We start from the raw sequence: 72,089 nt of genomic DNA on the forward strand, positions 1-72,089 counted from the left end.
AACTGACAGAGGCGCCTGGGCAGCTCAGTTGGTTGAGTGTCTGTCTCTTGATTTTGTGTCAGGTCATGAGCTCATGGTTTGTGTGATCAAGCCCCGAGTTGGACTCTGTGCTGATAGTTCACAGCCTGCCCGGGATTCATTCATTCTCTCTCTCTCTCTCTCTCTCTCTCTCTCTCTCTCACTCTCTCACTCTGTGCCCCTCCTCACGTCAAAATAAATAAATAGACATTAAAAAAAATAAAAAAGAGAACTGACATGATCACATTTGTTCTGTGGAAAAATCAGTCTGAATGCAATGTGGGGAATGGATTGGATGGCGACAGGCAAGGCTGGAATCCCAGGGTGGATTCCAGAGATGCCAGTGGCTTGAAACCATCCGAGAAGGCTTATAAGCCAAGAGTTACAGGCAGGGCCCTGTCACTCAAGAGATGTAGCACAGATGTCAGAAATAGGGACTGACAGCCAAGCCTGACAGTCTAAGGAAGCTGCTGTCAGAGAATGGCTGCAGAAGTCAAAGATGGAGTCCCAGGAGCCAGGCTGAGTCAGAAGGCAAGAAAGCGGTGCCAGCATGGGGCATGGATTCCAAAACTGGGATCTCAGGGACCCTGAAGAGCCTTCAACATTACAGAGGAAATGTCAAAGCAGCAAGGCACATCCCCTTGTTATGAGAGGCGGGATGACCAGGAACCAACCATTCGGGGCCTGAGATCTGTTCTGATTCACTTCTCTGTGCCCAGTCCCCTCTACTTACTCCCCACACAGTGTAATCTTTTTCTTCTCCCGTTGAACTGCATTGAGATTTTGAGTGACCATTAATTCAATGATTATTCAGCATCCCAAATGAACTTATCACTTTGACAGAGCCCTTGGGACACAGAGGCCAAAAATTGGTAGTGGGATGGAGACACCTGTCTTCCTTGGAGCCTCGGCTGAGGGGCACATGAGTTCAGGGTGCTATAGTCTGTGTAAGCACCTCATCATATTAAGCAAGCTCAAGAAGGGATAAATAGAAAAAAACCCCAATATTTATTGATTAGATCTTATTAGTTCAAAACTAATTTTGAAATTTCCAGTTGTGAAGGTGAAAATTGAGAAAAAATTGACAATTTCATGTAGTTCAGACATGTAAAAGTCACCTTGTTGTGAGCCTCAGAAACACATAATTGACTTAATCAGTCACATTCACCATTGGTTCAAGTTGGCCACCTGTTGTCTGTCAGTTTTCCCACCCCCCACCCCTAACACCAAAGAACTAGAGCGCTGAGCACAGCATCCATCTCTCTGCATACTTGCCCCACCCTGCCCTTTCCAGAACCCTCCTGAAACAACCACTGTCTTGAATGTTGCGTATATCACTCTCTCTCTAATCGCTGTATCCAGCACATAGGTAGGGCTGGTCTAGATACTGTTTAGTTGTTGTTTTGAAACTTATGAAAAGAACATAATGCTGCAAGTATGTGATATTCTGAGGCTTTGCATTTTTCATTCAAGGTATTACTAAAACGAACTGTAGTTTATTCATTCTCAATGTTTACAGTTTTCCGTTGTGTGATATACACAGTGAAAGGCACTTTCTGGGTTATTTCACTCCATCTCCAAAACAACCCTAAAAATGGACATATAATATTCATCCTTACTTTGGGAGCAAATTAATTAATGGCACATCAGGACTGAGGCTTGAGTCTCAACTCCCTCACTTTCTGGGCAAGTTACATAACCTCTTAAGGTTGAGACTGGATCTGTAAGCCTCACTTTTCTTCTTCGGGTAAAATTTGGATTGAAAAAAAAAGCCCCTCCCTTAGGGGATTGTCGTGATTATCTCAGCATGGCACCTGGCAGGTGGTAAGTACTAAATGATGTGAATTACGTTAGATTTTATTACAAAGTGAGGCAACTGGGCCATTGGCAGTTTAAGGAGATCTTTCTCGAGATCACACAGCTAGCAATGGCAAACCAGAACTTGAACCTGTCTTTGCACAACTACCCCCAGACCTTTAAGTGTAGTGTAGTGTAGTGTGTGTGTGTGTGTGTGTGTGTGTGTGTGTGTGTTAAGAAGAAAGGGTGCTTGTTTAAAATGCAATTCACTAGGTTCTCTCTCACAAGCAAGAAGGACTTTCTCTTGCTTCATTGCCTTTAGTACAGGCGGTAAGTACTAAACATTTCTTTTTGGAACAGTTTATGAGAGAAAAATGTTTTCAAATTTATGAGGCTCTCATGCATTTTGAGAAGAGATTTTCATATTCCACATATTTCCTTCTTTGGATCTTTCTATTTAGGGATCAGTTTAAAAATACAATCCCTCTCTCTGGAGCAAAAAGGTTGTGAACCCTGAGTTTCATATCTCTTGAGATTTTCAGTCACTTTAAAGGAGAAATACAAAGAAAATGAAAGGAAATAAAAAGAAATATAGCTTATTTTTGGCTTGGAAAACAGCACGATTCCATGATAGGCTGCAGTAAATTGGAGACACTGAAAGAAAATTCATCATTTACCAAAACTTATGGGATGCTTTTCCCCTCAAGAAAAATAAACAGTTGCGTACTGGAATTACATCCTTAAAATAGGCCTCTTCAATATATCTGGTTCCTTTTACTGCCTGTTGACCAGATGCCTCTCTTTAAAAAATTATATTGACGTGTGATTTTGCCACATTTTTAGTAACAATGTATATAGCTTTAGAAGCTTAAAGCTCTACTTTGAGGACCTAGAAGTAATGTCCCAAACCCCTTAGAAACAGATGATTCACAGGATTTGTTTGTGTTCACTTGTCCATTTAAAACTAAAGACCTCTAGAACTAGATCAAACCAGAGTTCAGTTTTGTTTTTGTTTTTTTCAAAGATTTCTCTCCCTACCTTTCTGAAAAGACCACACCTTCTGTCAGCGAACTGAAGGCAATTCTTGGCAATGGCATCATTGTTGACTAGGGGACAGGAAATGGATTGTTGAACATCTATGTCTGTTTTCTACTTTGATTTCTTTACCTGTCCCACATTAGAGATACCTGGAAGGACATGAGTGTTTCCTCAGCAATATATACATATCAAGGAGACTTGGCCTCTGTGTGACCCAGTGTCAATCATGAGACTAGTGGGCTGTTCCGAGGTAAAGATGATTGGGTTGTAGACGGGATGCCTGGGCCACCATCTTGTCAATAGGGGAGAAAGAGACTATTAGAAAATGGTGACTCAGTAGTTGAACTTCAGGCCAGCAGGTTCTTGGTATCTTGGGGTCTTGTTCTTCCGAAAGAACTTAGACTCATGTTTTCAAAGTATGTTCATGGGGATTTAGATTAAAGTAGCACCTTGTGGGCCATGGTGGAGAGATGAAGCAGGTATAAAGGGTTTGGGAGCCAGAGCCGTTAGGCTCTAGACCTCACCCCTCACCATTTCAACCCACACAGCTCTGCTTTTATCTCATTGATAGATTGGACCTTACATCAGATATATTTTTTTAATGTGTATTATTTATTTTGAGAGAGAGAGAGAGAGAGAGAGAGAGAGAGAGAGAGAGAGAGAGAGTGTGTGTGGGCGGGAGCTTGACCCAGGGAGGGGCAGAAGGAGAGGGAGAGAGAATCCCAAGCAGGCTCCATGCTGTCAGCACAGAGCCCTATGTGGGGCTCCATCTCACAAACTGTGAAATCATGACCTGAGCTGAAATCAAGAGTCGGATGCTTTACTAACTGAGTCACCCAGGTGCCCCTACATCAGATATTTTTAATATAATCATATAAGGAAGTTGAACTTACCAGAACTCCTTTCAGGGAAAGTAAGTGGTTAGGAAGACTGCTAAGATGAGTCCAGTAAAATGCCGTCTCAGGAAAGTGAGTCTTAATGACTTCAAAACTTTTGTTCGTTTGAGAAGGATAAGCAGGTTTGAAGACAGAGTTGAATTGCTCAAAGACAGAGTTGAATTGCTTATGGGCATCAAGGACAGGCTGTGTGTGTGTTGTGGGAGGAAGGCCAGACAGAGAATCTCTTGTGCACAGCACAGCCAAAGGGACTTGGGAGAAAAAATGTGTCAAATGGTATTTTATGAAGTGGCACACAGTAGGACATGTAATGTAAAAAATCTCCTTTACTGTCTAATCCTCTGAACACCCACATTCCAAACAATATTTAGTCAAACTTGCTCAGTGATGCTTTGAGGCTTTCATTGTGAGTAGATTCTTCATGGAGAAGGCAAGAGATACTGAGGTTTGTAAACTGATGGTGTAGAGAAGAAACAGACACCATACGTGTTTCATCTGGTGACTCACCAGAAGGACTCCCAAGACTCAATAGCCGGTAATATTCGCTACTGAGATTTATTACAGCAAAGGGTACAGAGCAAAAGGAAGAGGAAAATGATACGTAACATTGGAATCCAGAGAGGTCCGGCACAGGGTCCTAAGAACTTCCTTGTCTGAGGCCACACAGGAATGAGTGCTTTTTTTCTAGCAGTGAACTACAGGGACGCGTGTGGAATGTCTCTGCTCAGGGAAGCCAAAATGAGTCTCAAGGTCTAAGGCTTTTATGGGGGACTGGTTACGTAGGCATATTCTGCTTGGCAACCAGTCTTGGCAGCCAAAACTCAGGATCTCAACAATGAAACCAGGTGCACGTCATTAATCTTGGTGTCTGGGTAGAGCAACCTGAAAAGCCAGGATAGCATGGTCCATTGCTTTAGGTATATGTAACAATACCATTAGTCACTAGCATAAAAAACTTTCTGAGGTCCACATTCCCAGGAGTTGGCCAAGAGACATTCATGGTTCCCTTGAAGACATAAGTAGTAACCAACCAGACTTGCTGTGTGAACTTTTCCCTCACAATATGTGGAACACAACCAAGTCTGACTAGGATTCGAAATAGATTTCACCATCGCAAAATCACATGTATGTAGTAGAGGTTAAAGATGGCTTCTGCCACCTGGAGGCAGATCACAGGCTAGGCAAGAAGCCTTCCTGTCATAGGCTATTGGTTGAAGATGAAGAAACTATTATCTTTTAAGTCAGAGTGTTTAATTTCATGGTACTTGCTGTATTTATTTTACAAGCATTTAGTAAATTTTTGCTTAAAACTTGGAGCCTTTTCTCAACTTATGTGTGATGTGCTAGATTGTTGTGAATGTTGGGGATATATTAATGAAAAGACAGGTGTCTGCTCTTATGAAACTTACGACTCATGGGGGGAGGGAAATCAGAAAAAAAAAGTAATTTGAGGAAGATATAATCCATTGATTTGGGGCAGAGTTGTAAAAGAAGACTGGTGTTCTCCCTGGGAGGCTAGAAAAAGGAAATTAGAGAAAATGAGATTATCAGTACTGCAAAGCCGTTTTATCACTTTCCTGCATGCCTTGCTAGCTAGGGTGACCAACCATCCCAGTTTGAATGGACTGAGGGGTTTCCTAGAATGCAGTACTTCTAGTGCTAAAGCTGTGACAGTTGGTGACCCTATTTCCAGCCCATGACCATTTCACTCCTCCTCCTCCTCCTCCTCCTCCTCCTCCTCCTCCTCCTCCTCAGGGAACTGTTCTCCCAACCACGGGGCTGGGTCTTGGTAGCCCTGTTTGTCCTGTGTCACCCTGCCAACCTGGCTATAGTAGAGATCAGGACCCAGTATTAGCCAATGTTTATCTAGAGAAGTTGGCTGAGGAAATTGTTCACAATCTAACTGCAGAGTTCTGTAGTGAAGTCTCACATGTTTCTGTCACTGAGGTCTCTGGAACAAATCTCGTGTTTGACCTTTGGGAAGCCTGTTTTTCTTTTAATTCTCTGAGGTACCTGATCTCCTTCTGAGTCCTCTTCCTTTGCCATCATTTTTGCTTAACCTAATTTAAATGGATTTTCTTTACTGTTACCAGAAACGTAACTAAGCCAATTGTCCAGGAAAGAGTATTTCCAAGTCAGGACAGACTACTCTTGTTCTTTAGTTAGAAGTGTTCCTAGAATATTCCTCAGGTTTACTGGAGAGATCTTTTGGGAATAGCTAACTACCTGGTTATAGAACTGTATTTTCATCTCTTGAGTGGACCTACCCACCAAATATATTCCTAGTTTCCGATTAATTAAATTGGTATTCTGCTTCATTTCGGTATCCCTTTTCTTTTTGGAATGGCTCATTCAAAGTGTCTGGATTCTGTTAAAACTGGAGTGTGACACACAACCTCATCATCTTTCCCAAGGGCATGTTATTTGTATGCAGTAGGTGTGCAATGAACACTCAGATGAGTAACTGACACCTCTAAGCCTTTTGTTAATTCGGAGGCATTGCATATTCTGCTCTACTTTCTAACCACAAATAATGCCCTCCCACTTAACCATTGCACTTGCGGAAAAATTGTGGCCTTTGCAACCACCCCCAAGCACACCTGGTGCTGTATCTTCTTTTGTTTTGGCCTTGGATATTTCACTGCACATGCTCTAAGCTTTGAAGGCTATCAGTAGGCCATACCTGAACTACCGTATCTTAGCAACCCCTCTCCCATTTAGTGTCACTCAGATAAACTTCAGCCTGTCTGCAGATTCGTCTGCAGCCACAGTGCTGATGCTTTCCTGGGACCTCACCTAAGCTGAACTCCACGGGACTTCTTCCTAGGCCTATTTCAGCACTCCTTAGTTTTATCTGTGCCTCAGCATCAGCTGGGGTAGGTTTCTGGGGTGGGGGTGGGGGTGACCTGTGGGCTGCCCTCCAGACCTATGGAATCAGACTGTGTAGCTGCACTCATAAAAAGCTCCCAGGTGATCCTGATGCACTACTGGCCTACCCACAGCAGGCCCAACTCTGGGTCCTTGGGAGGCCTTTCAGCAGGTTTTTCCTTCCCTCTTCACACTTTTAGGAACTTGAAAACTTCTTTCTGACCATTCTCTTCATCATACTCCTTACCATTATATGGACACCTCAGTAGGTCCTGATGTAAAATACATCAGACTGTTTATCCCATCACCTCAAAGAAAACAGGACTACTCAGGATTAAGCATGTATTTATTTTAGTTCAGTTAAAACAAACATACATTGTTTCATTGAAACGGTGTAGCACTCTTTGCCAACAAGTCCTAGTGGAAGTGTTGGCCTCTAACAGTACAGTGGGGGTATTTACACTATATACATAAAGCTAACACACCCAGGTTCTCAAAGATCTTTCATTACACTAGATCACATTTGATTTCATTACACTAGATCACATTTTGAAACTACTGCATTTTGAAAATTAGACCTTATTTAAAATTTAAATAAGAGATCTGAATTTGCACCAAGTTTTCATGAAAAAATGTGATGTTCATCCAGTCTGTTTATTGCAAATACAACTTAAAGAATACTTTAAGGTTTTAGTGTTTACATAATTTGTCAATTTGTTTATATTGAAATCTCTGTACAGGTACTTTGGGGACAATTCTTATAGATACATAATGTGAATTCATCAAAATGCAGTTAAGAAACTTACAGGAATATATACACTTGAACCCAGACCCAAACCTGACATTATATACATTATATATTACAAATACATATGGACAGACAATGTATGTACAGATTATCATAAATATTGAAAAATAGGTTAGCTTTAATGGATTAATGCTGTTCTATAAATAACATTACAGTTATAACTGAAACATCCACGGAAGACAGTAATGCAAAATGAGGTGACAAGACAGTGGTTTTAATACTGAAGACTGCTCATTAATGGGAATTCACTGTTTAGGAACCTCAAGGCAGACAAGATAGCTCCAAGAATATCATGCAATGCAATTTACTCTAGGCAGTTCATTTTGAACCTCAAACAGCCAAAGAGGATTGAAGGAGCCTCCCCACATCAATTCGCTGTGAGAAGAAAATTCTTTTTTCCATTCCTTTCTGGTTGCCATGGTAGTTTCTCCCACATTGAAAGGATGTAAACTGTAGAAAACAACTCTACTTGGTATATTCCCTGGCAGGTCTCAGATACAAAGTCGGCAATCCTTCCAGGAACTCAAGTAGAAGTGCCAATTCTTGGTCTGAACTAGAGGTGAGGTTCTGGATTTGAAGGGAGTGCCAAAGCCCAATTAAATGAAAGCAGTGCTGTAGAATCCATCTTCTCACTGCCTTTCTAGATGGTCCCCAATTACTCAATTTTTGTAGAAACAAAAATGGACCATTGGTTTCACCCAATGTAGCACTACAAGACGTCTTCCAGTTCCATCCACAAGGGTCTTTACAGACACATCCTGTCTGCAATTTACTCACATATAATACAAGAATGTGTAACAAAAACCATGTCTGCCACATTTCTGGCCCTTGCCTACAACTAGAAATGCTTAGTTCAAGAGAAAACCTTAAGAGCCAGATGACCAATTAATGATTCCATTATTTGCTTCCCTCAACCACTAATGGAATTATGTATATACTGGATTTTAGACATTATGCCTGATGAGCAAAGTACCACATTATTTAATATATTCACCATACACCATAACGTACAATAAATGTGCTCTTAAAGCCAAGTAATTTTTTTCACTTCTAACTGGCATTGAAATGGCAGGGTGCACATGCAGTTGGACCAACTCCTTACACTCAGGTTGCACTGGTTTCCCTAGCTAACCACTTGTTGGATGTAAACAATTCTGTGTTGTACAAGAATGAGATGACAATCCAGTGCAAATGAGTTTTTAAAAAATTACTGCATGAGAAACCCAGTGGCCTATACAAAGAGAACTTATACCAAATATCGGTGTAACCTGTGAAATTAGACCTCTACTGTAGACAAAACATGAACACAACTAAGCCATACATTATCAAGTAATTCACACTTCCAGGAGCAGATGAGCATTTTGAAAAGTTGCACTCTCTGGATAGAATAGTTTTGGCCTGTAGCCATCAAATGCTCATTTTCCACTGCTGGAAGCAATGTCAAAAAAGGGCTGGCCCAAAAAACCCAGAGCTGTCAATACAACTCTGGAGACAGATGCAACTGAATAAACCCTGTTTTACCCAATTGCACTATTTGGTACCTCAAAATTAGTTATTTTACTTTCCACAGAAATATTTGCATTGTATCTTCCATTCTAACAGACTGAAGCCATAAATATCTCAGTCTGAATGAAGCAAATTATTTGGGGCCACAGAAGAAAAGTGATGAACAAGTTCACCTGATTTGGTATAACAATATTCAATTATTCTTTAATGGTGAAGTCTGAATGGAAAAAACTATGCTCCTATTCATGGTACAATTTTTCATTACATCATTTTCTCTAAAAATTTTGGGTAAAAAAAGTATTTGGCTTATTATGCCTACAAAAAGGCAAATCATTTCATAATACTAACATTTGTTTTTAAATACCAATGAGTTTTTCTTAATGGAATTTGTTGACAGTTGTTTTTGGAGAAGGTTTAAAAAAAAAGCAATTTTTTTAAAAGTAAAATAGTGCTTCTGAGGTCTTTAAATATTTTTGGTACAAAAACATAATAGTGTTTTCCTCAATGGTTATTTCAATACTTTGCTGTAAATTAATAAGAACTGTTTCTCACATCGAATGGTTCCATTAGGCACATTCAAGTAAAATCATAAAATATCCAAGTTAAACAATGACACAGCCAAACATGTGGCTTGATAAAAGTTAAGAGTTCGTCCATTCTCTGGAATGGAATAAAATTGTCACTTCCATTAACCCGAGACTCGTGGTTTTGTTGTTAATATCCATTTCTAGTATACAGAATAATTTCTTTAAAAAGAAAAAAAAAAAGTTCACTTATTCTGCACTCAGAAGAACCAGCGAGGAATCTGCACTTCAAAAGGAAGTGAAACTGAAAACATTAGGTGAAATTTCATAGTGAGTTGAGTTGACTCAACACTGGCATCAAGTGGACTATGGGAGTTTCAGTGGTGCCAGTTAATGGCCACCTCCATGGGCATTGTGCACCCAATCCAAAACAATCAAGGCCATGCTTCCGGTCATCACCACTATGCCACTTAATAGGAAGAACACAGCCTGCAATGAGCAAAGAGAAATTGATCAGCAAGCAAAGAAATATATCCACTCAACATTCCTTCTTACTTTTAAAAAGTCTTGTAATTACTAAAATTACGCTGACAGCATTTCACATACCTTGCTAACTTGCTAAAGATATTTAAACTGTTGTTAAGGTATCAGGGGGTTACCTGCAGTACAAAATAAGTCTACTTTTGAAATCTTCCAAGTTTTGCTTTTTCATTCCTTTGTCTCAAATGAAAAGGTAAATAAATGTTCTTTGCTTAATAAACTCCTTCATGTAATAGAATGGGACTGATTTTTTGTTTTGGGTTTTTTGCATTTTTTAAAGCAAAAACTTCAATCACAGAATCAAACCGAAGTCATCCTAAAATGCAGCCTGCATCAGAGCCAGAAGTTTTCCAAAGAGACAGGAGTAACTTTACTCCTAATTCTACCCCCTTCAATTATTGCCACTATATATTTTGAGTAAAACAAGATGGCAGTTTTTTTTTATAAGCAATTCTAGTTCTTTAATCAGACTCGAATTGTAGCAGAGTAACGACTAAAAAGCAGTCTTCTCCCTAAATAGCCCCACCACCAGTTAACATATCATATTCTTTGTAAAATTAGTTGTTATTCCACTTTAAAGTACATTATGGCACTTTGAAGTGTTGTGACAGCTCCCCACAGCTTTGCTTTGAAGATGGTTAGTTCTGTTCTCTCCTTTAAGGCCTATTTGAGTGTCTGTAACAAGGGGCACTCCAGCAAACACCAGTTAAACTACTACTGAAAGCTGAGTCAGTATCTCCACTCTTTATCTCTATTCCTCTCTCTAAAATATCTCAACAGCTTTCTTGCAATGAACTTAGGTTTGTATTAGAAGCAAAATGGTCTTTCACCGCCCGTCCCCCAACCTTCCACCTGTATGCAGAATATACCATTATAGAACTATTTGCTAGAAACTCAGAAGTATAACCACAACAAACAGCTAAGAGACTAAAATTAAAACCAGGTGAGGAAATTCTGGTTAGAAGATTACAGTTTCTGGTAGTCAGGATATCTCACTCACCCCAATCTTCTGTACGGATTTCATAGGTTCTTTCTTCACTAGCTTGATATAAAAGGCAGATGGAAGAATAAAAATCAACATAGCAGCTGCAGATGCACCTGTAAAAGAAAATTTTCTTGACAAATTGTCTTGACAAATAGTGAGTTGCTTGTCATTCATTTTTTAAACTTTAAAATCCCTGATATGTGAAAAAACTTCTGACACTTGCTCAAACTTACCAATGAAACCAAAGATGTCTCTAATAGTTGGGACAAAGATAACAAGCAAATTGGTAAACGCCAAGATAGACACTGTAATGAGACTATGACGCCACCAACTGAAATCTTTTGCTGCACACAACAAGTGAGTTATGGAACTCCGGATCTGCAAAAGAAAACGCATACAGAAATTGCAATTCCAGCTTTGAATTAATGGGAGAAAAAAAAAAAAATCCCAAATAATGGGAAATGTATCTAAAAAAGCAGCTTTCTAAATTGTTAAATTGTGTCCCTTCCTCTGCTGCTGTTTCCTTAACATCTGGATGCTGGAAGATCATTTTAGATCTTCAATTATGGAAAAAATGCCCCAGGATGTTTGGAAAATCTACGAAGTATTAAAAAAAAAAAATCCCTCGAAAACGACCATCAACTTGGTGTTGCTCACAAATCTCCACATGTTTAAAAACGCATTCCTACTGAATGAAAGCAGAGCAGGGAGGGGATTACTTACCGGGAAAATCACTACTGGTACTGTCAGAGTGACAGCCACTAGCACAGCCAGCCGAACGATGAGAAGGAGGATATCAGTTCCTATGATAGTAGAGTAGGTATGAAGCAATTCTGACTCCACATGTTCTATGGGGAAAGACAAAAAAAAAGAAAAAAAAAAAAGCTTCAAGTGTGCCATTTCCTCTAGAGATCAGGTAGAAAATCTAACAAATCTAACTTACAGCAAATTTGCACCAGTTATTAGCTACTCACAAAACGACTATAAACTAAGAGGCTAATAAGATTAATTTGGAATTAGGGTTAATGCAATTAAAATAACATTGAAGGGAAATTTTCCTAAATACCAAGCAGATTTAGCCACATGACCCCCATCAAAAACAACAGGAGCTAAATAGCTAAATCCCATGGTCTGGCTTACAGTTTGTGTTGTGTAACAGAAAGGTGATTGGAAGAGGAGGTGGGGAGGATGAATTTAGGTGCAAGCGCATCACATACAAATGCCATCACATGACTAATGAGATGAACCTGGACTTGAGAAGTCACAGATTAAATACACTATATTCCTATAGTCTAAAGCTCCAAATTCAGGTTCTCATCACAGATATGAAATATACCAAAATAGACAGAATACAAGTGATAGATTATACACAAGAACGTATCGATTTTACTTCACAAAGTGTCTTTTTCTGAAATCCAGACATTATTTACCATAAAATGTCAGGTATCCAAAGAGGGCAGCAAGCAGGTACATGAGAAACATAGCGAAAAATGAAATCTTGGACACATCCATCATTCTTCTACGGCTGCGGCTGTGTAAGTTCAGAGAAAAATACAAATCTGTATTTTAGCAGTAGTTATCGCAGTAATCTAATACTTTTCTAACTTTCCCAACGAATGTATATAAAAATAAGTAAAGCACTCACCCTTTCAGCTCTTCATAAATGGGAAGAATAGCAGGATGACAGACAAATGAAAAGGTCAAAATTGGCACAGCGTAGACAGTCTGCAAAAAAAAGTAAAAATTTACTTAAAATCCTTATGGAACACGTTGTGTTACCACAGTTTTGCAGATTCTATTTTGTATTAATGAATTTTAGGATCAGAACCTCAAAGTCTCCCTTGCATAATTAGATTCCCTTCTAATCTGTTCACTAAGTGTGACCAACATCCTAACTTCTAAATGTGCCAATTATTAACATCATAGGATTAGTTCATTTCTCCATCTATATTAAGATACAAACCTACGGCTTTCTTCTCAGTCCTCAATAATTCAATAACTAGCTACTCATGGTCGAAGAGTAGCTATTAACTCTCCTCCCTTTTCCTTGGGAATTAATTTCTGGTGGAGAGTTTCCCTCTCTTCTTCCCTAAAATCTTACTTTAAGGAAATAAAGACTATATTCAGTTACCTGGGAGTTGAAGATAAAATAACGTGGTTTGCAAGTATCGTCATCAGTCACATTAAATACCATCTCAGGTGCAAAAGCTGTTGGCTGTGTTAAGGTGCTGTTTACAGTTTCATTAATTATCAAGGCAACTTCCACAGGACAAGGGATCTGGAATTTCTTGCAAATCACCTGAAAACATTATTTTGCATTTGTTAAATTGAATAATTTTGCATTTGTTAAACTGAATAGTGTGACTGGGCTCATAAGAGAATCTCTAGTGTTACAGAAAAATTATACCTACCACAATCAGAAAGAACATCATGCACAGTAAGGAAAGGCCACTGGTATATCCCAAATATCCTGTAAGAGGGGCAGAAATTAAACTTTAATTCAGCAGATTGCAGGCAAATATATTTTCTCAACTAAATAACTCAATGCTGCCTAGAAGACTTTAGTATAAACACAATACGAAATTTCTAATTCTTATATACCCAGGTATAGAATTATGTAAAAATAAATAACTGAAAGAGTGGAAACTTCCATTTTGTATGATTATTTATGAAGCAGAGATATTATCAAATGTCAACAAGACATTCTAGCCCCTGGCCACAGGATTTTGAAAGGCCTACACAGGGGTATATTCTCCCGCTTCCAAAGTTATGTGTTGGGGACCTTTTGGCTTTCCGTTTCTATTAAGGGCAAGCCAACTAGCTGGTGAGAGGCTCATTTCAATTCTTTCGAGAGGAGTTTGCTCACCTAAGTTTCTCAGCAGTGACAGAGGAAGAATGAGCACCAGCGACACCAGCAAAACCAAATAGTCACCGTTCAGATACCACAGTCTGAATTAAAGAAAAGAGAAACAAGGTCAAAACCAATCACGAAAATCCCCAAAACGTTAGACACATCTTCTCCTGGGACTCATTTTATAGAAATACTATAAAAATAAACACACAAAAAAGACAAGTTTGGAAAAAGTGCCGCTTATTCACAGACAGAGCATAGGCAGGAATAAATGTCTAACTCTGGGCTAGCTGAATATTCACTCAGGTTAGAAATGGGGTGTGAACAGTATAACTTTTGTCCCACTGTCTGCTCTGGGAAGGCTGCCAGCTGATTCATAACATAAAATGCTTCTTAAAGGCTTGATACTAATGTAAGGAACAAAGCAGCATTGTTAGGCCAGTAATCTTATCTTGAAGCATTTTTAGAAGAATTGTACACCAACTCTGTAACAGATAGCTTTAGAGCCTGCAATTTTTAATGCTAGAGACAAGAAAATTTAAAACAAGTTTCTTTCAGACATCCATTAGCACAAGTACTTATTCAACACGTCAACAAGGAGACTTTTTCATACTTAGGTAAAATACACAGGCAAAGAAAAGACAACAAAACCCAATTCCCCAAACCAGGATTTATTCCAGGTTGTCAAAAGTATGTTGTGACACCTTGACCCACCTTGACTCCAAAAACAGTCAAAAGGCCCCTTCTGAACTTAGAGAAAAGATTACCCATGTGTCCTAAGAGTTCTAACGAGGTCTCTTCCTTTCTAGGTAATCAACCATACCCTCTTTTAAATAGCCGTTTCCAAATTCTAAATGCCCTGTGAATTCTACTCCACTTACTTCGGCAACAAAGACCCCACAGAAAACTAGTGTTTAAGGTGGCTTATTAAATTTCTCAAGCCAAAGAGATAACCACATTGCTCTACTTTGAGATAATGAGCTGCAGGCGGGCAAGTGAATGATCCTTCCCCATGTTTACTTTAGATAAAAACCTGTTCCTCCACTGGGAGGAATAACTTTGCTACAAGGATAAGGTTTCCACAGTGTGGTCATACATTTTCTGGTATTATACATTTTGAACAGATTTAAGCTTTAAGAATTTCAAATTTACAAAAAATCAGACAGGACTGGTCTTTAACATTACTCAAAGCTTCAACCTTAGGTTGGAGTATGTGTTATTCAGCTACAATCTCTCAATGAATATAAAAAAGTGAAGTTCTAGAAAACCTGTTTTCACACACAGGTTACAGAAGTTATTCAGAGTTACAGCACTAGCTTCAATCTGCCCTCTTTCTTAAGAGTTCGGCTCAGTTGATGGGGGACTTCTTGCTCAATTTCAACAGGAACACTTACGGAAAAATTATTGGTAATTATTTTGTATCCAACTTTGATAAAATGTATCTAACCATTTTAGACTATAATTTTTCTTATGAGTAACCTTACTTAGCACCTACCCAGTTGTATCTTCAATGTTCATTAATGCCTGGATCACCAAAGGTAACTCATATTTCACTATGAAGAGGTAGCTTGACATAGCTGGAGGAAAACAAAATTATACCATTACAAGTGCAAAATGTGGCATGTGACACCGAAAGTAACGTGTCACCACTCTGTGCTACACAAAGAGCAAAAAGTCTACCCAAATCACCTTTTAAAAATCCTTACCTCCAATGTTCTGCATTGTAATTGATCCAGAGGCCGCAAGCTTTCCAACTAATCCAAATGCTTTATGTCCCAACTGTTCGTATAGTAAAGACCCTGTAATATGAAGAACACAGAAGCATGAAGGGAGAAAATCGTGACAGGCATAAATTGTTTTAGAAATCTCAAGAATGCTACCATACCTCCTTCATTGGCAGTTTTCAAAAGGAGATGAACAGAATACAGGGAAAATATGGACACAAATGTCAAGAGAATTCTGATGAAGAGAAGGAAAAGGCACAGGGTTATCAATAAGCACAGCTGTATTTAAAGACCATTCTTTTGCTTGTAGCTACACATTAAATATGGAACGTAACGTGTCCTAATAGTTCTTGCGCTAGACAGAAAGCCTCCAAGGACTGGTGTTTACTCTCCTGGCTAGAGTGTCATCTTTTCTTACCTGGTACTAAAAACTTGCACTGTGTCTCAGGTGTTAGTTCTACAATACTGGTTAAAGCAGGGGTTTACCTACTGACTCAAAGGTGTCGGGAGACCCAGGAAAGCTCAACTTTAAGGTGGTGGACTCATGAGACTTGAACTTTGATTCTGGCACTGTAATATTTAACTGTATCCTTGCCACTTCTCTGCATTTTAATAGTTCCTTTTATCTATAAAATGGTGGTAATTATCTGCCAGTAAACCCAGCCCACAAGGCACTTGTGAAATGCAACCGAGACAGGTTCAGGAAAGATCTTGAGACCACTTGGACTACATAAATAAGAGGAGGAATGGGACTATAAAGGGAAAAGAGATAGTCAGGCACAGCTTTACAAACTGGGCACAAGTCAGAGAAGTAACCACTGTGACAATATACCATATTGCCCACCATGGTGTAAATACAGGCCCAGTAATATGACAAATTTAAACAATGCCTGTGCTAGAACAAGCAGGCTATCAGTTGACTGGGCTATCTCCTCCCCTCCATCTGGTGGAACAGAAAAAAAGTTAAAAAATAGGGAGGAACTAAAGGTTCCCTAATGTCACTTAGTTTTAAGGGCACAAGTTCTTTCTCATTGCAGCTTTACTTTCCTCCCCTCCTGGGCAAGCCAAGAAAAGTATGGATTTCTTTTTATTAAAAAGGACAACAACAAAAAAAGTCAAAACCAGAGAAAGCACAGAAAACTCTGCAAACAAGAGAGCCCCTTTTTTTGATTCTGTACACGAACAATGAATATGGTACCATATCAGGTCTGGCAAAGAACTGGATGTCTATTAGTTAAAACCTAGGTGGTTGCATTAAAACTGCCATTCTCATGCCACAAGTTTCATGGGGTCTAGTCTGAGGTGGAAAAATGACACCATCAGCCTTACTTTTACTTCTAACTGTACAAAGTTGTTGGTTTAATCAAAAGCAATGTTCAAAGTATGTTGACAAATTCAGCCCTTCTTTCTTACACTGAAATTACAATGAGGGATGAATGGACTTCATAACCTTTGAGGTCACTTTCAATTTCAAGACTGAGTCTGCCTAATAAGCGGAGCTAGAGTTGTTTAACCAGACTATAGCAGCCACGTGGCTTTTGGCCCATTTACCTGCATACCTCTATATCCTCTAAATATACCTTGTAAGATACTGATGGGATTAAACACTCACTTCATCACTCCTGATGTTATTTAACCATTTATTAAAAAGGTTAATCAAACACAGAGACTTTACCAAAGTATAGGTAATTTCAAAAGTGCAAGGGTAACATCAGAATTTTGTTTTCACTTATGAAACAGGTGCCATTTTGTCTTGTGTAATTATAACATATAACCATACCAGCAGCCTTTAAAGACTGTCTCTAGTTTTTATAAGAGCCAGGAAGGACTTCAAATATTTAACAATGACGCCGTTTAAGCTCCCCAGTAAAAACTTTGAAACTCTAGGGTCCTTTCGATGTAAATTCCTGGTCCTTCCCCTTAGTAAGAATTCTCAAAAGCTTCATGCTAAAGAAGCAAGCTGCTGGAATCCTAGCTTCCAGTGCTCAAAGCCAGGCTTAACTTCAGTGTGGAATTTCACCACGAAGCAGAACTTTGCAAAGGTCTGCTTTTCCTTTCATGAACATGCTATTCTGCTGGAGAAAATAACTTGAGTAGATGGCACCTGTCAGCTAACTAAAACACATCTGTCACAAAAGGGACAATTCCATACTCCCTGTAAGGTATAGTTTCCTCATCTGCACAATAAATCACACTATCTTCCACAGAACTTGCCTTAGCCAGGAGCCCATAGGTACTTAACAGCTATGATACAGACATCACTGAAAATGTATGGTCAAATTTACATGTACTTTTGTACTTCTTCTTTTCTGGACATAATGTCCACACTTGTCTTATTTTCCAAGGATTAGTGACCCCACATCAGTTAACAACCACTGTCTTCTATAGCCCCAAAATTCTAGTCTAGGCATTGATGCTAGAAAGCACTGGAATAAGTAATTTTAATTGGGCAACTAGGGAAAAAAAAAAAGAAAACATTTAAAAGCAAGTACTTATTAAAATATTTATTTCTTTGCTATGGCATGTAGCAACCACACAGACCTGAAAGAAATAAATATTAAAAAGGGAAAAAAAAAAAAAAAAAAACCAAACCACACCACATATGGGTTCTTTCAGTGTCCAGAAAATTATGACTCACTTTTCTTAGAACAAACATGTTCCAGGTTAAGCAAATACCACCACACCCTATATATTTTAAAAAGTCTGTTTTCCTTGTGCAAAGGTTCTTGGGGAAACTCATTTATAAACCAATTTGGAAGTACCATGCTTATTAGTATTTTTGCTTTCCATTTTGCCAGAACAAAATTTCTAACCACCTTGGATTTATCAATAGTTCTTCTTCACAATCCAACCCGTTACAACTTTTAACTATTCCAATTGATTTAAAGACTGTTGGTTTAATTATTAAAGTGTTGTCCTACTTCTTCCTAATTGGCTTTCTTGGTATCATGCAGTTACACATCAGAATAAAGAGGTTTTTGGATTTTTCATTTTAAATTTCACACAAATGATTTTTAAGTCAACTACTTCAACTGTAAATTCCATCTCTGGAGCCAAAAGTATGTTTTATCGTTATATTAACTGCCCTGCATGGCAGACTCACTACTTACACATACTTACATAAAAAGAGCAATTCCAGTATTAGCCATGGCATAAGAAAGCCCAAGGATTCCACTGCCCACAATCGCATTGCTCAGATTAAATACTGACATTCCAAATGAAGTAGTACCTGGATGCTACATAGAGGGAAAACGATAACCAAACATATAACAATAATTAAATGGAGAAAACCAGCTTTGGGCAAGTTAGATTGAAATCTAAACGTAAAACTATTCTTTTACTCCATAAAGCCACAGACACACAAATTATTATTTTCAACTTACAAAGTCTGTTTCATACTTCTTCTTTCCCAAATTCGATTCAAGTAAGAAGTTCTGGTTTTCAGGATCTACATCTGCATAATGGCTGTGAGGTTAAAAAAAAAAAAAGGGTAAACCTGAACTGTTTTTGAAATATACAACGGAATGCTTGAACACAGACTGCCCTTTAGTGCTGTCACACACCTTTACTAAAACGCCTAAGAATTAAGTAGGAGTCGACTTTCACACGAAATACTGTCACTGCGACAATCGGATACTCTTTCAGAGATTACACACTCTCCAAATGCTACAGTAAATTAAAGCAACAGAAGCAGAGTCGGGGGTAAAGAACCCCGGACCCGCCCCCCCCCCCCCCCCAAGCCGTTTTAAGAAAAAAAGCACACAACTTCTCCTACCTTTTCAGAGCAGCTTGCTTGGTGGGGTAGGCGTAGTTGAAGTCGCTGTTGGAACTGTAGCTGCTGCTGTCCTCATCCGGGGAAATATTGAACCTTCCCATTTCGGCTTTCTTCATGCTGGCACCGGGAGGAAATAGGGTACAGCGATCAACACTGGGCTCCTTTTGTCCTTGGCGGTGCACCGGCCCGCGCGGCTGCCTGCGAAGAAGGTAGAGGCGGCGCGTCAGGACTGCAGCGCCCGCCCGCCCGCCGTGGTCACGTGACGCCGCGGGGAGGCGCAGCGCGGCTGATTCATCCCCGGCCAGGCGAGTGGAAAAGTACCAGCCGAGCGAGAGGGGCGGGGGCGCGCCAAGGGGCGGAAAAGTACAGACAGCGAAGCCGCGAAGAACAAAGATGGTCCCACCGCGGCGATGTGCCCGCAGAGGCCCGTGCCCTCCGGACCCTCTCCAACGGATTTTGGTACTGCACCCTCTCCATTATCCCAAGTGTGAGGAGTGGGGTGCAAGGGGGCTGTTTTGCTTTTCCTCCAGCCTCTCTGGTCGTGCACAGGCACGCCGGGCATTGGTTAGGTGTGCGCGCACCCCAGGCGCACAGCTCCCCGTTTCTAGGATTTGCAACAGCAGTGCGCGTAATCCGTCCTTTCGTGCCCAGGGTCCCCACACGGGGAAATGCCTCTGCGGCACATAGCGGACTCGAAGAGGGCATAAAGGGCTGACAAGAGTCCTCTCTCGAGAAGGGGAGAACACCCGTTCCCCAGCAAGCAGAGGCGGCGAGGGTTTGTTTACACGCGCACGCCCGTGCCCTCGAGCACACTCGTCTACAGGCATTTGGCTCGCTAGCGCTTCGCCCGGCTGGCCCCTCCTATGCCCGGAAAGGAAACTGATGCAATATCGATCGCCGATTATCAAATGTTCCTGGCCCGTCTTCCCCAACCGTGGCTTCTGTATACCAGAAGCCCGAACCCACCTCTGCTGCTCCCAAATTCCAGGACCCCTCGATTTAATTTTTTTATTAATGCAAATCAGTCACAAGACTTGCCGCAGCGGGGCCGCGGGCCGGGCTGGTTCCCCTCCCCCTAACGGGAGGATGCGGCTCCCCTCCCGGCGGGCACGCGGCCCCCGCGCCGCGCCCCTCCCCCGTCCGGAGGAGGGCGGCGACCCCCTTACGGGCCGGGGTCGAAGACGGGCCCCGCCGACCACAAACGCCAGTCCTGGGAGGAAACGACCCCCGCAGCTGCCTTCCACCCGCGGCCCCTCCCGGACGCCCCTCCCCCACTCCCGCTTGGGCCCGCGCCCTTTGCACAGACGCCCCCGCGCGCGTTACCTCGGTGGTCTCGGCTCTCGTATCCCGGAGACGTCACGAAAACGCCTTCAGTGGGGTTTTCTCAGCTAAACAAAAATCGCAAAACAAAAACAAAACCAAAAAAAAACCCCAACAATAGGCAGGGAAAATAATTTTAGAAAAAAAAAGGAAATGGCAAATTGCCGCCCCAATCGTCCGGCGTCCGCCGTCTCAAGGGAAAGGCTCGAGTGTACGGGAACGCGTGGTTCGGCTGCCAGCGGTGCTGTAGGTAAAGTGCTCCAGGACGGCGGCGTCGCGCGGCTCTGAAGCTGCCCGCGGAGCAGCGGGTTATAGCGGCCGCCCAGGAGGACGCGTTAGGGGGCGGGGCCGCAGCCGCCGGGGTGCTGTCTCTTTGTATATCAACACCACCTGGGCTCCTCCCCCGGCCCGCCCGGGCCCGCAGGCCCCGCCCCGTCCCACCCCTCTACCCGCGGCCCATTTGGGGCCGTAGCTCCGCCCGCTGGCGCCCCCAGCCCTCCCGAGAGCCAAACCCCACTCTCTCCGGTCTCCTAGTCAGCCCGGAAAGACCCCCCATGCTCATCTTGGCCTGTTCATGTCAACCTCGATATGTGCCCAACACATGCGGTTGTCTTTAAGGAGCCTTCTGCTTCATTTCCCTTCCGTCCGAGTTACCAGCAGTCTTTGCTTTCTCCTCCAGGCTTTTTGGGGACACATCCCGCCCACCCAACTCTCTCCTGCCTGTTATTTTGTGATTTACTTGGGGTTTTTCTCTCGCAAACTTGGACTAACGCAGCAACGTTGTCTCCATGGTCGATTTCTGTTCTCGTTCTTTCTTCTCCGTCTAGACCTGCTTTCACTCTTCAAAACTAGCCTGGTGGGGCCAGCTCCATGTCGGTCTATCCTTTTTGTATGAACGTGGAAAACCCTAGGAGGGGAAAAACTACATGCCGACCAGCAAGCCAGAGACCCTTTGAAAGGGGATCCCAGATGGGCCTCCGGGGTGGGGGGAGCCGCTCTTCTGAGAAGGTGTAGGAGTTCCCAGTTTTCCTTTCGCAGACAGATTTCGCTCATTCCACCACCCCCAGACCCAATTTGAGAGCACTTCTCACCTCGCCTTTCTTCCCTCGTATTTACAAAGGCGCTGCCTCCACTGGAGTGCTAGTCTGGGAGACTTTCTCCCGACCGAGCCGTCCTTCCCTTCCAGTGGTGATGTGGTCTTGCTGAGCCAGGCAACTAGGGGGCCCCTTCGCTGCGGAATACTCTGTGCTGCCGAAAGGCAAGAGTTCATCCCTTGCTGGAAACAAAGGCCCCTTAGGAGAAATGCTTGTTGAATGAATGAATAAACAAACGAGTTTGACCTACTGCTGTCTTCCTTTTGGGGACGTGGGAGAGATTGGGCAGGGCATAGAGGAAAGAGTTGGGTGTGATCACAATTTTTGCTTTCAATGTTTTCCTGAGGAAATCTGTACAGCTGTCTATTTCCGTGGCACGTGAGGCTGCGGATGCCCTGGGCCTGCACCAGTGTTCGTGATTGACAAGGGAGGACCCGATTTCCCCTTTGCACTCCTATGTTCTCCACCCCTTCTGGTGGTCAGACCAGTCTCACAGAAACAATATGCTTTCTTGCTTTAGTGCCCAACTTGCCCTCACCATCACCCAAGGCTTAGTCACGGAGCCGCAGGCTACCCCCTCTTTCTGCAGGAACTCTTTTCTAAACCATGTGGTGCTGGACTTTTTAAACCTGTGCTGTCTTGTACTCAAAATTGTTGGAGTTTGTTTGTAGTCTGCTCTCCCCGGGGAGATGGTGAACTTCCCCAAGGCAGGTTTGGCATCTGACACACAATCAGGACTGAAAAAACTTACCTTTCTTCCACATTCTTTCCCTAATAACACCAATCAACTCTTCTTGTCAGGAGAGCAATCTTAGTGGTGGGTTAGAGAGGACTCCCTGCAAGTTTCTTTATATCAGGTTTCAACTGATAAAAATCAAAAGGTTTGAAACCACTTTTTCATCCAGGTGAGTCCCTTTGCCCAGTCAGATGTGCTAAGGAAGCCCTCAGGGTCTGTGGTTATGGTTGGCAAGGTGCACCCTCACAGCTGGATCTCTTGTCCTTTGGACTTTTTGGTGGTTTGTACTGCCACTCACACTTAGGCGAACCTGCAAAATTCAGGGTGTGTGTGTGTGTGTGTGTGTGTGTGTGTGTGTGTATGTGAGTGCATATGCTGGGGGGGAGGGCTGTAGTCTTGTTCTGACTTCTGTATAAGAACCTGAACAGTAAATGACGAAAAAGAGAAAAAGAGGGGGAGGTACTGAAACATCTGTTCTTTTATTGTTTTATTGAAAAACATCTTGTTTTTCAAAGGCCGATCTGAGGTCTATCTGCTAAGTCAAGTGACTTCCAATGGAGGCCTGACGTGCTTAGGTTTTTGCTGTTATGCTTTCAGCTAAAATGCATGGGGCACCATGCATTACTAAAAGCAAACCTAAGACAGAAAAATAATCACAAATATCGGTTGTCAACTTTAGATTTTCTTTTTTTAATTTTCATTTTTTATTTTATGGGGGGGGCAGAGGAAGAGAGAGAGAGAGAGAGAGAAAGAGAGAGAGAATCTTAAGCAGGCTCCACACTCAGCTCAGAGCCCTACAAGGGGCTCCATCCCACAACCTTAGAATCATGATCTGAGCCAAAATCAAGAGTCGGATGCTCAACCTACTGAACCGCCCAGGCGCCCCAGCTGTGGATTTTCAGAAATGCATTGTCAAGGTAGGGTGTTAGAACTTTCTAGTGAGGATAGGTAGTTTTCTTCTGTAGAATTATTTGACCATTATCACCTGACAAAACACGGGGGGGGGGGGGGGGGGTTGTTTCCTGAGGGCATAAGGAGTTAACTTTCCCAACCAGTTGTTAAACAACTGACTTTTAAGATGTTCCTCAAAATTCTATTTATCCAGCATTGTACTTTGCCTCAAGTGGGCTGAGATATTTACTTCTTTCTACCCTAGCGTTTCCAACTATGGAGTTTCATTCTCAGGTGGGCTTTCGTGGCTTTCTTTCATCTGGCCGTGGCCTATATTTATAGCCTCTACCCTTAGTATTCCTTGTGGTAGGCAGCTCCCTGCCACTACCATATGCCCAAACTCTATCTTTCCTTTGAGGTTCAGCTTGAATACCACAGCTTTCATTAATTTTTCTTTATTTGATGCTATCATTTGAAATTGATTGCATTGTACTTTGAACTTCGTGCTTTAGAAGTATATTTTGTGGGACTTCTTTTTGTGATGTCTATGTACCAGAGTTTATGTTAGTGTCTTTTCAGGGTAGAATCTGGCTAATCATACCCAGCCTAGTCGCTTGTAAAGAGAAGGTCCTTTCTGAGTAGATGGATGAATTAAATAAGTTTTTTTCTCTATAATCACTAACTGAATTATATTTGTTTATTTACCTATTTATGTGTTTAGCTCCCTCACTAGAATGGAAGCTCCTGAAGGCTGGAATTTAATCTTGTGAAAAGTAATAAACGAAAACTTTACTATATGGATTGGGGATGCTAGAAGGGGAGGTTGGTAGGGGGTGCTGGTACCACTCAGTGACAATTACGGAGAAGAATTGTCAATTACAGACCAAACAGAAGAATTCTCAACAGGAAAGAATCATCATTTACAGGCCCCAACATGAGAAGAAGTACATTGCATCTTCTATACGAGGTTAACCACCCCTGTAACTCAGCCGATGAGAAACTGTCATCACTTGAACTCTTGCTTCTCTCCAATGGACTTTTGTTCAAAACAACCCCTCCCAACTTCCTCCTTCTTCTCCATAAAATAAGGTTCCTCTCTTTTGTTTGTTGGACTTGCCTATGGTTTTGCCTTGGCTTGCGTGTCCTGGATTGTAATTCTCTGCCATTCCCAAATAAACCCATTTTTGCTGGTAAAATAACTGGCAGTTTTATTTTTAAGGTTAACAGTCTGCTTTGATCACTGTTAGTGCCAGCACCCAGAACAGTGCCTGACAATACTTTGTCGAATGAATAAATGGAGGAGTAAAGAGTTTGTGAGGTTTTCTAGGACCAGGAGGAAACATATTATCTAGTGTATCTATAGGGCATCTCTCTCATCCATTACTGGCCCAAGCAGAACTCTTGATTTCCCTAGCAAAACTGTTCCTCTCCCATTTTTATGATTTAGAAGAGTAACACCACCATGCATGACTTCCTCATGGGGCCTTAGGCCCCAGACCAGGGAGTCATCGTGAGCCGTTCTTTTCCTCAAATAGCCAATCCATCAGAAAATCTTGAGGGCTCTGCCTCCAAATAAATTCAGAATCCTGCCACTTCTTACTATCTCCACTGCTCTGGTCCTAGTTACCTCTCTCCTGAATCATTGCAAAAGCCACAGTCTAACTCATCTCTGGGCTTCCATTCTTGGTGCTCACAGTTCATTCTCTCCCCCCCCCCCCCCCCTCCAGCAGTCGGGAAGATCTCAGAATATAAATAAAATCCCTTGCTTAAAGGGATAAATTATTTCCCTTACTTAAGGTCCTCCAGTGACTGCTTTTCGCAACCAGAATAAAATTCCATATTTCTCATTCACCATGGCATTGCCTGGTTGTGCCCTTGCCTACTTCCTCAACCTTACCTCCTACCACTTTTTCTTTTCCCCACATACTAGCCACATTGATTTTATTTCTGTCCCTAAAACACTCTAAGTTATTCCTTTTTCAGGGCTCTGCACTTGCTCTTTCTTCTGCCTAGAAATCTCCTTGCCTGGATCTGTGTGGTGGTCTTCTCATCACTTAGGTCTCAGTTGAAATGTTACTTCCTCAAAAAACAAAGAAAGAAAAAACTTCCTTGACCATTCCCTAGCAAAAGTTGCCCCTTGCATGAAATCTCCATTTCACCACTGTCCTATGTTATTTTTGATTGCATTTTTTTCATGGTATGAAAACATATTATTTGATCATTTGTTTATTTGCTTATGATCTCCCCCTTCCTGCCTCTCTGCCAGACCCCTTGGAGAAATAACTCCAAGAGGAAAAGTCCTTTGTTTTGCTAATCACTGAATCTTTAGTGCCTGGAACAGCACCTGATATACAGAAGGAGTTCTGTGAATTAGTGAATTCATATATTTAACTCAGTGCCTAGCAAATAAGAAACTGAATAAACATCTGTTGCAATAGCTTGATGGTGGAAAAGGGCAGGTTTTTCTTGAACCCAGTCTTCTGTAAGACAGTGTGAGAACTGATCCCAAGACTTGCTTTCTAATGGCTTCATTTCACCTAATTAATATGACCTTTGGCAATGTACAGAGGCTGACATTCTTGTCTGGATAGTATTATTCAAAATTCTGGTCCTGATATTAGCATTGTGAGGAAATACCCTTCCCCAGCCACAGCCCTCCCTTTATTCCAATGACTTACATATTTCTTAGCATTTGCCTTTCCCAAGTTCCTCAACAAATTCCTCACTTGACTCTTTACCCCTTTTTTTCCTTTTCTTATCATTTGGTGTATTTTATTCTTGGCATTCTGTTTTTAGTAGGGGCTCAATAAATGAAATGTTGTATTTATTTTATCTTTGTAAGACAGCTCTCAAGCCCAAAGCAATACTATTAATTGTGAGCACCCTGGTGACTTTAGGCATGTTTCAATTTTGTGTTTTGGCTTGAAGTCTCCTATGAGGTTGCTGTCAGTCAGCTGACAGCTAGGTCTGTAGTTATCTGATGGCCTGACTGGCAAGCCCTATTCAAGATGTGAATGCCAGGAGGTGAGGATGGTTAGGGCTATCCTGGAGGCTGGCCACCACGGAGATGTTGTGAGCAGCAGAAAACCTTTTATTGCAAGAAACACAATATGCAATTAAAAATGGTTTAAGTTATAAGGACTCATATACTATTTCATATAATAGGAAGTCCATGGACAGGGCAGTCATAGGGTTAATTCTTGGCCTTGATAACCTCCTCAAAGATTAACAGCTCACCATTTCTTCACTTTGACATCTTTGACATGCTGGAGATGTCCCCTATCATGGTCACATGTTGACTGCAGTGGTTTCAGGGGTCATATGCAGACAGGGCCACATCCACTGACAGGGAAAGGAATGTCAGTTCCGTGGGTCAATTTTATTATGAGAAATAACATTCCCTGGAAGTACTGCTGTAGATGTCTCAGGTCGAAATGACCAGAATTAGGTAACATAGTCATACATAAAAAACATAAGATGTATATCGTGAAGCCATATGTTTGGAAGCATTACCGTTGTGTGAAGTACACACCTCATTTTTTCAGTCAGAAAAGGAAAATCTTGGTGCCCACAGAAACTCAACTTTAAAAGTGAAAAAAAATTTAGAGAATTTTACATATATTTTAGTATAAATGTATTCAATTCCGTCAGGACTGTAGAACTTCCCAGAGTATCAGTTCGCTGTTTTTCTCATCTCCCCAAGCAAAGGGGGAAGGAATGGCTTGAGTAATGACCTTTTTGTGGTATTTACCCATTGGCCTTTTCATGTGACCCTAGGATGGTCTATTTTGCTAGATGTGGTATATAATAATGGATGTGAACGAACACACTGCAGAAAGATGAAGGATTTATTGACCATAGTTCTTTCACTGACACCTGCTAATTAGCAATAAGTGGCTTGGAAAGTGAAATGTGAAAACAAAATCGCAGACGTGAATTCTCAAGTACATGCTTCCAGGTTATTCAGAACGTGCCAAGTTTTCACTGAGAATCAAGAATTAAGCTAGAAGACAAGACAACATGGGCATATACTTAGTAAAGAGAAGATTTATGTTTTACCGAATAGTATACTATGCTCCGTTCTTTGAAAATTAAAATTTTCAGACTCTTAACATTTTCCAAAATAAGGCGATTTAAAAATACCTTTATTTTTATGCTTGTTAGTGGTCTGTTTTCTTGTCCAAAGAGAAACTGAATGATGAGTTCTGCTTAAAACACTCTTAGGCCACAATGGACTTACGTTCGTTCGTTCTCGGCCTTCAGTGAGTTTCTGAAACTTTCTTTGCCCAAGGCTAAGATACTCAAATAGGGGTTTATTAACATTAACATACCTGTAATTCTGGTTCTTAGATGAAAAGCCTATCTGAGCTCGGTTCTGGAATCCTTACTCAGGTAAAACTCCCAGTTTTGGCTGAAATCTTTGGCACCCTGTGTCTGATTAAGACGCCTGCATCCAGTTCCAAGTAACCCCATTTTGGGACAACTGGCGCTGATACCACTTCTCAACCCCCCACCCCATTCAGTGTCTTCCACCCAAAAGGACAGTCCAGAACCAACCAGTCGCTGAAACCGTTAAACGTTATTTGTTTTCTTGAGGTGAACCACGCGCATAACACACCCCTTTTGAGTGAAATAATGTCATTGTGTAGCCATTTGTCACCCCTGGGTGGATGAGGTCAACTAACTCTCCAAAGTTGCTGTCTCAGGAATAAATTTCATTCGTGGTTGGAAAAACCAAGTGAGGAATGTTATGGGAAAGGGAAAATAACTTTTATTTGCCTGGTGGTTAAGTAGGGGTAAGTAAAAATCGAGCCGAGTACGTGCTTTGTTTGAGCGACGACGCAGTGCGTGGAGTGGAAGACAAGACGCCCATCGGAACCGGCTTCTCCCTTTGTCTTTCACTCCACCCGAGGTGGGGGGAGGGCGTGTCATGCGGATCTGGGGTGGCGGGACTGAGGGGGCTTGCGGCGCCCCAGCGGCGAAGGCGGAGGCGCCAGGACGCCGCTCCTGGCTTCTCAGGATGCCAGACGGCTACACACAAGGTCGGGGGCAAGGCCGCGCCGCGGCTCGGAGCCCCAAGGAGGGGCGCGAAGGAAGTGAGGGCTGCCAACCCGAGGGCGAGCGGCGCGGGCGGCGCCAGCCCGGGGGCTGCAGCGGGCGGGGCTTGCGCAGCGCGGCTCCCGGGGGAGAAAGGAACCTCTGCAGTGGCGGGGCCGGGCCGCGGCCGGAAGACGGGGGCAGGGGGGCAGCGAGGAGGGAAGCGACGGCGGGCGGGGCCTCCGGCGCGCAGCCCCAGTAGGTCTCCGGGAATTTTCCACTAAGGCGCGGAGCGCCAGAGCCGCCGAGGCGCAGCCCGCCTCTGCGCACCCGGGGCCCACGTGACGGTGATTCACCAGGCGCCGCCTCCCGAGCCCCGGGCGGGGAAGCGACGGGGTGAGGAGCGAGTGAACAGTGGAGGAGAAGGAGCGGGGGAGGGGCGAGGACGGTGCGGAGAGTGAGGAGGGATGTGCGGGGTAGGCGGGTGGAGGAGGACGTCGGAGGTGCGGAGGCCCCTCCCGCGTGGCCGGGGCCTGCTGGGCGGCTGCCGTGCGCTCGCGGGCAGTGCTCGCGGGCCACGCTCGCCCGGGGCGAGCCCAGCGCCTGCCTGCGACGGGGAAACCTAGATAGCCCTCAAACGGCAGGTTTCTTCCGGGGTGCTTTGAGGAAAGCTACAGGGGGGCTGAGGTCCTGCGGGGTTTTCGCGAACGCGCCGGGCGGCTGGGGGATGCCCCGCTTGGGAGATCGCAGTGTGGGAAACAGTCACGCCCTGTTGGAGTCTGTCTGTGCCTGTGTACGTGGCTCCTGACGTGGACAGCCGCGGCGCTGGAAAGCGGGCACCGGAGGGAGGCAGAGAGGGACAGACGGACAGAAGGAAGGGTGCGGCCTTGGGCCATCATCCGTGGCCTGGGAGACCCACAGGCACCGGTATTTGTCCGTTTAAACCCGCAGACCCACCAGGAGACCCTTGAGGCTTCGGTGGACGTGGGGGTTGTCGTGCAGCTGGTTCCAGATGGTTCCCCCGTGACGACTTTTGGAATTGGCATACCAAAGATTTCCTCTTACCCTTCTGCTGTGTTGATTAGACATTACACAGACACCCCGCCCTTATCGCTGCTCTTGCAAGGAAACATTTATTACAGAAGTACTCCCTACTGTTTCATCTCTCGTGTCCTTTTAGGTTCTTTCGAGTAATTGTGACCTTTTCCTTTTCCTCAAGTTCCATCAAAGACTTGGAAACAATATAAAAAGAAAAAGAAAAAAAACTAGCCTGAATTAGAAAGTTAAGATCTTTGTTTACCAAATGCGTTGCCTGGGAAGGCATCCTTGTGGGTTTGCTCTGTTGAGGTTCCCCCAAGGCCTCTTCTGGGGCCTTTTCCTCTCATTTCCACCTCGAGGCAAAAGCTGCTGAACTTGCTGGATGCCTTTTCCACTTCGGTTTTAACTTTTGTGCCCGAACTATGTATATTGTTTTCCCATAGGTTTCTGCAATTAGAATTACGGTAACTAAAAAGAATAGCTAATGTTCGTGCACTGCTTGGGATAGGTGCTATTTCAAGTTATTTATAAATGCGTGAATATTTAATTCATCAACACTGTATGGTGGGGGTTATTACACACCTTACCTCATTCCTTAGAGGTCGGGAAATTGAAGTTAGATAACTTGCCCAAGGCCATCCAGTTTGTAGGTGGAGGAACTGGAATTTGAAGCCAGACAGTTGGAGATAAATCCCATGCTAGTGGTCACTACGGTGTGGAAATTTCCCATTAACAAACATAATTGTCCTGAAATATTAAATGTACATTTTGGTGGAATTCCCTCCCCCCCCCCCTTTATTTATTTAGCCTTCCTGAAGTTTATTTTGAAGAGATGTCTAAATTTAGTTGGGGTGGAAAACCACACACAATTTTAAAAAGAAACTTATGAAGAAATCATGCATTCCAGGGCAGTATTATTACATTTTTCTTACATGGAATATTATTGAAATATTTGAGTTAGGAACTTCTTTTTCTCGGAAGGGTTTGTCTTCAAATACCTTTAACCCCTAGTAAATAGTAAAACCTCCAGGAAAATGAGGATGAGACTCTTCAGTTGTCAGTGTTTGATAAATATATATTGATTGAAATGTGCTTGAGAAGTGAATACCCTTGAAATGGTTGATGACATAATGCGAAGTGAAAAGGAAATTTCCAAAAGAAACATGAATGTTGGATAGTTCAATAAGAAGATACTATGGATTTCTTTCCTTCTTCTCTTCCTCCCTCCCTCCCACCTTCTCTTTTATTTTTATTTAAAAAAAATTTTTTTTAAATGTTTATTTTTGAGAGAGAGACAGAGTGTGAGTGGGGGAGGAGCAGAGAGGGAGGGAGACACAGAATCTGAAGCAGGCTCCAGGCTCTGAGCTGTCAGCACAGAACCCAATGTGGGGCTCGAACTCATGAACTGTGAGGTTATGACCTGAGCTGAAGTCGGGCACTTACTGACTGAGCCACCCAGGCACCCCTCTTCCTTCCACCTTCTTGTAAAAATATACTGAGTTGGGATTTAACAGAAACCAGGAGACCAATGTACGCATGGGGAACATAGTCTCTGTCCATTCTTGGTCCGTAGTGAACTCATCCAACTTCCCTTCTTTCTTACTTTTCCTTGTATTTTGTATATATTTATCTAAGTTTACCACTAGATATTAACTACCCAGGGCTAGGAATACACATTTTGTTTGAGTGGGTGTATATGCCATTGGCCCACTTGTTATTTTGCATGTTATAGTTTTTTGATGTTAAATAACAAAAACAACTGAAAAATTTTGTGTCTAGTTAGCCAATTTTATTTCAGGACCCAATTAATGGTCAGAGGTTTAATAACCATAGGCTTAATCCTGACCTCGCAATTTGGGATCCTTAGAATGATAGAATCATAGGATTTTTTGCTGAAGGGGACCTTATTACTGCTCTGTCCAATGCACATCTACTAGCCACACAAAGCTATTTAAATTTAAATTAATTAAAATTAAAATTAAAAATCAAGTTCCTTATAGCATTAACTACATATATATATATGTATGTATATACATATTTCAAGTACTCAATAGCTATATGTGACTTGTGGGTACCCTATTGGATGGTATTGAAATAGACATTTTCATGACTGCAGAAAGTTTTTTTGGACAGAACTGATAAATGAAAAAAAATAGGTAGAAGAACACTTTTATTGGCTTAACTATGTCACTGTAAACTAAAAAATATTTCAGATTGCTTAGTTCTTTTACATGCAAAGAACATCATATTTGGGGTGCCTGGATGGCTGAGTTGGTTAAGTGTCCAGCTCTTGGTTTTGGCTCAGGTCATGATCTCACGGTTTTGTGAGTTCGAGCCTTGTGTTGGGCCCTGCATTGGCATTGTGGAGCCTGCTTGTGATTTTCTGTCTCCCTCTCTCTCTGCCCCTTCCCCACTTATGCTATCTCTATCTCTCTCAAAATAAATAAACTTAAAAAAAAAAATCACACATTTCAAATGTTTATTTATATTTGAGAGAGAGACTGAGAATGAGCAGGGGAGGGTCAGAGAGAGAGAGAGAGGGAGACACAGAATCTGAAGCAGGCTCCAGGCTCTGAGCTGTCAGCGCAGAGCACAACACGGGGCTTGAACCCACGAACCATGAGATCATGACCTGAGCTGAAGTCGGACGCTTAACTGACTGAGCCACCCAGGCACCCCAGCATCACATATTTCAGATGTCTGTTATTTCATATAGAATAAAATTTTCTTCCTTAACAGTTGTGTTTAATTTAATGCAAATTTAAACATATTCAGAAGAACTGATGGTTCAAAAGGACTCCTCTTTGTTTCCCTTAAAGTGAATATTCCCCCCCAACCAATCCTTTGTGAATCTTAGTTTTTTTCTGTGTAAAAGTGGTCTAATCAACTTGAGTCACTGCACAAGTTTGACATTCATTAGATTTGGCTGTACATTTTAAGCTTGCATGATTGAGAAACTCAGATTCTCAGTAATGTTGGTAAAGGACAAACGCCAGATCGTTTTGGAATGTCCAAATCTATATTTAATGACATCACACGTGCAATACAGACAGTTCTCAATTTACAAACACTTTATTCAGAAGCAGCCGAAATATAAAACATACTAGCATACCTTTTTTAAACTCCTCCTTAGAACAGTATTGCCAAGGTAGTCTGTGCGAGTTAGTATATAAAAAAATAAAGGTAAATCTTGAAGTTCTTAGAGAGTGTATAGCTTGAGTTATGGTGGCAACGAAAAAGCTGTGAAAAGCCCTGGGGAATCAGTAGAGGTTGTTTCCACAGTGGCACAGATTTGCTTAAGCGGTAACCCCCTGACAAAAATAGTCCAGTCCCACCTTTCCCCAGCAGACCCCACCCCTTCTTGCTCAAGATCTCTTCCACGCCCCCTGGGTTCAAAAATCCTCCACTTTCATTTGTACTCCAGTTTAATTTCTGTCAGTTCGAAGTTTTGTGGTCTTGGGCAAATTTGCCAGCTTCTCTGAGCCTCAGTTTCCTAAACCCTACAGAAGGAATAATAGCATGCTGATTGTCAAGAATTAAAGGAAAATTTATGTAAAAATACTTAATAGATTAGAAGACTAGTATAAAAACAAGGCATTATGGGGGTGCCTGGGTGGCTCAGTTGGTTAAGTATCCAGCTCTTTTTTTTTTTTTTTTTAAGTTTATTTATTTACTTGGAAAGAGTACAAGCTGGGAAGGGACAGAGAGAGAGAGGGAGACAGAGAATCTCTACCAGGCTCCACGCTGTCAGTGGGGAGCCTGACACAGGGCTCAATCTCACGAACCCAGGAGATCATGATCTGAGCTGGTCGCTTAACCGATTGAGACACCCAGGTGCCCTTCTTCTGGCTCTTGTTTTCGGCTCAGGTCATCATCTCACAGTTCTCGAGATCAGCCCCCTCTTCTGGCTCTGCGCTGACCTCGTGGAGCCTGTTTGGGATTTTCTGTCTTTTTCTCTCTCTCTGCCCCTCCCCCTCTCTATATTTCTCTCTCTCAAAATAAATAAATGAACTTAAAAAAAACCAAGGCATTATGATTATATATTGATTAGTAAAGCTGAAAGACATCCCCCCCCCCCCCCCAAGGTTAAATGGTTATCAGTCACCTGCATATGATGGGAATCTGGTTCATCGGAATATTTAAACGAGTTGGTGGCTTGAATGTTCTTGGGGAATGAGGGGTGTTGGAAGGCAATGAAAAATAATAGGTCAAAATTTCAAAGGAGGTTGGGTAAATACCACGTTTTCTTTTAAAGAGTGAATGTAATTGCTTGCATTTTCTCTCTACTTCCTTCTTCTGGTTCATTGATTATTCCTAAGGCTAAAGTTTCTCCTTTACATTTTAATTCATCTGACATAGCATGTTTTAAAAAATTTAGCGTCGCTCGCTTTGATTTTCCAGTTGTCTTTTGCTGATGGAGCTTCTGTGAAGGGCAAACTCAAAGTACAGCTGGCTGCCCCAGCACAGGGGAAGGGGAGTGGCGGTTGTGAGTGGGGACCCAGCAGCTACACCTTTAGCCCTCGCATGAGCAGTGCCAGGTACAGCTGCTTGCTGGCCCTACGGCAGATGCTGCAATAGTTAGACCAGATCAATCAAACCAAACCAAGCAAAAAGGAGAGAGAGACTGAGAAAGAGAGAGAACAAGGGAATGGAAGTAGTGAAGAGGAAGGGAAGGACACCAAAGAGAGTGATGGATAATGTCAATAGTTCTAAGTACAGTACAGGTACCAACTTATTTAAGCCTCAGGACAATCCTATGAGGTAAGCTGTATTATTATTATTATCCCCATTTGATAGTTGAGGAAACTGAGGCACAGAGATGTTGAGCAACTGTCCCCAATGTCACACAGCTCCTAAGTGATAAAAGTGGGATTTGAACTCAGTCTGGATCTGGAGTTTGTGATTTTTTTTTTTTTTTTAAGTTTATTTATTTACTTTGAGACAGAGAGGGAGGAGAGAGAGAGAACTTGCATGTGCTTGAGGATCGGGAAGGGAGAGAGAGAGGGAGACAGAGAATCCCAGGTAGGCTCCATGCTGTCAGCGCAGAGCCTGAGGTGGGGCTCCATCTCATGACCCGTGAGATCATGACCTGAGCCGAGATCAAGAACTGGACACTCAACTAACTGAGCCACCCGTGCACCCCGGGGGTTTGTGATCTTAACCACTGTACTAGCTGTTCTCAAACTTTCTGGTCTTAAGACCCCTCCCCTCTTAAACTTCTAAAAATTATGGAAGACCACAAAGGGTTTGTTCAGGTGAGTTATATCTGTTAATATTTACCGTATTAGAAACTTAAACATTTAATTCATTAAAAAATAATAAACCAATAATATGCTGATATAAATAACATGTATGTATGTATATATGTATGTATGCGTTTTTTTAATTTTTGGGGGGAGAGAGAGAGAGAGAGCATGAGCCTGGGGGAGGGACAGGGGCAGAGAGAGATAGGGAGAGAGAGAGAATCCTAAGCAGGTTCCATGCAGCTTGGAGCACAACTCACAGGGCTCGATCTCACCACCCTGAGATCATGACCTGAGCTGAAATCAAGAGTTGGACGCTTAACCAACTGAGCCACCCAGGTGCCCCTAACATAAAGAACATTTTATTTATTTGTTTGTTTGTTTGTTTATTTTAAGTTTGTTTATTTATTTTGAGAGTTTCAGGGGGCGGGGGTGGGGGGTGGGAGGAGACTGGGGAGGTGCAGAGAGAGAGGGAGAGACAGAGAATCCCAAGCAGGTTCCACATGGTCAGTGTAGAGCCTGATGTGGGGTTTGAACTCATGAACCATGACATCATGGCCTGAGCTGAAGTTGGAAACAACTAACTGAGCCACCCATGTGTCCCATAAATAGCATTTTAAAGTGAAAATGGCTGTATTTCTCAAAATAAAAACATTTAGGGAGAAGGATGGCATGGTTTTACAGTTTTGCAAATTTCTACACTATACCTCTTTTGGTGTGATGGTGGTTAAGAAGTGGGAAGGTAGGCGCCTGGGTGGCTCAGTCGGTTAAGTGCCGACTCTCAGTTTCAGCACAGGTCATGATCTCGTGGTTCGTGGGTTTGAGCCCCGTGTCAGGCTCTGCACTGGCAGCATGGAGCCTGCTTGGGATTCTTTCTCTCCCTCTCTCTGCCCCTTCCCTGCTTGTGCTCTCTCTATAAAATAAATAAATAAACATTAAAAAAAAGCTTTTAAAAGAAGTGGGAAGGAAATGAGAGACCGGAGGGCATAAAGTGATGGGAAGTCAAGGCCTGTCTCAGTGAGTACCCCATGTAGCCTGTATGAGGAAGAAATGGTAACAAAGAATTGTCTGAATGGGATAGGGCAGCATCTGGATTTTTATGCCTGTGTTACTCTTCAATAGGTTGTTTGGCATCTGTCTCTCTCTCTCTCTTTCTCCATATATGTATGTATGTATGTGTGTGTGTGTGTGTGTGTGTGTGTGTGTATAAAATATGAATAATATATATATACTTATACACATATATATTTACACATACACATGTATATGAGGTTCAATATAAAAGGTTGAGTGTAAGATTCTGAATTGGAAGGGGTTTTAGAGATTTGACTAATTTTATGAAGGGAAGCAGCTGAGGCTGGAACATAACATCCCTGGTTGCACTACTGATTAGTGGGAAGACTGGTGGTAGAACCCAGGTCTCCTGTCTTCTCGTTCCACTTTAGAATGTCATGTCATGAGAATTAATAAATCTAATCATGCAGCTGTTAGATGCATTGATTTCCACCAGAAAACTTGTGAATTGACAACCATAAAATCTATGGTAAATTCACATGCTTCATCAGTGACATTGTGAAAAATAGCTCTTCTTTCCTTTTTTTAAAAAAATTTTTTTTTAACGTTTTATTTATTTTTGAGACAGAGAGAGACAGAGCACGAACGGGGGAGGGGCAGAGGGAGCGGGAGACACAGAATCGGAAGTAGGCTCCAGGCTCTGAGCCATCAGCCCAGAGCCCGACGTGGGGCTCGAACCCACGGACCGCGAGATCGTGACCTGAGCTGAAGTCGGCCGCTTAACCGACTGAGCCACCCAGGCGCCCCAAATTGCTCTTCTTTCAAAAGTGCCTCTCCCCAAATGTCTTGGTCTGGTATTTTGTTAGGGCCCCTTACAACTTTTTTGCTTCTTGTCTTTTGTGTCACAAGTAGTGCTGGAGAGAAGATGGGCTTGATGTTGGAAAGAGGGTGAGGGGAGGAGAACCAGCAGTTCTGAGACGTCTGAGAACACCGATTGGCCAGTCTCTGTTATCTGCAGGATCCACTTTTCTTAAGGATGAGCATATTTTCGTCTATAGGTTTCCAAGACAAGCACATTCCTGCCAACATGATCCCTGGACAAGCTGTTCTGGAATTTGAACTTGCTACTGAAAAGGGGTTAAGTCCAGGGCACACACACTCATTTCGGTGGGGGGTGAGCCATAGTTGGCTATGTTAGCACCTCATTATACAACAGTTTCGGGATAAAGTGATTCCAGATGTGCTCTCAGCAAGTACCTAGCACTTAACGCTTTTAATCCATTAGGCTAAAAAAATCCACCCTTCTGAATTTTGGAGGAGCCAGAAGTTAGTTAATTAACCAGTCATTCTTAGTTTATAAAGTTGATTCTCCATTGGCCATAATTTGCAGAATGCTTCAACCTAGCCAATTACAACCATATAAAATGTATATATTTACACATACATACGTGAATTCACACACACATGTATCTGACGATGATTAGAAGTTCCTTCTGAGTACTGATTTAATGAGCGTTAAGTTCCTCTGTCCTGGAAATTTCATTTAGAAAAGTTAAGAGCACATGTATCTAAGAAGTAGTATTCTAGTTTCCTTCTTCCAACTGGCGAAGCTGCTTGTGACTCTGAAGAGTAAACTTTGTGGGAAGTCCTGGTTAAAGACTTACCCCCTCCCTTGCCTTTTTAAACACAATTGAAATTTTTTCACTTCATAAACTTTGTTACCTGAATTTACAAAGAAGAATTGAAGAGAAAAGGTGCTGAATGTCTTCTCTGACAAGTCAGATTTTTGTGAAGAATATGGGATTTTTGCATCACTTGGTTCTGGAAAGTGGGGAGCTCAGGGTGAGCATTTCACTTTGCTTTAAAATACGGTAAAACCTTGGTTTGCAAGCATAATTCGTTCTGGAAACATGCTTGTAACCCACAGCACTCATGTAGCAAAGCAAATTTCAAGAAACCATTGGCTCAGCTGTGATCGCATGACGTTCGGCAACATGTACTACCCATATTGCAAGACATTGCTTGTTTATCAAGTTAAAATTTATTACAAATGTTTGCTTGTCTTGGGGAACACTTGCAGAACAAGTTACGATCCAAGGTTTTTATTGTATTTCAGATTTGACTGCAGAAAATATGTGGGGTTTTTGTTGTTGTTATTGAATGCAAAGCAAACCTGGTCTTTGCTTACCATAGTTGAGAACGTTGCATTCTAATATGCTCTTTTGATATGATATTAAACATATTTTGAAAAATTTAGGTATTATATCTGGTTTTAAGGACCACAGTATGTATTTTTCAAAGACTTTAGGATGTTGTTCACTGGGTGGAAGTATTGGAAAATATATTCTTCAGAGGTACTTGTTTTGTTGCAGCTAGAGCAGCAACCACAGCAGACAGTCTAGATAGGAGAATGGACTCTGGATCTAGACTGCCTAGCTTGATTCCTGGTTCTGCTTTTTTTTTTTTTGCTAGCTGTGTACGTCCGCTTTCACACATGTAAAGGATGAATGATGACTGGTGAGGACTTAATGCTTGCAAAGAAAGCACTTAGAACCCTGCCTAACACATATTAAATACTATGCAAGTGTTTGTTTAAACAAAAAATCTCAAGCTTTGTCTCTGCCGTGCCGTAGATGCTAATATCGAGTGCCAGCAAAAGCAGCGTATCACTAAAGTGAAAAGAGAGATCTTCCTTGGGATTGATCTTCTCTTGTGAAACATCTTCCACATGCTCCCATCCAACTGGGGCCAAAGCTGGAGGACAAGAAGGTGAGGAAGGTATAGCAGAGTGTAACGCCATTGCTCAAAGTCTCAGGTTGGGGACTTGCTGGATCACGATTTGTTTATGTTATTTCCAGTTAAAGATAAAGACCCTTGGCGTTACCCGGCAGTGGGTGATGGACAGAGTCAGGGTGTGGATTGTCAAGCATTTGTAGTTGAATGATGTGAAGGGCTTACTCGGGGACAAATTGGAAGAGTTGTGAGTCATTTAGGGAGTCACTAGTGAGTCAGCCAGGCAGGGCACACAAGTCCAGGTGACAGTTCTGTGTCAGTTAGCCTTGTGCTGTTGCAGCCCTTCAGAGGCGTGAGGCCTTTCACTTGAAGAAGGTTCCTTATCATGCTGGCTGACAGAGTCCCATCCCCAGGGACAGAGCTTGAAAGTGGAGTACAGGCTGGATGGCAGCCCCTACCACCTCCTCCGCCCAGGGTTTGGTGCAGAACACAAGCTACATTGAATGCAGTAGCCCGGAAGGCAGGTTTTTGAATGTCCTCTCCTAGGCTTCAGCTCAGAATATGTGTTGTTCATTCTGTTCTGTCTTACTTGACTTAAATTGCTGGAGTTGGGGAAGAGCTGGTTTCGTGATTTTTGTCATCGAATCCAATGGACAATTGCTAATCACAACTTACAATAATCCACAAGTATCTTGCTGACAGTCCAAGGCTGTTTTTCACCAGAGGTTTTATTAAGGCACTTAATTTAGGGTTAGGGTGCTGCTGAAACTTTCAGGAGTCTAAAAACAGAGAAGGACACACCAGAGTATTAGACCCTTTTAGCCATAAATCATATTTCTACAGTACCATTGGTTCTTTTTTTCTACATACGCTTATGATTTAAGATGATGCATTTTCTTTTATTTCCAATAGTTAGCAAGCTGTAACTGAAAGATTGAGAGCTTGGGAAAGGCCCTGGGTAAACCAGTCCGTCTATTGACATAGAATCACATCAGGAGCGGCCTCACAAGATTTGTGAGTTTTGGCCTCTCCTGTTTCTCATCAAATATTTCTTTTCGGTATTATCTGCAGTCAGATTCCTCATTGGATATGCAATAGATTAAAATCCCATTGAAGTTTGGAATTCAACCAAACACAGCAGAAAGTCTTGGTTCTTTGACACTACCTCCCCAGACTATTTTCTTACAGTTTGAGTGGTCCTGAAATTTGGAAGGTAGTATCTCTACTATCCCCCACAAAGAGACTACTCCCTATAAAAAGTTTTATTGTTTCAAATATATTTACTCTCATTCTTAGGGAAACTTGAAATAACTTCTATTGTTCTAATCTTACCCTTTTCTTAGAAACCTGTCATTTCCATTCCCATCTCCTGCCCTGGGTTTTTTCCATTCTAAAATGAGCAGGAAGCCTGCTTTTTTAGCTCACTCATAAGTTAGTATAAGCCTAACTCCAGAAACAGGTGTTTTGATGATCATGCTTCTATCTAATAATGTTGCATGCATTCAATTGCAAATTGAATGCAAAAATGCATTACAGTTTCCAAAGTACTTTTCAAATGCATGATCACATTTAATCAACCTGAGCTTTTGAGATGGCGGTTATGATCTCCATTTTTACAAACTGGAAAACCGAAGCTCAGAGATCCACATACTGTGCTACCCAAAGGCTATGAAGAGAACCAGGCTTTTCACTTTTTATTGACTAAAATTTGAGATATCCCCCCTCCCCATACTTTCCATAGACTTAACCAGTAGTACAACTTTAAAACCTCTTTTGCTCACTTGATGATATGTAGCACAATTCACGTAGTGGGAAATATCTACATTGGTAGCTAGCCTGTGAATTTGTCCCAACTTATATACAGAATCTTTTGGAATGGTTTAAAATTCTTAGGATTTTCAACTCAGACCAGACAAAAGGACAATATACAATTCTTTGGCAAAATTGGTAGTAGTTAGCATATCTGCAGCCTCTCAAAGTAATCAGTCAGAGAATCTTGAATTTCTGTTTGTTTTGCTTGTAATGTGTCCTAGCTAATTCGATATTTTCACTTTTTCTAACTTTTTTTCAGGGTGTGTTGACACTCAGGTTAATTTTGAGTGGCTTTTAAGAATATCCAGGGCATGGAGTGCCTGGGTGGCTCAGTTGGTTAAGCGTCTGACTCTTGATTTCAGCTCAGGTCATGATCTCACAGTTTGTGAGATCGAGCCCTGTGTCATGCTCAGGACTAACAGTGTGGAGCCTGTTTGGGATTCTCTCTGTCTCTGCCTCTCCCCGATCTGGTGCGCGCTCTCTCTCTCTCTCTCTCTGCCTCTCCCCCTGCTGGTGCTCTCTCTCTCTCAACATAGATAAATAAACATTTAAAAAAAAAAAAAAAGAATATCCAGGCAGAGTGCCATATAATAGGCACTTAATGCATTTCAAATAAATGATTGAATTGTTCACCATATAGGCATATAGCAATTTGTAAGTAAGTATCCCTAAAATGCAAATAGTTATGTTTATTGTTTTAAACTAGAAGATTTTAACATAGTCTGAAGTGTTGTAGGAAGGAGCAAGGACTTTGGAATGTGAAACTTTCTGGGTTTGAATGTTCATCACTTACTGCGAGTTACTGCACCTTCCTTAGGCAATAACTTCTCTGGTATTCAATTTCCTCACCTGCAAGTTTGGGATTGTATTACCTACCTTGCAAGACTGCTGTAAGGATAATCTGGAAAGATGTATGAAAAGTATTCAGTAGTATGCTTGACACATAAAATGTGCTCAAAGTTCATGCCCAGAATTTGATGAAGACAGAGATAGCTATGGTGGCTCTAAATGATTGTGTTACTATATTTTTAAAAAGATATTTCTGAGCACTGTTATGTAGTAAATATGTGAGAGGAGTATAAAGATACATATAACATTATCTTAGCCCTGCAAGATTCCTACATCTGCTATTGAGGCAGCGACAAGCCTGAAGTTTCCAAATGTGCAAAGACTAATTTAAATCCTATCCTAAAAGTGCGATTAATGTTGAGGACTCTGAGGGGCAAGCAGCATGGAGGCGGTAGGGGAGTAAAGTAGATGATAGGGGACATTTTTCGGTCTCACCTCCCACACTGGCTAGTAAGCCAGTGCTGGGGCCTCTGCTGGTGTCTTCAGCAACCATGGAAGCTGCTGCCAACTACTGACACTGATCCAGAGGGGAAAGAATTAGCCACAGACTGCTGATGGGAGCTTTATACAAAGTAGAGTGAGATGGCTGAGTCTTTTTCTGAGGAAAGACCCAAAGCCTGTCAGTATTCATAATCAACCAAAGTCATACAGCAATCTTTTTTTAAAAATTTTTTTAATGTTTATTTATTTTTATTTTTGAGAGACAGAGAGACAGAGTGTGAGGGTGGGGGAGGGGCAGAGAGAGAGGGAGACCCAGAGTCCGAAGCAGGCTCCAGGCTCCGAGCTGTGAGCACAGAGCCCAACGTGCGGCTCTAACTCACGAACCTTGAGATCATGACCTGAGCCGAAGTCGGACACTTAACCAACTGAACTACCCAGGCATCCCTTACAGAAATCATTTTTTGACATGATTTTGGGGTATGGCATTTTTAGAATTTGTGTATGCAACTTAATTGGCAGCCAAGCTGCCAATGATAAGGTTGTATATTATCTAATTAACCTTTGTATGTAAAAACCAATTGCGTAAATCTGTAGCATAAAATCCTTGTGATGATGATACCAGTTCAATAAAGTATTATACATTTTACATGTAAGAGCAAAGAGCCCAAAATAGTTAAGATAATTTTGAAGAGGAAGAGGTGACTGGGTGGCTCAGTTGGTTAAGCATCCAGATTCTTGATTTTGGCTCAGATCATGGTCTCATGGTTCATGAGATGGAGCCCCATGTTGGGCTCTGTGCTGACAGCACGGAGCCTGCCTGGGATTTTCTCTCTCCCTCACTCTCTGCCTCTACCCAACTCTCGCATGCATATGTCTCTCTGAATATAAATAAATAAACTTCAGGGGTGCTTGGGTGGTTCACTTGGTTAGGCGTCAGACTTTGGCTTAGGTCATAATCTCGTGGTTTGTGAGTTCGAGCCCCACATGGGGCTCTCTGCTGTCAGCATGGAGCCTACTTTGGATACTCTGTCCCCCTTTCTCTCTGCCCCTCCCCTGCAGGTTCTCTCTCTTTCTCTCAAAATAAATAAGCTTTAAAAAAAAACCTTAAAAAAACATAACTTTGAAGAACAAGGTGCAGAATTTAACCTTAATACATATCAACACTTATTATGAAGCTAGGGTAATCAAGGCAGCATAGTAATGACAAAGGCTTAGCCATACATGCTGATGGGACAGAATGGAAAATTTAGAAACAGATCCATACATACATATGTGAAAACATGGTATATATGAGAGGCCAGATTAGGGAAAACTTAATGGTTCACTAATGGATTTAGGTACAACAGGGAAAAAAAAGGAAAATTAGGTTTCTATATCATACCATAAACAAAACTCAGTTATGGCTGGCTTAAAGACATAAATGTGTAAAGCACAATTTTTAAACATCTAAAGGAAACATGTTATGCACTTGAGATAGGATGTCTTAAACAAAGTACAAAAATCATAAAGACATGGACAAACTTGACTATGTTAAAATTAGAAACTCCTAAAATTAAAAGACACGTAAACAAGTGTAAGACCAGTGAGCAACTAAGAGATTTAAACATATGGAAAAATTCATGTATGGGATATATAAAGAATCCCTAAAATCAACCCAGCAGAAAAATGGGTAAAGGATGTGAATCGGCAGTGCGCAGAAAAGAAAACTCAAATGGTCGATAATCATGAGAACTTAGTGATCGGGGCAATGCAAAGTTAAAACTGTCAGAAGGTAGGATTTTGTATCCACCAGAAACCAAATTTGGTGGAGATGTAGAACAAACAGGAATCTTCTGCATCGCTCATGGGAGAATTTCACTGGCACTACCCCTTTGGAAAACAGTTTGATAAAATCCAGTACTGTGGATGAGCCTGCATACTACCTGCACCTCTGCTGCTGGGTTTAATCTCTACAGAAGCTTTCACAGCACCAGCCACAGTCCTAATGCAGAGTAGGGGCTCGGGAAATAGATCTTAGAAAAAGGAAAGAGGGAGGGAGGAAGGAAGGAAGAATATTTATGTCATTGGCTTCATTTTTGCTTTGTTCTTAGTGTTGTAGGACCCTGTACATGCCAGGATGTATCCGAAACCACCCTACAGGTTTGTCAAATGCCTGCAATTTTGAGAATCTCAGATTAGCCTCTACATCTCCCAGACTCTACTGTGAATGGAGATAACAATTTTCGTAACTGATGAATTAAATACATTCCATAAATGTATTTTCTTACGGAATTCACAGGGGTATAAATACCAAGCTCTAATTGCTTACTTAAAATGAATCTAATATATAAAATGAGATGTGCCAGTATGTTACGGGTAGCATAAAACATTAGTTATCCCTAGATCCTTACAATTCTAATGGCAAAGAAAGATGAGACCTGATGCCCTGAAAAGATAAAATGTCTTTTTCAGGCATATGAATAATCAACAAATATTCTACTGGCTTATGGAGAAATGGGTGTTCTCTTTAAATAGTAAATATTCGTATGCACTAAGCCAATCCTTTTATAACTATATTCCTAAGAGCATAGAAAACATGGCAGCTCTTCCCATAGCTGGAAGAATGTGTGGTTACCCTGGCAACAGCATCTTAGTTCCTGCTTCCAAGTACCACCTGGTGATTTCAAGTCTAACAGCTGTGCAGCATCTACATTTACATTGAGGAAATAAAATGCATTCATGCATCATCTCATGGAGCATTTAAGAAGAAACAAGCTTGCAAATTTGGGGAAGGAGGGAAAGAAATAACACTACATACCAGCAGAGCCAATTGAAGTTTAAAAGCCCTAACTGCAGTCTTGGAAGCTGGCGGAAGCAGCCAAGGCTACCACATTAGAGCTGTAGGGTCTTGAGGCAAATTTTCCATCAGAACACTAACAATCACGTAGGCCCCTTAGCCCAAGCACGGTTTCTTACCTCTTACCCAAAATATGTACTCTTAAGTGGAATTGGCAATCTCTGTCCTAACAGGCAGTTACACAAAATGGCTGTGTATGCATCACAAGAGAAGTAGAGGAAAGTGAAGAAAACACTATCCTCCGTTTCATGCTCGTTTCTTAGTGCTCCCACTTTTACCCAAGGGATTAGGACCTTTCTCAGATCTAGTCATATTAAATTTTTTTATGTTTATTTTTGAGAGAGGGAGAGAGACAGAGACAGAGACAGTGAGAGAGAGCATGAGCAGGGGAGGGGCAGAGAGAGAGACACAGAATCCAGGCTCCAGGCTCTGAGCTGTGAGCACAGAGCCCAATGTGGGGCTTGAACTCACGAACCGTGAGATCATGACCTGAGCCAAAGCTGGATGCTTAACTGACTGAGCCACCCAGACACCCCTTGATCTAGTCATATTAAAAAAGCTAAATCCTACAGTGACTTCCAATAAAACAAGTTTTATGGGAATTTCTGGATTAAGTGGTTGACTGCCAGAGGGGAAGAATAGCGTTGCTAGGCTGAAGGGACACAGCGGGCTAGGGAATAATTTCCCTGTCCTCTCAAAGAAAAAAAACTATAAACAAATAATTTAAGATTTAAATTTAATTTTTTCCTTTCCCTTTTTCCCTGATTATTACGATTCTGCACATATGTTTGGAGAATTTAGAAAATGTAGAAAAAAGTATGTAGGAAGGACAACTAAAATCACTGAAGATACTGACATTGTTAACATTTTGGAAAAGCACTTTTAGTCTTTTTTTATGCATTTTTTCACCTTTGTTCTGCATTTTGGAAGGGCTACTAAAGTGATCCATCCACAGCACAATTAATTTTCTGCACTACCCATTATGATTGTTATTGCTTCAAAGGAATACTTTAATCCTGGAAAATGCCTACACGGCATTTTAAGTTTCCTTGCCTTTTTTTTCTTATACTAGTAGCTTCATACTCGTTTCTCCTGTCATCTTAGTCTATCTGTTCTTGAATTTCTTCCTTTCATTTTATAGAGCTCACATTTTCATACACCTCTGTTTAGGACACCAAACAAGACATGAACATCTTCTCTGGTACTGTAGAAACTTTTCAAAACCATCATGTTGCTTTCGTCCTGCTTCACCTTCCCACAGGGAGAGATTTATCCAGCCCGATAGAAATAGGGTATACAGAACATCTCTAGCACTGTCCACCTCTATTCTGACAATTTCTCCTCTTCGAACTAAACATTGAAGGCTGGCTATGTGCACAGCCTCTGTCCAGTTTCCAGGGCTTAGGATTACTTCACTGGATCACTCCATAAATAACTAAAGTCCTACTATGTGCACATACTGTCGTAAGTGCTGGTGAAAGGGCAGTGAACAAAACAAGCTTATGTAAAATAAGTAAACATACACTTGTACAATGTAGATTATAATATTAAGCTTCTAGTAAGGGAGACAGGAGGTTAAAGAGGCAGTTATTTTACCTACAGGGCCAGGGAAAGACTTGCAGACTGAGAAGGTGATATTTGAGCTGGTGGGATTCAGGAAGTGAGTTCTTTGGTTATCTGGAAGAACATTCCCAGAAGAGTAGTCAGAGAGGGCCTTTTAAGCCATTCTAAGGCTTTTGGTCTTTATTCCATGTGAGAGGGATTGCCCTTCTAGGGTTCTGAGCAGAATGAAGTTCTAGAAACCAAGTGAACCAAATATTTTAAGAAGAGAGTGAGCAAGTGTGTCTGGTGTTGGACAGGGTGAATGGGAGGAGGCTGAGAACAGACCTTTGTATGTAGCACCATGGGGAGGGGTCAGTGGTGACTTCCACAGGAACTATTCCAATGAAGTAAGGAGGGTGAGAGCTGTTTGAAATGGATTCTGGAAGGAGTGGGAGGGGCTGGACAGGAGGCAGACTACGACTCTTTGAGGAGTTGGAGTTTTACTCTTAAAAGGAAGAGAAATGGAATGGTAGCAGGAGGAGGATGTGGGACCAGGAACATTTTTTAAAATTTTTTAATGGAAGGAGTTATTACAGCACATTTGTGTGCTGGGAATGATCCAGTAGAGAGCAACAACTCAATGATGCAGGAGTAGGTAGACAATTGCTGGAGCAAAGTCTTGGAGTAGGGTGAGAAGGGATGGGCTCCAGAGCGCCAGTGGAGGGACATGAGCATTCACGTGACTACAGGAGGGAGGCTGCGGTGTGGGCTCAGAGGGACCTCTGTGGTCGGGAGCACAGACGTCCACTTGGTATGGCTCAGCTGGCCTTCGCGGGCAGTTAGCATATTTGACAGACTAAAGTGCCATCTGCCGTACATCTGGTGAACCGTGTGCACCGGTGCCTCTCCCCCCTGCCCCAATAGACACACACCTGTGGGCACTGTTCCCAGGGCTGTCCTTATCCTCGCCACTTCATGTTGGTAAAGCAAGCACTATATGTATGTCAGTTTAAATGCACTATATGTATTGTGCAGTTTAAAAAAACTTGGGCTCAGACCAGCATAGCCACTAACTAAGGTCACGCGTTGATAAACAGTAGGGCAGGGGATTGAACCCAGACATTTTGACTGTTTCTGGGTTCTGTGGACCCAGGAAATAGGGAAGGGGTATTTACTTCCCCAGATTGAGATTCAATGTCTTTTTCCTGCTCTTGTCTCCAGAGGAGTCCACCACGGGGATGACTGTGTGAATGCACAATCCCTTCAGGTACACAAGGGTGCCTTCACCAGGTGGAGGGCATCTCCAGATGCGTGCAATGTACAGATGGCCTCGTTACCCCATTTACTTGTGCAGAGGCTTAAAGCACCTGGAACCTGCCTCTCCCACCATAGTCTTCGAGGGGCTGCATTTGGACTGCACCCTCCTGCCCGTTCATCCACCAAACCACCTTTCCGTTAACATTCCACAGTTTCCTCTTGCTCTTTAGATCTGAGGAGAAGCAGGGTTTTGTGCTCATTCAATTGCCCCGAACCAGAGGATAATAGATTTTTCAACCTGGGAGGAATCATTCCAGGGAGACCTCTGGTTAAACTTCTTTGTATTCACCCCATTTTCTTTATCTGCTCTGTTGGCATCTCAGGCACCAGCTAACATGTACTTCTAGAACCTTCTACCTTCAACCCAAGAAAATACACACATCTGCTTTGTTTTCTTTTGGAAGAAGCTCTAAGAAAAAAGATGTGAGAGTTCAGCTGGCTCCCTGCTCTTCCAAGGGCTGTCACTGCAATCATGTGGGGCCACTGGAGGTAGGGCTTTAACATGTACCAGGCATTTTCCTCAAAATCTGCTACTTTATGTTAGGTGAGCAGTACATTCCAAGTGGCAAGTGCTTTCTATTACACATTCATAATGTATATTAAGTCTTTGTAAACTATCATGTCAGGTCATGGTTAATCAGTTAAAACTCCTAGTTATAAGGAAGTGTTATTACTTAAAAAGTTCAAGGATATAGGCCACTGGGTGGCTCAGTGCTTAAGCGCCTGACTCTTGATTTCAGCTCATGGGATTGAGCCCCACCTTGGGCTCGTAGTGCAGAGCCTGCTTGGGAGTATCTCTCTCCCTCTATCTCTGCACCTCCCCTGCTCTCTCTCTCCCTCTCTCCCTCAAAATAAATAAATAAACTTAAAAAAATTTCAGAGATACAGAGGAATGAAAAGAGTATTTTAAGAACTAAAATAAAACATGAGTAACCCAGGAGTATATTTAGGCGGTACTTAAATACACCTTAAAAATTAAATGTTAGGTTAAAAAGTATTTAGAAAAAAATACTAAAGTTTAGAATGTGTGTGTATATATATATACATAATATTTTCAGATGCACCAGTGGCTCAGAAGCATACCCACTGGAGAACATCATGGAATGAAAGATGTTTCATTCTGTCCCCTCAGAAAGTTTTACAGGACTTCTCCCGTCGATTTGCTGCCCTTGGCAATCCCTTGTTCTGAAGGCATGCTTCTTTTGTGGAAAAGCCCAGGCATGGAGAGTCATTGGGGAGAATCAATCATTTCAAAGATGATAGCTTTACTAATATCTCCATATATGTTGATGGTGTGTATGTGTGGGGGGTGGAAGTGAAGGCTAGGCAAAGCTAGAATTAGTCATATGAATGATGTACTTGTCTGGACACTGGGCCACTCCGGCCCCAATCAGTGCCAGTAAATCGTGCAGACTGCTCCAACACCACCACTCTGTTTCTATCCCACTCATATAAAATTCCATGCCAAGGTACAAACCACAATCCTCCCTTTCTTGGTTTTTCATGCAAAAACTATTTTAGAATAAATTTAAATGTCAAACCTTCAAGAACTCTGAACAGAGGGAACTTCAGCTCACTTAGTTCCCAACATGGCTAAAATAAAAAAAAATTCTGATGAGAGTACTAAACTTTTAGAGGTCTATATTGTTCATTGATTTAAGTTCCAAAGAAAAGCAAAATTGCTATGTTCAAGCAATAGGATATAAGAAGAAACAGTGAGAAAAGCATAAATATCAACAGCAGCACTTTTGTGCCTGGGAGAGGTCCTGAGTCCCTGTGTGTGAATAACTTGGCAATGGCTGCTGCATGCAGTGTGTAAACAAATATGGTCCCCACACCATTTAAAATATTCAACATTGACCTAAACAGGCATAGACACAGAATGCCAGTCCAGGCAGACATTTGTGAATGTACACACAGAACACAATGCAGGAAGAACTTGGTGCTTTCTTTCCCCCACTATTTTATTATACACACATTTCAGATTCAATTCACATTTGAGTGTTCATAGTCTGAGCAATAGAAAACACATTTTTAATCAGTCCTAGACAGCAGGAAAAACTTCCTTCAGGAGTTCTAGGAGGTTTATTCTTCATTTAGCAGATGTTTATTGATAATAGAAGGCAGGAAGTTATATGACATGTCTCTAGTTTCAAAGAGCTTAAAATATGGTTGAGATCTATAGGGGAGTTGGTCATCAGGGAGTTTAAGAGAACTTTTATATAGTTTTGTGAGAAAGGTATAAAATCATAAAGAGGAAAGAGAAGGCCAGAGTTTTGATTTCAGAATTACAAACTAAAAAGGAATGTCCAGGCAATCTGGAAAAGTCTTGAGGTAGAAACAACTGAACCAAGAATAATAGATATGCATTATCTAATCCAGTGTTTCCCAGGTTACGGAGTGGGACTCTAGGGGATCCCTTTGAGGATCTGGTGAAAGTTATGGACCCCAAAATAGCCATCTACCCTCAAACTTTTATATAGAATATAAGAGATTTGAAGTCTGAGTCCATGGACTTTATATTGTAAATCTAATACAGTTACATTTACCGTGGTTAGTGAATGGTCACTGTTTATTCACTTCCTTGTCTCCTCTAGTAGAATAGAAGTATTTCTAGGATGGGACTGTACTATGTTTTATCTTTCATTCAAACCCTTCTCTGTTTAGCATTGTGTTGTTGTGTAGAAGGTACTAAAAGAGTTGGGTCCTGTCTCAATGTTTAGGTATTAGGTTAATACAGCATCTTCCAAATGTCAGTCATTTGAGTAACTTTCTCAATTTTTGCCATGGCTGTTTACCACCTTGGTTATTATTTAGTACCTATAGCTGCAAAATAATGATTTTTGGTGATACAACACTAAATAATATCACATATCAGGATGAGTGAGCATGTTATTTTCATTCTATTTTCTTTCAGTCCAGTTTACACCAAAGAGAGATTTCCAGTTTACTTCCGGTGTACCCTTTACTTTTCTGACATTTGAGCATCTTCCTTTGGAACTAATGCAGAGGCTTTTGTATGCAGCAGTATTTGGCTAGAAGTGAATAACATTGCTTTCTTCTTCTTTTTTTTTTTTCATTGTGTTTAGTTTTATGAAAAGTGATACTAGTTTTCCCTATGGAAGTGACAAAAATTTTCTTTCAACATATACTTGTTAAAAAAAGTTTATTTAAGGAAATACAGTAAATCAGTTCTCTGTTGCTGTGTAACAAGCTACCCCAAACATAGTGGCTTAAGAAACAGTGACTTATTAGGATTCTGTGGGTTAGCTAGACTCAATTGGGCAATTCTTCTCCTCCACATGATATCCGATGGGGTCATTCCTTCATCTTGAGAACTTGGATGAGGCCAGAAGGTCCCAGATGGCTTCCCTCATGCCTGTCAGCCCAGCTGGAGTGGCTGGAGTGGCTGAAACTGGCTGAGCCTCTTTCTCCATGTGGCCTCTCATCATTCAGTAGTCTGACCTGGGCTTTTTCACATCATGGATGGATCTCCAGAGATTACAAAAGAAAGCTGCAAAGTTTCTTAAGGCCTAGACCTGGAAGTCAAAAAGTATTACTTCTGCTATATCCGACTGGTTAAAGCATGTGACTGGACAAGTCTAGATCCAAGGGGAGGAGAAATAGACTTCACATCTTTTTGGGAGATTAGAGGCACTCATGTCCAGAGATGGAAAGAAGCTTTGGCAATAATTTTGCAAATAATCTACCACAAATGGCAGGTAAGTAAGTAATAGGACAAGTTGTGGCAGATATGGCAAAAATTGTGAGAGTGTTACTCAAATGACTAGTATTTGGAAATGCTGTATTAATCTGATACCTGAATATTGCACTAGATAGTCCATGGACATTTTTTAGTATCTTGTGCATACTAAACGCAGTGCTACATGCAAAGGGATTAAAGGAAAAAGATAAAACATGATACAAACATGTCCGAGGAGGACTTACATTCTAGTGAGGGAGATAGGTGTATAAGTAAATAGTTTTAAAGGGGCACCTGGCTGGCTCAGTTGGTAGAGCATGAGAGTCTTGATCCCGGGGTTGTGGATTTGAGCCCTGTGTTGGGTGAAGAGATCAATTAAAAATTTTTAAAAATCTTAAAAAAAGTGGTTATAACAAAATAACCATGATGCTTGTTGCAGTAAGTATTTAGAGTCCTGACATTTTTTTTCACATTCTAAATATTTTTTGTAATTTAATTTTTTATTTTTTAAAATTTACATCCAAATTAGTTAGCATATGATTTCAGGAGTAGATTCCTTAATGCCCCTTACCCATTTAGCCCATACCCCCTCCCACAACCCTCCCATAACCCTCAGTTTGTTCTCCATATTTATGAGTCTCTTATGCTTTGTCCCCCTCCCTGTTTTTATATTGTTTTTGTTTCCCTTCCCTTATGTTCATCTGTTTTGTCTCTTAAAGTCCTCATATGAGTGAAATCATATGATTTTTGTCGTTCTCTGACTAATTTCACTTAGCATCGTACCCTCCAGTTCCATCCACATAGTTGCAAATGGCAAGATTTCATTCTTTTTGATTGCCGAGTAATACTCCATTGTATGTATGTATATATATATATATATATATATATATATATATATATATATATACCACATCTTCTTTATCCATTCATCCATCGATGGACATTTGGGCTCTTTCCATACTTTGGCTATTGTTGATAGTGTGGCTATAAACATGGGGGTGCATGTGTCCCTTCAAAACAGCACACCTGTATCCCCTGGCTAAATGCCTAGTAGTGCAATTGCTGGGTCATAGGGTAGTTCTATTTTTAGTTTTTTGAGAAACCTCCATACTGTTTTCCAGAGTGACTGCACCAGCTTGCATTGCCACCAACAATGCAAAAGAGATCCTCTTTCTCCACATCCTCGCCAATATCTGTTGTTGCCTGAGTTGTTCATGTTAGCCATCCTGACAGGTGTGAGGTAGTATCTCATTGTGGTTTTGATTTGTATTTCCCTGATGATGAGTGATGTTGAGCATTTTTTCATGTGTCGGTTGGCCATCTGGATGTCTTCCTTGGAGAAGTGTCTATTCATGTCTTTTGCCCATTTCTTCACTGGATTATTTGTTTTTTGGGTGTTGAGTTTGATAAGTTCTTTATAGATTTTGGATACTAACCCTTTATCTGATATGTTGTTTGCAAATATCTTCTCCCATTCTGTCGGTTGCCTTTTAGTTTTGCTGATTGTTTCCTTCGCTATGCAGAAGCTTTCTATTTTAATGAGGTCCCAGTAGTTCATTTTTGCGTTTGTTTCCCTTGCCTCCGGAGACGTGTTGAATAAGAAGTTGCTGCAGCCAAGACCAAAGAGGTTTTTGCCTGCTTTCTCCTCGAAGATTTTGATGGCTTCCTGTCTTACATTGAGGTCTTGCATCCATTTTGAGTTTATTTTTGTGTATGGTGTAAGAAAGTGGTCCAGGTTCATTCTTCTGCATGTCGCTGCCCAGTTTTTCCAGCACCACTTGCTGAAGAGACTGTGTTTATTCCCTTGGATATTCTTTCCTGCTTTGTCAAATATTAGTTGACCATACGTTTGTGGGTCCATTTCTGGGTTCTCTATTCTGTTCCATTGATCTGAGTGTCTGTTCTTGTGCCAGTGCCATACTGTCTTCATGATTACAGCTTTGTAGTATATCTTGAAGTCTGGGATTATGATACTTCCTGGTTTGGTTTTCTGGAGTCCTGACATTTTACAGAGAAGTTTAAGGCATGTGGATTTTCTTGGGCCCATGACTTTTATCAGATTCTCAAGAAAGTGTGAGACCCTAAAAGGACCTAAAACGCATTGATTGACTCAAGAGACACACTGGTGTGATGCACAGGGGTGACCACTGCTAGCTGCAGTGTTAAGGAAAAGGCTTCACTGAGGCTCTAACACAGGTGGGCAGGATTGCTTGAGGAGGAAGAACTGGCTGGAGTTGAAAGTCAATTAGATGTGGTGAGAGGATGGAGGAGGTGAGATGGGTGGAGGGAAAGGAGGAGGAAAGTGGTGAAAGAGGAGAGGAATGTGGGGAATTGGAGAAAGAAGAGAGAGAAGTTTATTCCAGGATAACTGGATTTTCTGGCTGGCCAGAATGGTAGGTGGTAGAAAATAAGTGAGGAAGAGTAGATTTTCTGGGAACTCTTTGCAGAATTCTGCTTTTTCCAAGTTGTCATTGAGATGCCCGTATGATAAAGCAATAAACAATTGGACATGCAGATCTGGAACTTACTTACCTTGTGCCAGGCACCTTTATAGAAATTGGTTATAAAACAGTGAATAGCCGAAGAGAAGTGATGCCTATGTTCCCATGGAGCTTATATTCTAGTAGGGCTGGGGTCAGGGGGAAGATGGACAGAGAGACAATTAGTATGTAAAAAAATTCATATAAATTTTATCTAATGCTAAATTCTAAGAATGAAAAAAATTAATTAATGGAATAGAGAGGGTTGAGGCAGCTACTTTATCTAGGGTAATATGGTAATTGAAGGCAGCTTTTTGAAATATAACCCAAAGCTAGGAAGAAGGCCTACCCTCTTTTAACTTAACAAGGTAGGAAAATTATACTAGCAGGAGGTTAACTTTTGCCATGTAAGGTGGTCTCACCCAGAGACCAGATGGTTGTGAGGGACTCCTTCCCAACCACCTCTACCGAATCTTCCGAATCTTCCCTATCTAGCCATAGAACCATGTGGAGTAGATAATGATAACCCGCTCTGATGGTCAGGACACCAGAGATGTGGAAACCACAGGGAGAGAGGAACTCTAGGGGAGAGGGAGAGAATGCATAGAAGGCTGGCAACAGGGGTGGTCACTTACTGACTATTGATGGGGTGCCATTTGGGGCTCCCAAACATAAGGGAGCAGGTCTCATTCCCACAGTTAGTACCTAGGAATGAGTTAGTCTAGGGATGCCACTCTCTATTCCTCACCACACTTTGATGTGGTACAGGATGGATTCCATCACTGTATGAGATGGACTACATCACTTGGAGTTGAGTGAAGAACCAATTGTACAGTCTTTTGGGTTTGAATGTGTTGATTTGAGATAGTAGTAGGACCTGATCCTCTCTCACCATCCACAGGCAGTTGTCTGAACCCCTACAGTGGGCACAATGGGTTGAGAACAGAATTGCCTGTGGATCAATCCACGACCAGGCACACGTTGTCTTCTGACCATTTTACTCCATCTACACCAAGGTAAGGACATACATATTTAATTTTTTAAGGACATTTCATAGTATAATATTATTCTTTTACTGTTATAATTTTTCAGTTACTCATTTCGGAACACATCTCCCCTCATCCTATGAAGAATGTGTACAATGCTAAGTAAATCAGTCGATGTCAATGATTCTGACTGCAACTACTTCGGTTCCAGGATGTCTCTTTATATTTAGGGTGAACAAAAATAAATTAGGTTAAGACATGTGTTGAAATGATAGGATCCCATAAAATGAAATTTTCAGTGATCAGAACATATTATTTTAGAGCCTATAAAGATTTCAAATGTTGGATGAACAAAAAAGAATATAAGTGATTGGGTCTATTATTATTTTAAGCCTTAGGCAAAAGATCTCAGAACCCCAGCCTTTGAGTGTTACTAGAAATTTGGGGCAGAAGAAACAAGTAATGTGCCAGTCTATTGCCACAGCTCTACACCTCATTCTGGGTTTGGGAATGATTTTAGATAATTATTTTTCTGCCACTTGCTGTCACCACCCTGATTCAATCTATAAGCTGGGATGTTACACAAACTACAAAATGTAGTCAGGGAACAATTAATACATCAAACGCAGACAGTGAATAGGACTAAAATCCTAAAAAGTACACATTACAAAAAAGCTGGGTAAATCTGGGCTTGGTATCACGGAGCCGCTCTCTTCCTCTGTCCCATTGTTTGTGACCTTGACTATTTCCATCATGATGTAAACCCATGGAATCAAGTCACTGACATGTTTACGATTCCCTCATCACGTTTTGCAGTTATTAATACCATAGTGGTGGCAAGGACACTTTCAACATACAGTGCCTCCTGTCAAGAGAAAATGAAAACCTTCCGGTAAAGGTCCCAGAGCACTGGCAGTAGGCTCTGTTCTTCATCTGTCCCCTACGACAGACTCTATTCACTCTCAACCTAATCTAAAGGAGGGACAGATAACACTATTGGGGTCCCTTGTGTCGGTGACAGAGAATACTGCCATTACTACTAATATAAATGATAGCAATTATTTGGTGCTTACTATGTCCTAGGGGACTGTTGTAAGCACATTCTCTACATGAACCAATTTAATCCTCACAGCAGCAGTAGACCCCATTACCATTACTGCAAAAGTAGACCTTTTGCAGATGGGGAAACTGAGGCCCAGAGAGGTTCCCACAGCTGAGAAGTGGCAGAGCTGGGATAGCCGTGGGTGTTGACAGGTGCAGAAGATTGAGAAGCAGAAGTGAGGAATAGATGATTTTTCTGTAAGGTGAGAAAAGTCACTTGGGAAAAAGCTGTTCCATCTTGGAAGCCATTGCTATCTTTGAAGCCATCTTTGAAGCATCCCCGAGGAGAGGGAGTGATGTCAAGTTCCCAGCCCCAGGCTCTGCCCCGTCACGAAAAGAAGGGCAAAGGACCAAGCTGGAGGGTGTGGGGCTGCTGCCGAGACTCTTCTTGCCTACAGCCATGCACCCCAGAATCCTACAATGAACTGGAAGGATGGCTGAGGACACACTAAACGCCCCTGGTTGACAGAGGGCCCTGAGGTGCCACAAGCGCTTCCTGCTGGGTTATAGGGACACTGGTTTTTATTTATTTTTATTAACCTCCTGTCACTGATAGATAGGAATGACAAGGATAAAGCCTAAGACAAAAGGGAGGGGATCCTACTAGATTTTATGGAGACCTATGTGAACAGGAAGGAGACCTTCAGGTAGAATTTATTTACAGCTCTGCGGGGTGTATGGATTTGTGTTTATGGGTATGAACATTTGGGAACTGTGGTATTTAAATTCCTTTAATGTTCTTAGAAGGTACCTGGGAGGATTCATTATTTTAGTTTTCATATTGATGCTATTAGGAAATGTTCAAAAATTCAGAATATCTTATTTCTTCACAGAAGTTCTTACTGGCACCTCTTCATGTGCTGCTCACTTGGCATCCATTGATGCTCCACATTTTGGACACGGAACCATCGCTCTCACCTGGACCCTTTGGAGGGGACTAGGTTCCACGCAAGCACGTTGGAGAGGACGCACTTTCCCTTGCTGCCATGTTTTACCCTAGCCCCTCATTACTGTGTTCGGGAAATTATTCCTTTTTCCACCCCTAATTAGGCCTCTGGGTACTTTATGGTAAGTGTGACATTTTTCTCTTGACAGGCAGTATTATAGTGTAGAACTGTCCTTGTCACTCTTTATTGCTTTTAATAACTATGAAATCTCTTACAAGATGTCTAGAGCCTCATCAACATATGTTGATGGCACTGTTTTATCAGTCCTGAAATGGTCAAGGTCACAGACAATGTGCCAGAGGAAGGAAGACAGTGAACACATTATTATAAATAGATATGTGACTTGAAAATGACCCTTTCAGGCATGGGGACATTAGTTGGCAATAGGAAGGAAGTGATGAGATGCAATAATTTTATTTTGCTTAGGGAAGTCTCCAGGTGTATGTCAGACGCTTGCTATGTTTAATCTGATTGGCATGTTAGCACATCAGAGGTTGAAACATTTATCATAGTTATTTCATGATAATGAAAATGAATTAAAAGATAAGGTAGGGCAAAAGTATGGTTTGGATAGTCAAAAGCTAGCATCTGACACATTATTTTAACTGAGGAAATTTAAGTGAAACATGTGAGAACAATGTACCTTACATTTTGTCATTCTGGACTTAAAATTTTTTTAATGTTTATTTTTGAGAGAGGGAAAGAGAGTATGAGCAGGGGAGGGGCAGAGTGAGAAGGGGACACAGAATCCTAAGCAGGCTTCAGGCTCTGAGCTGTGAGCACAGAGCCTGACGCGAGCCTCGAACTCACCAGCCGTGAGATCACGACCTGAGCTGAAGTCAGATGCTCAATTGACTGATCCACTCAGGTGCCCCTGTCATTGTGAACTTTTTTAAAACATAAGCATTGGGAAGCATTTTAGGTAGTAAGTTGAGATACTAGTACTGAATCCCATTTCCTTCCCTCTTGATGTCTCATTCATCCTCAGAAGATATATTTTAACAACGAAATATCTAAAAGGTATATTGGTTTTGTTACTTGGGGCTCAAAAATGTCCCCAAGGCATCGGTTTAGACTTGCCAGTGTATATATGGGTCGGTGATTTGTGCTTAATAGACTTCAGAATTCCCAACATCTGGAGGCAGAGAAAAGCAACAAAAACAGTAACACCGTCAACAGCAATAGCTGTTAAAAATACTGACAGTAGCATTAATTAGTGTGCATATCCAGTAATGTTAACCTTTCAACATCCCGTTTAGACAGGTATTATTACAATAATATAAAGGATCAAGAGTCAAGAGTTCAGGCAGCGAGGTTAGACCTTGGGTTAGTTAATTAACTCCTCTCAGAATTACAATGTCTTCATCTGTAAAGGAGACAGTATTATCATTACTTATAATAATAATTAATACTGCCTTGAAGTGTTTTTTCCTGAAGATTACGTGAATAATGCATGTGAGGCACTTAGCACAGCACCCATTTTATGATGGCTAGTTATCATCATCATCATCATCACTGTCCCCATTTTTCAGATGAAGAAGCTGGAGCACAGAGGTTCTCCAAACCCTAGCAAATGGGAGGCAGGGATGGAACAAGGGGACACTGGATTCCCAATCCCCTGCTGGTCACTCGCAGCCGCCACCTTACTTCATTAGGGAATGTCGCTTTGTGGGAAAGGAAGCCGCGGGAGTATGGTGTAGCCTTTGGCCAGGAATCTAACTCTAACTTTGGGAAGAGGCGACAGGGACATGGGGGAAAGCGGTTATTTATAGTCAGGGCCTCTGGGGCCTCGGATGCTGCCTGTGACTGGCTCCCTTCTCCCTCCTGCATTCCTCCCTTCTCCCAGTGGTGTTGCCCTTTCCATGTGTTGTGGTTGCCCAACACTAGAACATGTTTGTTAGGTTACTCACCCAGGTCCACTTTCTGTGAACTCCCTCAATTCCCTGGGTAACTAAAAGAAGGGAAGGAGGGGAATGACCTCCCAGTCAGATATCCTGCCCCCTCCACCCCCCCCCCCCCCCCCCCCCCGCCGCTTGCTTTATGTTGTGTAGACCTACGTGTTTAGGCAGCTTTATTTTGTAGTATCTTGCAACAAATTAAGCACTATTCTTTTTTGTTTTTTAATTTTTTTATGTTTATTTAATTTTGAGAGAGACAGAGCATGAGCAGGGGAGGGGCAGAGAGAGAGGGAGACAAAGAATCCGAAGCAGGGTCCGGGCTCTGAGCTGTCAGGACAGAGCCCTCTGGCAGGGCTTGAACCCACGAACCATGAGATCATGACCTGAGCTGAAGTCGGACACTTAACCCACTGAGCCACCCAGGCACCCCCCCAATAAGTGCTATTCTTGAGTAAGAGTCACCACAGGTGGGAACACAGCATTATAAGCAGTTGCTCTGGTGTTCTATCGATATACTTCCTGCTCTGCTAAAGCATAAGCATTTGTACTGTGCAGTGCCTCACCCGTTTAAAAAATTTGGGAGGAGAGATGCTTTTTGAGGTTGAAGATTTCTTTGTATGATATCCAACAAATCTTTGGTTTACACTTTTGTCTGTTTAAATGTTTTTAGAAAAAACCTTTTTTTTTTTTCCTGCAGTACAATCCAGTAGCATTGGTGAAATCACCATTCATTGATCACCACAAATCACTCCCCTCTGTATTTTCACCTCTGGGATTCTCTTTGTGTTAGATTTAGTTGTTTGTATGTTTGTTTTCCTCTTTTGGGACATAGACTTCTTGCAGACAACGACAAGACTTTCTTCTCTTCACTGGTACAGAGCATTGCTCAATAAACATCAGGGCACATAAAGCTAGTGGATCGCTGTATACTAATTTGGGCCAAATCTTCTTGTTGGCCACCAACCTGACAAATGAGTGAAAAGGAGAAGGGAGCTCATAGTCTTGACTCCAGGAGACAAATAATTTTAGTAAGTCAAGTGCCTTTGGGAGTTGCTAATTGACACCTGTGGGAGTCCCTAATTCCCCACAGGGTGGGGAAGGGGTCAAGAGGAAGAGAACAAAGGGAGAAAGCAAAAAACATTTTTCTAGATGAGTCTCCTGAGTCAAGGGAAATGAATGCAAAAATAAACTATTGGGATGATATCAAAATGAAAAGCTTCTGCACAGCAGAGGAAACTATCAACAAAACTAAGACAACCTACTGTATGGGAGAAGATATTTGCGAATGCCACATCTCATAAGGGGTTAGTATCCAAAATATATAAAGAGCTGATACAACTTAACACCCCTCCCCAAAATAAACCAGTCAAAAAAATGGGCAGAAATCATGAGCAGACATTTCTCCAAAGAAGACCTACAGGTGGCCAACAGATACATGAAAAGATGTTCAACATCATGCATCATGAGGGAAATGCAAATCAGGGAAATGAGATATCACCTCACACCTGTCAGAATGGCTAAAATAAAAAACACAAGAAACAAGTGTTGTCGAGGATGTGGAGAAAAAGGAACCCTCATGAACTACTAGTGGGAATGCAACCTGGTACAGCCACTGTGGAAAACAGTATGGAGGTTCCTTAAAAAACTAAAAAGAGAACTACCACGGGATCCAGTAATTGCGCCATTGGATAGTTATCCAAAGAATAGAAAAACACTAATTCTAAAAGATATATATACCACTCTGTTTATAGGAGCAGTATTTACAATAGCCAAATTATGGAAGCAGCCCAAGTGTTCATCAAGAGATGAATGGATAAAGAAGATGGGGCACATATACATGGAATATCATTCAGCCATAAAAAGAATGAAATCTTAACATTTGCAATACTGTGGATGGATCTAGAGAATATAATACTAAGTAAAATAAGTCAGAAGAAGACAAACTGTATGGGTTCACTCATATGTGAAATTTAAGATCCCAAAAGATGAATGAAGGAAAAAAAAAATAGACAAACAAAAAGCCAGACCCTTAACTATAGAGAACACACAGATGGTCACCAGAGGGAAGGCGGGTGGGGGGATGGGTGAATTAGGTGAAGGGGATTAAGAGTACACTGATGATGAGCACTGAGTGATGTCTAGAATTGTTGAATCACTATACTGTACACCTGAAACTAATCTAACCCTGTATATTAACAATACTAGAATTAGAATACAATTTAAAAAAAAAATTTTTAACGTTTATTTATTTTTGGGACAGAGAGAGACAGAGCATGAACTGCGGAGGGGCAGAGAGAGAGGGAGACACAGAATCAGAAGCAGGCTCTAGGCTCTGAGCCATCAGCCCAGAGCCTGATGCGGGGCTCGAACTCACTGACCACGAGATCGTGACCTGAGCTGAAGTCGGACGCTTAACCGACTGAGCCACCCAGGCGCCCCTAGAATACAATTTAAAGAAAAGGAGGAGAGGGCAGGTAGATGCAGAAGAAAGGACTTGAAGATACAAAAGAGGGTAGGAAAGGGAACATATTTTACATCACCAATTATTTCTACCAGTTCCCAGCCCCTGTCTTGGGCCAGTGTGCTCTGCCATTACAAACGTCTCCATTTTTTTTTTTTAAACTTAATCAAGAGATTAGATTTTATTGGACTCTCAATTGGAAAGGAGTCAAGGCTGAAACTTTGGTGGTGAAAAGTGTGTCACTATTTTTCTTCCTTTAGCCAGACCAAGAGTTCTGGTATCGGCAGGGAGCCGGAGCTGGTAAATCTGAGTATCTGACCTCCTGGGCCCAGACTAACTGATAGTGGTGATTGGGAGAGGAAGCGTGGGATCAACTGTGTAAATAGGGGTAGGTACACAACAGGTCACACATCAGTTTGGGGGAATTATACATATTTTGTTCAGAGCGAGGCCGAGTAGGTAGATAGAAATCTCCTGGGAATTTCAACAGGCTGCCTCTTGCCTGAGCACTGCTTTGAAAGCAATGTCCTTACATTTTCTGTTTTTATATATGTTTTTACCTTCTTGTATTCTCCTCTGATGTCTTCCTGGACTAATAGAAAAAAAAAAAAGAAGGAGAATAGGAAGTAAGGGAATACATGGCTGTGAGAAGAATAAGCAATTTTCCTAAAGCCAGGTAACATAGTGTTAGCCTTACTTTCTTTCAGAAAAGGTCCTCAGACCTACTTTTGCCATTCCTAATACTCTTAGCAATACTTTTATTTAAATTTAGTTTTGTTTTTAACCAATCATCATGACTTTCATGACTTTTCATGGCTGCATTGGGTCTCTTAAACCTTACTGTAAACAAAAGAACTTTCATTTCAGAGTGTTCTGCAGAATTTAAATGTCAACTGGTTGAGGGCTACGTGTTTCTTTTCTAGAGACATCTCTGAAGAGAAAAGAAGGGATAGGAAAGGAGAAGGAAAAGTAACGGGCAATGACTGAAGTTAAGAGGAAACCTTTTTTAAAAAGCGAAACATCGATCACGATGGATAGATTTGATTCTTGTGACAGAATGAAGGAGCTTCTTCTTATTTGGCTTGTTCTTCGGACACATGGCTGTAGTCAGCTCAGGTCCACTGCCAGCACTTCGGAGTCACTCCTTTCTTGGGCTGTGGGGCCTATGAGCAATGCAGCATTCCCCTCCTGTTCCCAGTGTGTTCCATCTGTGGCTCTTTCTGTCCTATAGTTTCCAATTTGCTTGAAACACTCTTATTTACTCTAAAGTAGGATACAGTTATGTTGCCAGGGACGGGCTCTGCAGCTCTATCACCACAGAAAATACTGTCAGCGTAGTATTAAGGAATAAAAAGCTAACAGGTGGAAGTCAGATAGAGCCAGCAGCATGCACAGATGGCAATACAAAAACCTTCACTTTATTCTACTTTGGGCAGGCTTTGTATTTCATACTCCTGCTAAGGTGGCCCAAAGCTACCGTAAGCATGGCTCTTTGTATCCATACTGATGGAAGAGGCAGCCCTAGAATTTCAATTTAATGATTTGGTTTCAGCATTTTTTTCATCTGGCCATGAAATCTGGTACCCACTTTATTAAAGAGTAACACAATAGGTACTAAAGATCAGTGAACTGGCCCAAAGCCTCAGTTCAGTTCATGTTTATTGCCTTCCCTTATTGTGTTTCACACTGGGGTTATAAAGATGATAAAAGCATAGTTCCTGATCTCACCAAGTTCACAGGTTAGCCAAGAGAGGCAAAGACAAAGGAAGCACGGGCTCAAGTTGAGACACCGTCTATGCCTCATAATATTTTTGGAAGAAATGAATCAAGTGCTGGCTTTCTTGAACAGCACCGAAAACCCATTTTGGCAAGAAGGATGGAGATGGAAAGCCACATGGTTGAGTAAGAAGGAAGGGGAAATTTGGTAGTGATGTTGTGTTAGGAGCAAAGGGAATTTTTCTCTTCAAATTTTTAATTTTTAAAATTTTTAAAATTTTCATTGTTAAAAAGTTTTATTTTATTTTTTAAATGTTTATTTATTTTTGGAAGAGAGAAATATAGAGCACAAGCAGGGGAGGGGCAGAGAGAGAGGGAGACACAGAATCTGAAACAGGCTCCAGGCTCTGAGCTGTCAGCACAGAGCTTGACTCGGGGCTGGAACTAACGAGCTGAGCCTGAGATCATGACCTGAGCCAAAGTAGGATGCTTAACAGACTCAGCCACCCAGGCTCCCCTATTTTATTTTTATTTTTCAGTAAACTCTACATGCCATGTGGAGCTTTGAACTCTTGACCCTGAGATTAAGAGTCGCATGCTCTACCAAGTGAGACAGTCAGGTGCTCCGTCCTTCAATTTTTTATTTTTTTAAGGTTTATTTATTTTAAGAGAGGGAGAAAGCATGAGTGGGGGAAGGGCAGAGAGACAGAGAGGGAGAGAGAGAGAATTCCAAGCAGGCTCTGCATTGTCAGTACAGTGCCAGATACTGGGCTCAAAATCACCGGTGGGTGAGATCATGACCTGAGTGGAAATCAAGAGTCTGCGGCTTAACCAACTGAGCCACCCAGGTGCCCCTCCTTCAATTTTTAAATAGAATATTTTCAGATTTATAGAAAGAAAAATAGTACAATGAATACCCATATACCCTTCACATATATTTATCAATTATTAACATTTTGTCACATTCATCTGCACTATTTGTGTATTTTTTTGAACCATAAAAGTAGGTTGCAGACCTCTTGACATTTCACCTCTTGGTGATCAGGCATGATCACACCCTTAAGATATACAGTGGTTCTATAATATCATCTGATCTAGAATCCATATTCAAATTTCTCCAGTTGTCCAGAAAGTGTCTTTTACAGATTTTTTTCCCTCCCCAATTCAGGATTCACACATTCCATTTAGTTGTTGTGTCTCTTAGTCTCTTTGCATTTATATTTTTGTTTTACTTTATTTTGTAACATTTAATATTTGAAGAACTTAGGCTGGTTACATAGAAGACTGTCCTATATGTTGGATTTATCTGATTATTTCTTCATGAACAGATTCAGCTTAAACATTTTTTGGCAAGAATCCCACAGATAGATGTTGTTGTAGTCCAACAGCTTTGAATCTAGACTTTATGGACTTCTATTTTACTGTGGTAAGAACACTTAATATGAGATCTACCTTCTCAACAGACTGTAAAGCGCACCATAAATACTGTTAATTACGTACAACATGGCGCAGTGTTGCACAGCACATCTTTAGAACTTCCTCATCTTGCATCACTGGAACTTTATACCCGGTGATTAGCAGCTCTTCCTTTCCCCTCCTCGCTGCCCCTGGCAAACACCACTCTTCTATGAATTTGACGGCTTTAGAGACCTTATATAAGTGGAGTCACACAGTATTTGTCCCTCTGTGACGGGCTTATTTTACTTTCTATGATGCCCTCAAGATTCATCCATGTCGTTGCAGACTGCAGGATTTCCTTCTTTTCTATGGCTGAAGAGAGCCTAGCTTTTAAAGACTGTGTTTATCACACAACATGGCCCTTAAATGGAAGCCTACTTCATCTGATGTGCAACTGAAGAATTGAAATGGCTTTCGGTGCCAGAGGAAACACCAGCTCTATGCAGGATTTACTGAGAGAGGGTTTGTAAGCCACCCGACTGGCACTGCTCCAACGGATCTTCAAGGGACATTTGGATTGTGTGCAATTCCAGCCCTTACACACTGACTTGAGAACCCTCTGCTCCTTGTTCAGTTTCCTGCTTTTAACAGAGTTAACAGGGGCGCCTGGGTGGCTCAGGTGATTAAGCGTCTGACTCGTTATCCACTTAGGTGGTGATTTCCCAGTCATGAGACTGGGCTCATGCTGAGGGTCGGGCCTGCTTGGGAGTCTCTCCCTGACCGCCCCCCCCCCCCCCACTTGTGTGTGCATGCACAGGTGCTCTCTCAGAATAAATAAACATGTTTTAAAAAGTTAACAGAATATCTTGTTTGTTCTACACCAGCACATAGAAACCTAATTTATTCTTTTAAATAGCTATTCAGTTCTCTATTGGAGGATATTTCGACTGTGTTCAGACTTTTGCTACTACTATTATAATGCTGCAAGGAGGGATGTGTCTTTTTATAATAATACCTTTTGGGGATCTTGAATGACCAAGTCATTATAGGAGAACAAATAGAATATTTTTGCTATATTTTTTGGAAAATAGGGGCTTTATTTTCTTTTCTGGCTACTTTTGTATTGATACTATTTTGGTACTAATTCCTATGATTTCAACTTTTCAAAATTAAGCTTAAAAATATCAATTACACCTGAAAAATATCCCAGTTAGCATAATTTTAAAATCCAATTAATGGCATTTGGATCCCAAAAGACAAGTTACCAAATATCTTTAGTAGTTAGTGTTTATTCAACAAATATTTATTGAGTGCCTCTGTGTACCAGGGACAATATTAAGGGTTTTAATAGATTTTATGCCTCCTAGTATCATTGAAATTCTGCTGAAATTCAAGACTAAGAACTATGTACAAGATAATTGCTCATTTGTTCCATTAAATCTATAACAAGACATTTGTATAGTGGTAAGGTGGACAGGAGGGGAAAAGTAATATATTTGTATTAAAAATTGTATTTTAATGTATTTCCTAGATAGCACTTATAGAAACAGTGCTTTTCTTTCTTTTTCTTTTTTCTTTTCTTAAAATGACTATTCTGAATGCTATGGCTTAATGTGAAATGGTTTTGGAAGACTTGACTGTTCTAGATTCTAGAATGAAATCTTCAAAATATAGCACATTATAAGCTATTTTCTATTACAGAGGTATAAGTAATCTCTGACTAAGATTGTAAACCTGCTATACATAAATGGATTCCAGATAATTCAATGCAGTTGATAATCCTTCCCTTAGTTTGATAGAACAGAAAATTATTACAATCTTTATTTATCCAATTAACATCTAAATATTATAATTATTTTATTTTTTACATTTTACGTGCATTATACATGCATATGATATAAAATTTTTAAATGGTGCAAAAGGCATATACAGAGCCAACCAGTGTTGCCAATTTCTTCTGAGATGTTCCATGCAGATGCAGGCAATTATATAGACTTACATTTCCACCTTCTGTCCTTCCCTCCCTCTCTTCTCTCTTTAGTAATTGGTATGATCAGTCCTTCCTAATTCTTTTTATTTTTCCCTAAATACTTTCTCCTGGCTCTTATTGCTCATTTAGTTTTATGATAGAACCTTAAAATCAACTTGTCTAGAATGAGAAAAAAAACCCTACTAATAATTTTAGAAGTGGGATGCACAATATTTATAAGTTAGCTTTGAAATAATTGACATCTTACAAGATGCCGAGTCTTTTAAGCCAAAAAACATGATATGCTTTCCATTTGTTTTAGTCTTTTGAAAAATGGCCATTAAGCTTATCTGGAGGACTTTGTATCTTTTTATAAATTTTTTGGGTAGTGATTCCTTCTGTTATAGCTTCTGGTTGCTTTTTATATGTATGAAAACTATTGCTTTTCCATATTATGTTTTTTACCATACTGGATTTTTTCATTGTTTATAGTAGTTGTCTAGCTGATTGTCTTGAGTTCTCCAGCTAAGCAAGAATTTTATCTGCACATACCTTCAGAACAATATTAAACTACGATGATGTGTATGGCTAGGTTAACTTCCTTATGTGTGTATTTTCCAACCAAGTCTCTCTGGCAAAAGGCAATATGAGCTATTAGATATGAACACAGACAAAACAACCAAATCTACAGTCAACCATAAAAACCAAACCAAACAATCAACCAACAAAAACTCTTCTCATGTGTAATCTTGTGAATCAGACTTGTCTCAATTTAGTGAAAACAAAACAACAAAATATCCAAATGAGATAGTTGGATACTGAGGTTAAGGTCTGTATCATTACCGTGAATAACCTTCAATTTCAAATTTTTTTGTGTGCCTTAAAACTCATTGTTCTCGTTTTATTAATCTTATGTTAAACACATGTAACAAATTTGAGCTGATAAAATAGTTTAATAGAATATTACTTTTATTATCTTTTTATGTTGTAGATCCACATAAGATTTAATAAGAAAACCGAGTCTAGTCGACAAGAAAAGTGAAAAACTCTGGATTTAGTTTTCTTGCCTCTCTCACTTTGCTGGCATGGAGCCTGTCATTGTAGACCCAGAGTCAGTAGGTCAATGGCCTGATACAATAGTCCTTGTCTTTTATGCTAGAAATATCTGTAGAGAGGGAATCTTAGACTCCTATAAGTGAAATTCTTAACAATACTAATTGTTTGCTTACCTGCAACGTAGGGATTGTGAAGATAAAGCAGGGTGGGAACCTGACCTACCCGGGCATATCTTTCATCTGAATATGAAGGAAATGATTCATTGATACTCAACCTGAAAGACCTTGCCTGGAAAACACAGCTCATATTGCATAACCAAGCATTTGAAAACAAAGTGTCCGAGAAAACAGTTTGGAAATCAGTTCCCATCACTTTCTCTTAGTTCAACTATCCTTTGTTAGCGTTCATAGTAGTAACCGTGGCTGTGCTTTGTTTTGCAATTTGGTGTTTTGGGGGTAACCTCCTGAGGTGGTGGGGGGGTAGGTAGTCTCATTACTCTCATTTAACAAGTGAGGAAAGGGAGGCTCGCAGAGGTTCAAGACTTGCCCAGGGTTGCGTAGGCAGAAAGTGGTAGAGCCAGGAATTACTAAATCTAGGTCTGCCTAGGGAGTGAGAGGGCATGGATTGTATAACTTCATCTTTTAGAAACTCAGTTTTTTGAACTGTAGAATGAGCATAATAGTCATTTTGCATGCAGTATTGCTATAAAAATGAAATGAGGTAATGTAGGTAAAACATCCATGTCGGTATTGAACATATGCACGGAGCTTAATACATATTTATTTCAATTACTCTTTAGCTCTTTATTCTCATTGCCATGCTTATAGTTCTATGGCCTTAATCAATACGTTAAAATTTCCACTAATTCCTTACATACGATAATAGTAAATTAGGGTATTGAGTCCTCAATATAATACTTTTCCTGGGATTTATAGCAAGTTTCTTTTGGTATTTTAGTTTACTGACCCCTTCCCCCACTCTTGGGCTAAGGGCCAGGAGTATTTTGAAGGGATTAAGATGAGCCTACAATTTATTGAATCAGACCATTAAGTAGAGCTAGAGTGAAGTTATAATACATTTGCAAGGTGACATATCTAAAGGCGCCATAAGCAGGGGGCGTAGGCAAAATCATAAAAATCCATTTATCTGCCAGCACATTTATGTAAGAGATTACACTACTGGGCAGGAATTTCCTGCCCTGTGTCTTTTTCTTTTCTTTTCCTTTTTTTTTTTTTTTTTTTTTTTTTTTTATGGAAGTTTTCAATAGCTTGTAATGGGCTGTTGTGCTTCCTCTTCAGGCCTGGCTGTTATCAGTTCCACTCAGATATTCCTTCCTCTTCAGTTGGGAGTATTTTGTGACACTTATGAATGAGTTCATCTATTTCTTAATGATTAGAGTGTTGATTTATATCATAGGAGGCTCATCATTTCTGCTTCCCCGCACACAGGACTGTTGTAAGAATGTACTCTTTTCAAGCATACATTAATTATTTGAACCTCCAGGAAAAGGGTGCCATAAAATCAAAAGCCACACGTGAATGTTATAAGAAATAACTTCCTAGTAAAATAATATGTAATGGTAGCAGTCGAGAAAATTTTGTAAGTAGGTGAGAAAACATGTTTGAGTGTTTCTAATTACATGCATAATGCCAAGTGGAAAGAAAAGCATGTAGAAAGAATGTTTGATGAGTAACGGAAAATCAGAGTTTAAGTCTGAGCTCCATGACCAGTATATTATGTGAGCATGGGTAAGATATGTAGGGCTGCTCAGTCTCATTTTCTTTAGCTGTAAAATGGGTGCTGTATCATGGCCCTTAGTCTCTGTTTTATTTTATTAGGACAAATGTAACTCCCCAGAAAATCTTAGTTTACTGATGTGGCATAAAGCTTTCCTCATGGAGCCTTATTTCAGTGTGGTTTGAGATGCAAATTAAATCTTTGGCTATCGCAGTGTTTGTACCAGGAATTAGTAAATAGCAAGTAATATAAAAGAAATAAGAAGATTTAATATTTTCTAACTTTCAATGGAGAGACATGGTTTTATGTTTTATTTCAAAAACAGATTCAGCAGTAGGTGATTCAGTGAATTAATTAGCCACCTAAACATAAACCAACTTCAATCTTCTTTTCTTTTTATCAATTTTACATCAACAAGCTGCCAGCAAAGAGAAGAAAATTAAGATTTTGTCAAAATGATCTGTATACCAGTTGCATACAATTGATGTCAATTGTATCATATCAGATATTTGGATTCATCTAAATTAAAATTTCTGGTATATTATACAGGCCTAATACTAAAAAAAATTCCTTTTATGACTTTTTTCCTTGACTGTAAAAATACAGTTGACTTCCAGAAATTCAAGTGTGGGTAAATACAGGGACTATTGGAAAACATCACTGTGCTAATGGATAAAAGAAGAAAATGGACCAGAGGTGTACATCTTTGGAAAGGAGATACAAAATTATCACTATGTGCAGGTGATATGATTGTTTGGTAAAGCTAGAAAATCAATCATAATAATTTTGGAAACAAGAGAATTTAATAAGAAGACAGGTTAAAAGTAAGTGCACAAAATTCAATAGCTTTCTTATATACCCAAAATTACCAGTTAGAAGATAGAAGAGAGGGGGCGCCTGGGTGGCTCAGTCAGTTAAGCGTCTGACTTCGGCTCAGGTCATGATCTCTCAGTTTGTGAGTTCAAGCCCTGTGTCGGGCTCTGTGCTGGAGCCTGCTTCGGATTCTGTGTCTCCCTCTCTCTCTTCCCCTCCCCCACTCTCACTGTGTCTCTCAAAAATAAATAAAGAAAAAAAATAATAAAAAAAATAGAAGAGAGAAAAAAGTCCCATTCTCACTAGAACATGAACTCCACGAGGATAGACCTCATCTTGCTCACTACTGCCTCCCCATCTCCTAGAACCATGCCTGGTACATAGTGGACAGCAATAAATATGTATTAAGTGAGCAAATAGCAATAAAAACATCACTAAAGATTAGGAACTATCATAATATGGAAATACATAGGGCCTTTACGAAGAAAATTATTAAAGTATACTGAGGGACATAAAAGAAGGCTTGAAAAACAAAAGGAAAATAGTGGGTTCTTACTTGGAAGTATTCAATGCTATAAAGTTGTCAATTCTAGGGACGCGTGAATGTGAACAGTCGGTTGAGCCTCTGACTTCGGCTCAGGTCATGATCTCACAGTTAGTGAGTTTGAGCCCCGTGTTGGGCTCTCTGCTGACAGCGCGGAGCCTGGAGCCTGCTTCGGATTCTGTGTTTCCCTTTCTCTCTAATCCAACCCCACTTGCGCTCTGTCTCTGTCTCTGTCTCTCTCTCTCAAAAGTAAATAAACATTAAAAAAATGTAAAATCTTACAAAAATAAACTTGTCAATTCTTCCTAAAATAATCTTTTGATTCAACATTAATCATATCCAAATCCCATCGATTTTTCTTTTTTTAGTTGATCAAATCTATTCTATATTTCATGAAAGAATCATTGTGTACAAAAAAGTTGTTGAATTCTCAAAAAAAAAAAAAAATTAGTGGTTGTATGTAGGATGTTTTTCTCTACCAGATAGCCATTCACTCAACAACTATTTTTGAGCATCTGTTCTGTGCTTGGTAGTGTTCTGGGCACTGGGGACACAAAAGTACATAAAACAGACCCAAATCCCTGTTCTTGTGGAACTTAGTTTAGAAATGCAGACAATGTGCAAATAAGTAAAATATGTAAGCTGTCTGATGGTGACGTGTGTTAAGAAGAATGAGGCAAAGAAGGGACTAGATAATGGGAGGGTGCAGGGCAGGGTGGGGGTAGACAGAAGATGTGGTTGTAAGTAGGGTGCTTATGAAAACTCTCACAGAGAAGGTGGTATTTGAGCAAAGACCTGCAGGAGGTGAGTCATGAGGTTCTCTGGGATATAAAAAGCTACGGTAATTAAAACAGCGTGGTCTTAGCTCCAAAGAGCCACAGAAGGATGGAATAAAATCTTGAGATCAGAGATTGCCCCAAATATGTATGGAGATTTAGCATGTGATAAGGCGGGCCAAAAGATGGACTTTTTATAAATGGTGTGGAACAACTTGCTAGCCATTTGGAAAAAAGAAGTTGGGATTGTACATCACATAAAATTTACAAATGGATAAAAGATTTTAATGTTAAAAGACACACATTAAACTGCTAGGTGACCATTTAAGTAAATATTTTTACACTCCTACTCTTTGACTAGAGCAGGCCTATTAAGCCGCGATAACAAAGCCAGAAAACACAAATGAATGGCTCACAAATCCGACAATAAAAGTTGAATGTGGCAAAAACAAAATAAATCAAAATCAAAGTCACTACCGACAAAAGTTAATTTGTTTGTTTGTTTGTTTTTTTTTAAACAACACATATCACAGAAACGCTATAGTTCCTTACTCTAATTTTTTCATCCTTTCTGAGGTTAGTGTATACATTCATGTGATAATGTCTCTTTCCTTTTGGTCTTCAGAACTGTTAAATTAATAATGCATATTCTAATAAACTACCTGCTAGAAACCAAAAATAAGGTATACAAAGAGTTTTTAGAAAGCAAAAAAAAATTTCTCTTGCATACTCCAAGAGCAAAAGTAAAAAGAATATGAAATACAAACAGCCAACAAAGAAATACAAACACAAAGAAATACAAACAGCCAACAAAAGTGAAAACATGTTTAATCTTGTGAATAATCAAAAAAAAAGTTAAGCCAAAACAACACCGAGATGCATTTTTCTACCAATTGGGCTGCTAAGGTTGAGGAGGACTAATTATGAGAAGCAAAGGGAGTACAGCATTCTCATTTGCTACTTATGGGAGTGCCCATTTATATAGACCTTCATCAAAACTAAATATGTGCAAGGCTTTTACATTTTTTCAGATTGTTTTCCAGATATAATTGGACAAGTGGTCAAAGATGTATGTGTAAAAATGTTTATCTCAGCATTGTTTGCAATAGTAAAAAACTGGAAATGACCTTGATGACCATAAGTAGGGAACGTCTAAGCTACAGTATCTACAAACTCTGGAATACGATGCAGTTATTATTTATATGAAAAGATGTCTACAATAAATTGTTAATTAAAAAGCAGACTACAATAGTCACTTTGGAAGACAGTTT

At 41.0% G+C, this 72,089-nt stretch overlaps 2 protein-coding genes across 5 annotated transcripts; both read right to left on the reverse strand.

Annotated features, from left to right (window-relative positions):
* Nucleotides 1-6,945: 6,945 nt before the first annotated feature.
* Nucleotides 6,946-21,765, reverse strand: SLC38A2 (solute carrier family 38 member 2). Of its 4 annotated transcripts, none has more exons than XM_060657860.3 (16): nt 21,742-21,765; nt 19,331-19,528; nt 18,939-19,020; nt 18,676-18,791; nt 15,717-15,790; nt 15,538-15,630; nt 15,327-15,408; nt 13,847-13,929; nt 13,392-13,450; nt 13,112-13,279; nt 12,626-12,705; nt 12,411-12,511; nt 11,704-11,828; nt 11,214-11,358; nt 10,996-11,093; nt 6,946-9,944 (listed from the first exon to the last, which is right to left on the reverse strand). In XM_060657860.3, the coding sequence occupies exons 2-16, from the start codon at nt 19,444-19,446 to the stop codon at nt 9,846-9,848; spliced, it is 1,521 nt and encodes a 506-aa protein (XP_060513843.1). In that variant the 5' UTR covers nt 19,447-19,528; nt 21,742-21,765; the 3' UTR covers nt 6,946-9,845. The 4 variants fall into 4 exon arrangements, with proteins under 4 accessions (XP_060513843.1, XP_060513845.1, XP_060513844.1 ...); XM_060657862.3 differs by lacking the exon at nt 21,742-21,765 and adding an exon at nt 20,654-21,005 and having other exon boundaries at nt 19,331-19,447; XM_060657861.3 differs by lacking the exon at nt 21,742-21,765 and adding an exon at nt 20,654-21,005.
* A 5,436-nt stretch (nt 21,766-27,201) lies between these two features.
* LOC132694484 (uncharacterized) lies at nt 27,202-41,590 on the reverse strand. The gene is made up of 3 exons (XM_078450526.2): nt 41,533-41,590; nt 27,703-29,040; nt 27,202-27,374 (listed from the first exon to the last, which is right to left on the reverse strand). Exons 1-2 carry the CDS (start codon nt 41,588-41,590, stop codon nt 28,403-28,405), a joined length of 696 nt encoding a protein of 231 aa, XP_078306652.2. The 3' UTR covers nt 27,202-27,374; nt 27,703-28,402.
* Between the last annotated feature and the right edge of the window lie 30,499 nt (nt 41,591-72,089).

Source organism: Panthera onca, chromosome B4, assembly GCF_046562875.1.
Source record: "Panthera onca isolate mPanOnc1 chromosome B4, mPanOnc1 haplotype 2, whole genome shotgun sequence".
NCBI classification, from domain to species: domain Eukaryota; kingdom Metazoa; phylum Chordata; class Mammalia; order Carnivora; family Felidae; genus Panthera; species Panthera onca.

What these genes read in the sequence shown, in the direction of transcription:
- SLC38A2 (XM_060657860.3), bottom strand. Translation starts at nt 19,446, where the DNA reads ATGAAGAAAGCCGAAATGGGAAGGTTCAATATTTCCCCGGATGAGGAC. An exon ending in TACAATGCAGAACATTGGAG is followed by an intron (nt 15,409 to 15,537) that starts GTAAGGATTTTT and finishes GTTTTCCTCCAG; the next exon opens with CTATGTCAAGCTACCTCTTC. An exon ending in TACCAGTAGTGATTTTCCCG is followed by an intron (nt 11,359 to 11,703) that starts GTAAGTAATCCC and finishes TTTCTTTTGCAG; the next exon opens with ATCCGGAGTTCCATAACTCA.
- LOC132694484 (XM_078450526.2), bottom strand. Translation starts at nt 41,590, where the DNA reads ATGGTTGCTGAAGACACCAGCAGAGGCCCCAGCACTGGCTTACTAGCC. An exon ending in CTTACTAGCCAGTGTGGGAG is followed by an intron (nt 29,041 to 41,532) that starts GTGAGACCGAAA and finishes CTGCCGTTTGAG; the next exon opens with GGCTATCTAGGTTTCCCCGT.